Source organism: Pseudophryne corroboree, unplaced genomic scaffold (assembly GCF_028390025.1).
Source record: "Pseudophryne corroboree isolate aPseCor3 unplaced genomic scaffold, aPseCor3.hap2 scaffold_995, whole genome shotgun sequence".
Lineage (NCBI taxonomy): Eukaryota > Metazoa > Chordata > Amphibia > Anura > Myobatrachidae > Pseudophryne > Pseudophryne corroboree.
The window spans coordinates 102,864-173,109 of record NW_026970576.1 but is presented as its reverse complement, the minus strand read 5'-3'; the positions used below and the strand labels follow the sequence as shown (position 1 = coordinate 173,109).

General features: G+C 45.8%; 19 non-coding genes and 2 pseudogenes across 19 annotated transcripts; all 21 read left to right on the top strand.

The window, feature by feature from the left end:
• The first annotated feature begins 31,627 nt into the window (after positions 1–31,627).
• On the top strand, positions 31,628–31,791 carry LOC135049707 (U1 spliceosomal RNA). Its single transcript, XR_010241396.1, has one exon. It is a non-coding gene; the product is annotated as a U1 spliceosomal RNA (small nuclear RNA).
• A 152-nt stretch (positions 31,792–31,943) lies between these two features.
• Positions 31,944–32,106, top strand: LOC135049733 (U1 spliceosomal RNA). The gene has a single exon (XR_010241421.1). It is a non-coding gene; the product is annotated as a U1 spliceosomal RNA (small nuclear RNA).
• A 671-nt stretch (positions 32,107–32,777) lies between these two features.
• On the top strand, positions 32,778–32,942 carry LOC135049730 (U1 spliceosomal RNA). The gene has a single exon (XR_010241418.1). It is a non-coding gene; the product is annotated as a U1 spliceosomal RNA (small nuclear RNA).
• Positions 32,943–33,094: 152 nt separating this feature from the next.
• Positions 33,095–33,236, top strand: LOC135049703 (U1 spliceosomal RNA; annotated as a pseudogene).
• Positions 33,237–33,928: 692 nt separating this feature from the next.
• LOC135049706 (U1 spliceosomal RNA) lies at positions 33,929–34,092 on the top strand. Its single transcript, XR_010241395.1, has one exon. It is a non-coding gene; the product is annotated as a U1 spliceosomal RNA (small nuclear RNA).
• Positions 34,093–34,244: 152 nt separating this feature from the next.
• On the top strand, positions 34,245–34,407 carry LOC135049689 (U1 spliceosomal RNA). The gene has a single exon (XR_010241383.1). It is a non-coding gene; the product is annotated as a U1 spliceosomal RNA (small nuclear RNA).
• A 642-nt stretch (positions 34,408–35,049) lies between these two features.
• Positions 35,050–35,215, top strand: LOC135049746 (U1 spliceosomal RNA). Its single transcript, XR_010241433.1, has one exon. It is a non-coding gene; the product is annotated as a U1 spliceosomal RNA (small nuclear RNA).
• A 128-nt stretch (positions 35,216–35,343) lies between these two features.
• LOC135049696 (U1 spliceosomal RNA) lies at positions 35,344–35,506 on the top strand. The gene has a single exon (XR_010241390.1). It is a non-coding gene; the product is annotated as a U1 spliceosomal RNA (small nuclear RNA).
• Positions 35,507–36,177: 671 nt separating this feature from the next.
• Positions 36,178–36,341, top strand: LOC135049717 (U1 spliceosomal RNA). Its single transcript, XR_010241406.1, has one exon. It is a non-coding gene; the product is annotated as a U1 spliceosomal RNA (small nuclear RNA).
• Positions 36,342–36,493: 152 nt separating this feature from the next.
• Positions 36,494–36,656, top strand: LOC135049697 (U1 spliceosomal RNA). The gene has a single exon (XR_010241391.1). It is a non-coding gene; the product is annotated as a U1 spliceosomal RNA (small nuclear RNA).
• Positions 36,657–37,327: 671 nt separating this feature from the next.
• LOC135049711 (U1 spliceosomal RNA) lies at positions 37,328–37,491 on the top strand. The gene has a single exon (XR_010241400.1). It is a non-coding gene; the product is annotated as a U1 spliceosomal RNA (small nuclear RNA).
• Positions 37,492–37,643: 152 nt separating this feature from the next.
• LOC135049742 (U1 spliceosomal RNA) lies at positions 37,644–37,806 on the top strand. The gene has a single exon (XR_010241430.1). It is a non-coding gene; the product is annotated as a U1 spliceosomal RNA (small nuclear RNA).
• A 671-nt stretch (positions 37,807–38,477) lies between these two features.
• LOC135049747 (U1 spliceosomal RNA) lies at positions 38,478–38,641 on the top strand. The gene has a single exon (XR_010241434.1). It is a non-coding gene; the product is annotated as a U1 spliceosomal RNA (small nuclear RNA).
• A 152-nt stretch (positions 38,642–38,793) lies between these two features.
• Positions 38,794–38,956, top strand: LOC135049748 (U1 spliceosomal RNA). Its single transcript, XR_010241435.1, has one exon. It is a non-coding gene; the product is annotated as a U1 spliceosomal RNA (small nuclear RNA).
• A 671-nt stretch (positions 38,957–39,627) lies between these two features.
• On the top strand, positions 39,628–39,791 carry LOC135049714 (U1 spliceosomal RNA). Its single transcript, XR_010241403.1, has one exon. It is a non-coding gene; the product is annotated as a U1 spliceosomal RNA (small nuclear RNA).
• Positions 39,792–52,379: 12,588 nt separating this feature from the next.
• LOC135049751 (U1 spliceosomal RNA) lies at positions 52,380–52,536 on the top strand. The gene has a single exon (XR_010241437.1). It is a non-coding gene; the product is annotated as a U1 spliceosomal RNA (small nuclear RNA).
• Positions 52,537–53,207: 671 nt separating this feature from the next.
• LOC135049721 (U1 spliceosomal RNA) lies at positions 53,208–53,371 on the top strand. Its single transcript, XR_010241410.1, has one exon. It is a non-coding gene; the product is annotated as a U1 spliceosomal RNA (small nuclear RNA).
• A 152-nt stretch (positions 53,372–53,523) lies between these two features.
• LOC135049700 (U1 spliceosomal RNA) lies at positions 53,524–53,665 on the top strand (annotated as a pseudogene).
• Positions 53,666–54,357: 692 nt separating this feature from the next.
• LOC135049705 (U1 spliceosomal RNA) lies at positions 54,358–54,521 on the top strand. The gene has a single exon (XR_010241394.1). It is a non-coding gene; the product is annotated as a U1 spliceosomal RNA (small nuclear RNA).
• Positions 54,522–54,673: 152 nt separating this feature from the next.
• On the top strand, positions 54,674–54,836 carry LOC135049688 (U1 spliceosomal RNA). The gene has a single exon (XR_010241382.1). It is a non-coding gene; the product is annotated as a U1 spliceosomal RNA (small nuclear RNA).
• A 643-nt stretch (positions 54,837–55,479) lies between these two features.
• Positions 55,480–55,643, top strand: LOC135049712 (U1 spliceosomal RNA). The gene has a single exon (XR_010241401.1). It is a non-coding gene; the product is annotated as a U1 spliceosomal RNA (small nuclear RNA).
• Positions 55,644–70,246: the final 14,603 nt, after the last annotated feature.

The following is a 70,246-nucleotide window of genomic DNA, read 5'->3' as shown; positions in this document are numbered from 1 at the left end:
GCAACAGTGTACAGTTGTGTGAGAGCGGCAGTGTGCGGATGTATATGAGTGGCGGTGTACGGATGTATGAGAGCGGCAGTGTATGGATGGCAGCGTCATAGGGAGGGATGTCGGAATGCTGTTATAGGGTTCCTAATACAAAATGCCACGTTGGGCTTGATGGGCAGGTAGTGCGGCAAGCACACCCAAATTGGCATCTGACGTCGCCTGCAGTCCACACTGTTGTGAGGAGTCAGAGTTAATTTTGACTGTGTAGTGTACTCACAGAGGACCTACCGCCCGTCCCCTCCTCGCATCTGAGCAGCAGGTCAGGCTCTTATTTTCTTTTTAATCAGGAGAGGCCGAGTGAACTGTGAGCAGGGGGGCAGAGCTACATGGGACCCAGAGGGGCTGCTGTGCTGTCAGAGAGGGAGAGGAAGAGAGAGATGAAGCTACTGCAGATCCCCAGCTGATTGTGAGGTGCCGGGTTGAAGGGTGATGTGATCACCCTTCTCCCTCGCTGCCGCTGGGGACCGCATCTAGGCTTCCTCCATCGAGGGCATGCGGCGCAGCAGTGGGCAGCGTGTAATGAGTTTGTCTGACTCATTATACTGCTGCCTGTTGTGGACACCTCCGTCCGTACGGACTGGTGTACATGCCCAGCACAGAGGTGACAGTGTTGGTGGAAGTGCTGCCCAGTTCTGACCCTGCAGGCCTCCCTGATCTGACTGCGGCCGCTGCTACTGCTGCGGCCCGAAACCCCTGCCGGTCCCCTCCATAGACTTCTGCCTGTCCAGCGCTGAGGTACTAGGGGTATCCCAGCTGCGGGAAGGGTATGTCTCTGGCTTTCTCTCCGGCAGGGGAAGGTGACAGCGGCGGAGGAAGTGTTGCCCACCTCAGACACTGCAGGCCTCCCCGATCCAGCTGCGGCCACAGCTGATGCTGCCAGAACCCCCTGTTGGTCTCCTTTGTTGACTGCCGCATGGCCAGTGCTGAAGTACTGGGGGTAGGCCAGCTACGGGAAGAGTGTCTCTGCCTCGGGCTCTCTCTCTCTGTCAGGGGAAGGAAGGGCTGATTCTCTGGCACAACAGGGAGGGCTAGGCTGCAGGAACACAGCACTGGAAGAAACAGGAGGCCGAACTCATGACCAAAAAGTGAGCAGTGCAGTGATCAGCCCCCTAGTCTTTCCCTCTCTCTGGGTGCAGAGCTGTATTCTACAGAGAGAGCTGGGATGGGAAGAAGGGGAACGGCACCTGACACACACATACACGCGCGGCACCTGACACACACATACACGCGCAACACCTGACACACACACATACACGTGCGGCACCTGACACACACACACGTAGCATCAGACACAATAAAATAAACATGCAGCACCTGACCCACACATACACGCGCAACACCTGACACACACACATACACGTGCGGCACCTGACACACACACACGTAGCATCAGACACAATAAAATAAACATGCAGCACCTGACCCACACATACACGCGCAACACCTGACACACACACATATACACGTGCGGCACCTGACACACACACGTACCATCAGACACAATAAAATAAACATGCAGCACCAGACACATGCATATACACGCAGCACCTGACACATGCATATACACGCAGCACCTGACACATGCATATACACGCAGCACCTGACACATGCATATACACGCAGCACCTGACACATGCATATACACGCAGCACCTGACACATACATATACACGCACACCATCAGACACACACATACACACGCAGTGCCTTACTCACACACACATAGACACGTGCAGCACCTGAGGCACACACATGTACACGCGCAGCACCTGACGCACACACATGTACACGCGCAGCACCTGACGCACACTCATGTACACACGCAGCACCTGACGCACACTCATGTACACGCGCAGCACCTAATGCACACTCATGTACACGCGCAGCACCTGACGCACACTCATGTACACGCGCATCACCTGACACAGACATACGTATTCATGCACAGCACCAGACATACACTTGTACACACGCGGAGCACCTGATACTCACACACATATACACCCGCAACACCTGACACACACACACACACACGTGCGGCAGCTGACGCATACACACACACCATCAGACACACTCATATATACACGCAGCACCTGACACACACATACACACAGGAGCTGACACACACATACACAGGCAGCACCTGACACACACACACATATACACGCGCAGCACCTGACACCACGCACTCACACGTACAAGCAATGCATTTCACGCCTACCTCCAGCCTCAGTTACAGGCTGCTGCCGCCTACCCCCCTCCCTGCATCAGCTGCAAAGGCAGCAAAATATTTTGACCAAAGTCTAAAGGCCCGTACACATTAAACGATGTCGCTCTGTGAGCTACATCGTCTAATGTTTCGCCTCCCGGGCCGGCCGGCGGCCGACTGTACACACTGAGCGATATGACCGCTCATATCGCTCAGTGACGTCACGCCCCCGCCAGCCCTGCATGAAGGTCGTGGACGACAGTCCACATCCTTCCTGCATGCCCTACCGACAGCGAAGATTGTTGCCGACCCGCGGGGCCGCGCATCGTTTGTCGCTGGCTGCATACACACTTAACGATAAAATGAGCGACGTCGCTCATTAAATCGTTAAGTGTGTACGGACCTTAAACAATTTGGTTTGGTTAATAAAATAATTTTGCACAGAACAGTGATGTTATACGAACATTTTCATTAAACATTTAAAAAATCAAATGTTTATTCTTACAGTGAAATTTTACATTTCTGAATAAAATAAAAATTTTTAAAAAAAGCGATGAAATTCCATAGACAAAAAACCTTACGGTTTCACATGTCCCATTAAGGCTTCTTAGACATGATCGAAATTTCAGAAACCTGTTGTAACTCTTCCACTCAAACTCCAAAAAGCAATGAAATTCCGATCATTAAGGCTGACGCCTTAATGGACGTGTTCCTTGCGCAATACAGATATGGTATGCCATCACAGCCTGTGGGTAAGTGCAGATTCAGCACTCTCACAGAGTGAGATTGCTGTCACTCACACAATGGTGGAGCTGCTAATTCACAGATTTGTGTGCTCATTGGAATACACACATGCAGTCTATGCAACTGAAGGTCTGAGCGGAAGACAAAGCTGCTCAGATGAGGTAAGAGTGTTGTTGATTGGAGGGAGGAGAGCGGTGTGGATGGGGGAACAGAAGTGTGTGGATAGAGGGAACACTAAGCAGCACTAATGGGGGGGACAGAGAAACACAGGGGGTAATTCAGACCGCAGCAGCAGCAGCGATTGCAGTCTGAATTAGTTTATGAGGTGCGCACGTGCAATGGCCGCACTGCGCGTGCGTACCCCAGGAGCCCAGTGAGATGCTATCACCCTGCCTGATTGATAGGCAGAGGTGGTTGCGGGGAAGGAGGGGGGCGTGCAAACAGCGTTAGAATGCCATTGGCAGGGCATGGTCTGCACAACGGAGGCGTTTCCGGACCACTGGGGGGTGGGCTGTGGCGGTTATCCCCCTGCCAAGAGCGCAGGATCCACTAAATTTACCTTCAGGATGTCAGCTACATGAATAGGGTAAGAGTGGTGTGGATAGGGGGTAGATTAAGCAGCAAGTATGGGAAGGGAGACAGAGCGGTGCAGATGGGGGAAATGGTGCAGATGGGTTGAAAACACTGGCATGGATGGGTAGAAAACTGGTGCAGATGGGAGAGAAGACAGTGTGCCATGTACTGGAGGAGGCAGAGTGACGTTGAAGAAGGAAACACTGAGCAGCACAGAGAGAAGGAAACGGTGGTACAGACAATGCACAGGTGGGGAAAGACAGATGGTACAGATAAGTTAGTACAGACTAGCACAGATGGGAGAACACAGCAGTAGGGATTGGGGAAGACCGGGCAGCATGGGGGTGTATAGGGGAAGTAAGTGTAGATGCATAGACCGTAGATGGGGTATTATAGTTTAGCAATTAACCAAGATGTTTGAGGGAGCTAAATGTGTATACTAAGTGAGATGGATGTATGGAGTTAGAAGGATGTTGTAACAAGGTGGCTTTGTTGTGTTGACTGAATGGGATGGTTGTGGGCACTGTGTGGGATGGGAGCACCACAAAACTGCTCAGACCTTCAGTTGCATAGACTGCCTGGGGTATATTTACTAAGCTCCCGATTTTGACCGAGATGCCGTTTTTTCATCAAAGTGTCATCTCGGTCAATCTCGGTCATTTACTAAACACTAATCACGGCAGTGATGAGGGCATTCGTAATTTTTTGCTAGTTCAGATAAAAAATTACGAATGAATACACCATCGGTCAAATTACGCCTGTTTAGATACGAATCTCGGTCATTTACTAAGCAAAAAAACACAAAACACTGCCGTGAAAAATTACAATTCGCAAAAAAGTCCTAAAAAAAAACAGACCTGCTTTTTTTATTCGTGATTTGAGATGCATGCAGGGATCCATGAGATCCGTGCATGTATATCAATGGGAAGGGGTGGGAAAGTGTTTTTTGTTGTTAAAAAAAATTGCGTGGGGTCCCCCCTCCTAAGCATAACCAGCCTCGGGCTCTTTGAGCCGATCCTGGTTGCAGAAATATGGGGAAAAAAATGACAGGGGTTCCCCCATATTTAAGCAACCAGCATCGGGCTCTGCGCCTGGTCCTGGTCCCAAAAATACGGGGGACAAAAAGAGTAGGGGTCCCCCGTATTTTTAAAACCAGCACCGGGCTCCACTAGCTGGACAGATAATGCCACAGCCGGGGGTCACTTTTATACTGCGCCCTGCGGCCGTGGCATCAAAAATCCAACTAGTCACCCCTGGCCGGGGTACCCTGGGGGAGTGAGGACCCCTTCAATCAAGGGGTCCCCCCCCCCAGCCACCCAAGGGCCAGGGGTGAAGCCCGAGGCTGTCCCCCCCCATCCAATGGGCTGCGGATGGGAGGGCTGATAGCCTTTGTTGAAAAATAAAAGATATTGTTTTTAGTAGCAGTACTACAAGTCCCAGCAAGCCTCCCCCGCATGCTGGTACTTGGAGAACCACAAGTACCAGCATGCGGCGGAAAAACTGGCCCGCTGGTACCTGTAGTACTATTACTAAAAAAATACCCAAAAAAACACAAGACACACACACCGTGAAAGTATAATTTTATTAAATACATACACACATACATACATACTTACCTTAAGTTCCCACGCAGGTCGGTCCTCTTCTCCAGTAGAATCCAAGGGGTACCTGTTGAAAAAATTATACTCACGAGATCCAGTGGTCCAGGCTCCTCGGCAAATCCAGGGTTAATCCACGTACTTGAATAAAATAAAAAAAACGCTGTCACGACCACGAACTGAAAGGTGACCCATGTTTGCACATGGGTCACCTTGCCCCGAATGCCAGAAACCCACTTTGCCTTCTGGCTAAGTGGGTTTCTTCAGCCAATCAGGGAGTGCCACGTTGTAGCACTCTACTGATCAGCTGTGTGCTCCTGTCCTCACTGACAGGCGGCACACGGCAGTGTTACAATGTAGCGCCTATGCGCTACATTGTAACCAATGATGGGAACTTTCTGCCCTGCGGTTGACCTAAAGTGACGTCACCGCTGAGCAGAAAGTTCCCATCATTGGTTACAATGTAGCGCATAGGCGCTACATTGTAACACTGCTGCGTGCTGCCTGTCAGTGAAGACAGGAGCACACAGCTGATCAGGAGAGTGCTACAACGTGGCACTCCCTGATTGGCTGAAGAAACCCACTTAGCCAGAAGGCAAAGTGGGTTTCTGGCATTCGGGGCAAGGTGACCCATGTGCAAACATGGGTCACCTTTCAGTTCGTGGTCGTGACAGCGTTTTTTTTATTTTATTCAAGTACGTGGATTAACCCTGGATTTGCCGAGGAGCCTGGACCACTGGATCTCGTGAGTATAATTTTTTCAACAGGTACCCCTTGGATTCTACTGGAGAAGAGGACCGACCTGCGTGGGAACTTAAGGTAAGTATGTATGTATGTGTGTATGTATTTAATAAAATTATACTTTCACGGTGTGTGTGTCTTGTGTTTTTTTGGGTATTTTTTTAGTAATAGTACTACAGGTACCAGCGGGCCAGTTTTTCCGCCGCATGCTGGTACTTGTGGTTCTCCAAGTACCAGCATGCGGGGGAGGCTTGCTGGGACTTGTAGTACTGCTACTAAAAACAATATCTTTTATTTTACAACAAAGGCTATCAGCCCTCCCATCCGCAGCCCATTGGATGGGGGGGGACAGCCTCGGGCTTCACCCCTGGCCCTTGGGTGGCTGGGGGGGGGGGACCCCTTGATTGAGGGGGTCCCCACTCCCCCAGGGTACCCCGGCCAGGGGTGACTAGTTGGATTTTTGATGCCACGGCCGCAGGGCACTATATAAAAGTGACCCCCGGCTGTGGCATTATCTGTCCAGCTAGTGGAGCCCGGTGCTGGTTTTAAAAATACGGGGGACCCCTACTCTTTTTGTCCCCCGTATTTTTGGGACCAGGACCAGGCGCAGAGCCCGATGCTGGTTGCTTAAATATGGGGGAACCCCTGTCATTTTTTTCCACATATTTCTGCAACCAGGATCGGCTCAAAGAGCCCGAGGCTGGTTATGCTTAGGAGGGGGGACCCCACGCATTTTTTTAAAAAAAATTACATTGTTTACTTTAAAAAAAAAAAAAAAAACCCCAGCACGGATCACACAAATCCGGCCGAGATTGATTGTAAAAAAAAACGGCAGTGTTTTGCTAATCACTGCCGTTAAATTAGGTAAAAAAACACGAATGACATCGACATCGGAAGCAAAGAAAAACACGAATACGACAGCTTAGTAAATTAGTCGTAATCCATTCAAAAAGTTGCAGTTTTACACTGTCGATGTCATTCGTGATTGAACTTTGACCTTTTTTCGGAAATTACGAATCTTAGTAAATAAACCCCCATGTGTGTATTCCAATGAGCACACAAATCTGTGAATTAGCAGCTCCACCATTGTGTGAGTGACAGCAATCTCACTCTGTGAGAGTGCTGAATCTGCACTTACCCATAGGCTGTGATGGCATACCATATCTGTATTGCGCAAGGAACACGTCCATTAAGGCGTCAGCCTTAATGATCGGAATTTCATTGCTTTTTGGAGTTTGAGTGGAAGAGTTACAACAGGTTTCTGAAATTTCGATCATGTCTAAGAAGCCTTAATGGGACATGTGAAACCGTAAGGTTTTTTGTCTATGGAATATATATATATATCACAAACATATATGATTCATACATATATCACACACACATACATGATACATACATGAGAAAGACCTGGGATGGTGATGAGACCAGGGCCCCCTGCTGATGTTGCGTTGAGGAAGGCAGTGTTCCAGGGCGGATGCCAGTCAGGGAGAGCGCCGCGCAGCCCGGGAAAAATACTGCTGAGGAGCTACATCTGGAAGAGCCCCTGGGAGGGAGAGTGCCACATGCCCCATCCTGCGCGGCAGACTCTGCAAGCCTGCACATGGGAAGGGAGGTCTCTGGCCACACATACTCACCCTTCTGCTGAAGCCACGCTGCTGTCCCCATCAGCGATCTCCAGCGGGGAGCGGGGCCAGGATGAACCTCAACCTGAGAGAACTATCTTCATGATCAAGAGATCTCATATGCAAGATAAGTATGTTATGGGATAGGGCTGGGGAGGGCGGCTGCTCGGGCACAGCCCCGTCAAGTTAAGGAGATTTAACTGAGGAAGCACAAGGGAACTCTCGTCTGGGGACAACAACTGCAGGGAGACCACATCTTTTCAGATGAACATGGGAGGGCGGAAGGCTGCCTAATACTGAAGCACCCTCAGACATTAAAGCATATGCAACAACTATTGCAAGCATTCCTGGGGGAAGTTCTGCAGCAGACGGATTTGCATACGGTGATGTCATCCAAGCAGTGGGCCAAAGTTGGCAGGAACCCTCATCTGTATATGAAAAGAGAAAAGGGGCATGCAGGGCATGGCGGCCTTTTGCGGCGCTTGGATAACCCCAAGTTTGCATTAAACACCCCCACCCTCCTTCGGTGTGGGGCTCATGTTGGCCATGCCCAAGCCCCTGAAGCATTCAAGCTGATTTCTTGCAGCAGCTGGGCACTGTAACAGCTTCAGAGCTGCTCTACAAGACAAGTAAAAGGGTGTGGGCCCTGCAGCACCACCTGTAGTTTGCATACACACATATATAGGACAGCATCTCTTATATGCCCCAGGGTCAATAAAATAGTATCCTTGTCTAGGCTATCCATCCCCTCAGATAAGGTATTTGTCCATGCCGCTACAGCACTACACACCCAGGCCGACGCAATTGCCGGTCTGAGTAAGGTACCTGAATGTGTATAAATGGACTTCAGGGTAATCTCCTGTTTGCGGTCAGCACACTCTTTGAGGGTAGCCGTATCCTGGGACGGGAGGGCTACCTTCTTGGATAAGCGTGTTAATGCTTTGTCCACCCTAGGGGAGGATTCCCATCGTAACCTATCCGTTGATGGGAAAGGATACGCCATAAGAATCCTTTTGGAAATCTGCAGTCTTTTATCTGGAGATTCCCAAGCTTTTTCACATAACTCGTTCAGCTCGTGTGAGGGGGGAAAGGTTACCTCAGGCTTCTTACCCTTGTACATATGTACCCTCTTGTCAGCGACAGGGGGTTCCTCTGTGATGTGCAAAACATCTTTTATTGCCATAATCATAAATCGAATGGATTTTGCCAATTTTGGCTGTAACTTTGCATCATCGTAATCGACACTGGAGTCAGAATCCGTGTCGGTATCTGTGTCAACAATCTGGGATAGTGGGCGCTTATGAGACCCTGACAGTCCCTGCAACATAGGATCAGGCATGGGTTTAAACCCTGACTGTCCCAAAGCTTCTGCCTTGTCTAATCTTTTGTGCAATGAGTTTACACTAGCATTTAAAACATTCCACATATCCATCCAATCAGCTGTCGGCGGAGACACCACATTCATTTGCTCCCGCTCCTCTCTAATATAGCCTTCTTCCTCAGACATGTCGACACACGTGTACCGACACACTACACACACAGGGAATGCTTTTTCTGAAGACAGTTTCCCCACAAGGCCCTTTGGAGAGACAGAGAGAGAGTATGCCAGCACACCCCCCAGCGCTATATAACCCAGGAATAAAACAGTAACTTAATGTTTGCCCAGTAGTGCTGCTGTATGTAATTTGCGAATTATGTGCCCCCCCCCCTCTTTTCAACCCTCTTGTCTAACGTGGTATAAGCAGGGTAGAGTCCGGGGAGCTTCCTCTCAGCGGTGCTGTGGAGAAAAAATGGCGCTGGTGAGTGCTGAGGGAGAAGCCCCGCCCCCTCGGAGGCGGGCTTCTGTCCCGCTTAAACTGTAAAATTGGTGGGGGCTTATACATATATAAAGTGAGAAAAAAAGCCATTTGTTTCCCCCAGCACCCTGAATCATAACCGTAACTAGATATGAATTCCACATGATAACAGAATTCAGAGATCTTCGTTACACATATTTGCGCAAATGTGTGAATAAGCCCCAAAGCCGCATCAAGGCGTCTCTGTATATTTGGGGTCCCTAGCGCTATATCTAGGTGCATGGTGTGGCACCCCAAAACACCAGCATAAGTCAGAAAGCACAGCTCAGCATACCAGTGAAAAAACTATAGTGTTAATAAATTAGTATTTAGGAAGCCGAAGCTATAGAGAAAGTGATACAAAATGAAATGCAATTAAAATAGAGAAATAGTGTTAAGAAATTAATACGTGAAAAGTGTTAATAGAATGTAAAGGTATGCCACACTAAGGCCATCCAGCTCAGCCAGTCCAGAGGCACCACACCTCCCACCTCCATTACCCCAATCTGGGTCTAGGATTAACCAGCAAGGAGCCACGTGATAATGGCTCCTTACTACAATATGTCTGAGCTAAGAGCTACCTACCTTGGAGCAACCCCATAATGCTCCCTGTGGCATGTCAGGGCCTGCACCTCCTCCTAATGCAGAAACCTCTCTGCCTCTCACAACAAACACATATATTGGTAGATGCTCAATTAGCTTAGTGATATCATTCAGGTGCTCGAAAGGGAGGGGTATTTCTAAGCAAGAAAAAAAGCCATTTGTTTCCCCCAGCACCCTGAATCATAACCGTAACTAGATATGAATTCCACATGATAACAGAATTCAGAGATCTTCGTTACACATATTTGCGCAAATGTGTGAATAAGCCCCAAAGCCGCATCAAGGCGTCTCTGTATATTTGGGGTCCCTAGCGCTATATCTAGGTGCATGGTGTGGCACCCCAAAACACCAGCATAAGCCAGAAAGCACAGCTCAGCATACCAGTGAAAAAACTATAGTGTTAATAAATTAGTATTTAGGAAGCCGAAGCTATAGAGAAAGTGATACAAAATGAAATGCAATTAAAATAGAGAAATAGTGTTAAGAAATTAATACGTGAAAAGTGTTAATAGAATGTAAAGGTATGCCACACTAAGGCCATCCAGCTCAGCCAGTCCAGAGGCACCACACCTCCCACCTCCATTACCCCAATCTGGGTCTAGGATTAACCAGCAAGGAGCCACGTGATAATGGCTCCTTACTACAATATGTCTGAGCTAAGAGCTACCTACCTTGGAGCAACCCCATAATGCTCCCTGTGGCATGTCAGGGCCTGCACCTCCTCCTAATGCAGAAACCTCTCTGCCTCTCACAACAAACACATATATTGGTAGATGCTCAATTAGCTTAGTGATATCATTCAGGTGCTCGAAAGGGAGGGGTATTTCTAAGCAAGAAAAAAAGCCATTTGTTTCCCCCAGCACCCTGAATCATAACCGTAACTAGATATGAATTCCACATGATAACAGAATTCAGAGATCTTCGTTACACATATTTGCGCAAATGTGTGAATAAGCCCCAAAGCCGCATCAAGGCGTCTCTGTATATTTGGGGTCCCTAGCGCTATATCTAGGTGCATGGTGTGGCACCCCAAAACACCAGCATAAGCCAGAAAGCACAGCTCAGCATACCAGTGAAAAAACTATAGTGTTAATAAATTAGTATTTAGGAAGCCGAAGCTATAGAGAAAGTGATACAAAATGAAATGCAATTAAAATAGAGAAATAGTGTTAAGAAATTAATACGTGAAAAGTGTTAATAGAATGTAAAGGTATGCCACACTAAGGCCATCCAGCTCAGCCAGTCCAGAGGCACCACACCTCCCACCTCCATTACCCCAATCTGGGTCTAGGATTAACCAGCAAGGAGCCACGTGATAATGGCTCCTTACTACAATATGTCTGAGCTAAGAGCTACCTACCTTGGAGCAACCCCATAATGCTCCCTGTGGCATGTCAGGGCCTGCACCTCCTCCTAATGCAGAAACCTCTCTGCCTCTCACAACAAACACATATATTGGTAGATGCTCAATTAGCTTAGTGATATCATTCAGGTGCTCGAAAGGGAGGGGTATTTCTAAGCAAGAAAAAAAGCCATTTGTTTCCCCCAGCACCCTGAATCATAACCGTAACTAGATATGAATTCCACATGATAACAGAATTCAGAGATCTTCGTTACACATATTTGCGCAAATGTGTGAATAAGCCCCAAAGCCGCATCAAGGCGTCTCTGTATATTTGGGGTCCCTAGCGCTATATCTAGGTGCATGGTGTGGCACCCCAAAACACCAGCATAAGCCAGAAAGCACAGCTCAGCATACCAGTGAAAAAACTATAGTGTTAATAAATTAGTATTTAGGAAGCCGAAGCTATAGAGAAAGTGATACAAAATGAAATGCAATTAAAATAGAGAAATAGTGTTAAGAAATTAATACGTGAAAAGTGTTAATAGAATGTAAAGGTATGCCACACTAAGGCCATCCAGCTCAGCCAGTCCAGAGGCACCACACCTCCCACCTCCATTACCCCAATCTGGGTCTAGGATTAACCAGCAAGGAGCCACGTGATAATGGCTCCTTACTACAATATGTCTGAGCTAAGAGCTACCTACCTTGGAGCAACCCCATAATGCTCCCTGTGGCATGTCAGGGCCTGCACCTCCTCCTAATGCAGAAACCTCTCTGCCTCTCACAACAAACACATATATTGGTAGATGCTCAATTAGCTTAGTGATATCATTCAGGTGCTCGAAAGGGAGGGGTATTTCTAAGCAAGAAAAAAAGCCATTTGTTTCCCCCAGCACCCTGAATCATAACCGTAACTAGATATGAATTCCACATGATAACAGAATTCAGAGATCTTCGTTACACATATTTGCGCAAATGTGTGAATAAGCCCCAAAGCCGCATCAAGGCGTCTCTGTATATTTGGGGTCCCTAGCGCTATATCTAGGTGCATGGTGTGGCACCCCAAAACACCAGCATAAGCCAGAAAGCACAGCTCAGCATACCAGTGAAAAAACTATAGTGTTAATAAATTAGTATTTAGGAAGCCGAAGCTATAGAGAAAGTGATACAAAATGAAATGCAATTAAAATAGAGAAATAGTGTTAAGAAATTAATACGTGAAAAGTGTTAATAGAATGTAAAGGTATGCCACACTAAGGCCATCCAGCTCAGCCAGTCCAGAGGCACCACACCTCCCACCTCCATTACCCCAATCTGGGTCTAGGATTAACCAGCAAGGAGCCACGTGATAATGGCTCCTTACTACAATATGTCTGAGCTAAGAGCTACCTACCTTGGAGCAACCCCATAATGCTCCCTGTGGCATGTCAGGGCCTGCACCTCCTCCTAATGCAGAAACCTCTCTGCCTCTCACAACAAACACATATATTGGTAGATGCTCAATTAGCTTAGTGATATCATTCAGGTGCTCGAAAGGGAGGGGTATTTCTAAGCAAGAAAAAAAGCCATTTGTTTCCCCCAGCACCCTGAATCATAACCGTAACTAGATATGAATTCCACATGATAACAGAATTCAGAGATCTTCGTTACACATATTTGCGCAAATGTGTGAATAAGCCCCAAAGCCGCATCAAGGCGTCTCTGTATATTTGGGGTCCCTAGCGCTATATCTAGGTGCATGGTGTGGCACCCCAAAACACCAGCATAAGCCAGAAAGCACAGCTCAGCATACCAGTGAAAAAACTATAGTGTTAATAAATTAGTATTTAGGAAGCCGAAGCTATAGAGAAAGTGATACAAAATGAAATGCAATTAAAATAGAGAAATAGTGTTAAGAAATTAATACGTGAAAAGTGTTAATAGAATGTAAAGGTATGCCACACTAAGGCCATCCAGCTCAGCCAGTCCAGAGGCACCACACCTCCCACCTCCATTACCCCAATCTGGGTCTAGGATTAACCAGCAAGGAGCCACGTGATAATGGCTCCTTACTACAATATGTCTGAGCTAAGAGCTACCTACCTTGGAGCAACCCCATAATGCTCCCTGTGGCATGTCAGGGCCTGCACCTCCTCCTAATGCAGAAACCTCTCTGCCTCTCACAACAAACACATATATTGGTAGATGCTCAATTAGCTTAGTGATATCATTCAGGTGCTCGAAAGGGAGGGGTATTTCTAAGCAAGAAAAAAAGCCATTTGTTTCCCCCAGCACCCTGAATCATAACCGTAACTAGATATGAATTCCACATGATAACAGAATTCAGAGATCTTCGTTACACATATTTGCGCAAATGTGTGAATAAGCCCCAAAGCCGCATCAAGGCGTCTCTGTATATTTGGGGTCCCTAGCGCTATATCTAGGTGCATGGTGTGGCACCCCAAAACACCAGCATAAGCCAGAAAGCACAATATATGTGTTTGTTGTGAGAGGCAGAGAGGTTTCTGCATTAGGAGGAGGTGCAGGCCCTGACATGCCACAGGGAGCATTATGGGGTTGCTCCAAGGTAGGTAGCTCTTAGCTCAGACATATTGTAGTAAGGAGCCATTATCACGTGGCTCCTTGCTGGTTAATCCTAGACCCAGATTGGGGTAATGGAGGTGGGAGGTGTGGTGCCTCTGGACTGGCTGAGCTGGATGGCCTTAGTGTGGCATACCTTTACATTCTATTAACACTTTTCACGTATTAATTTCTTAACACTATTTCTCTATTTTAATTGCATTTCATTTTGTATCACTTTCTCTATAGCTTCGGCTTCCTAAATACTAATTTATTAACACTATAGTTTTTTCACTGGTATGCTGAGCTGTGCTTTCTGGCTTATGCTGGTGTTTTGGGGTGCCACACCATGCACCTAGATATAGCGCTAGGGACCCCAAATATACAGAGACGCCTTGATGCGGCTTTGGGGCTTATTCACACATTTGCGCAAATATGTGTAACGAAGATCTCTGAATTCTGTTATCATGTGGAATTCATATCTAGTTACGGTTATGATTCAGGGTGCTGGGGGAAACAAATGGCTTTTTTTCTTGCTTAGAAATACCCCTCCCTTTCGAGCACCTGAATGATATCACTAAGCTAATTGAGCATCTACCAATATATGTGTTTGTTGTGAGAGGCAGAGAGGTTTCTGCATTAGGAGGAGGTGCAGGCCCTGACATGCCACAGGGAGCATTATGGGGTTGCTCCAAGGTAGGTAGCTCTTAGCTCAGACATATTGTAGTAAGGAGCCATTATCACGTGGCTCCTTGCTGGTTAATCCTAGACCCAGATTGGGGTAATGGAGGTGGGAGGTGTGGTGCCTCTGGACTGGCTGAGCTGGATGGCCTTAGTGTGGCATACCTTTACATTCTATTAACACTTTTCACGTATTAATTTCTTAACACTATTTCTCTATTTTAATTGCATTTCATTTTGTATCACTTTCTCTATAGCTTCGGCTTCCTAAATACTAATTTATTAACACTATAGTTTTTTCACTGGTATGCTGAGCTGTGCTTTCTGGCTTATGCTGGTGTTTTGGGGTGCCACACCATGCACCTAGATATAGCGCTAGGGACCCCAAATATACAGAGACGCCTTGATGCGGCTTTGGGGCTTATTCACACATTTGCGCAAATATGTGTAACGAAGATCTCTGAATTCTGTTATCATGTGGAATTCATATCTAGTTACGGTTATGATTCAGGGTGCTGGGGGAAACAAATGGCTTTTTTTCTTGCTTAGAAATACCCCTCCCTTTCGAGCACCTGAATGATATCACTAAGCTAATTGAGCATCTACCAATATATGTGTTTGTTGTGAGAGGCAGAGAGGTTTCTGCATTAGGAGGAGGTGCAGGCCCTGACATGCCACAGGGAGCATTATGGGGTTGCTCCAAGGTAGGTAGCTCTTAGCTCAGACATATTGTAGTAAGGAGCCATTATCACGTGGCTCCTTGCTGGTTAATCCTAGACCCAGATTGGGGTAATGGAGGTGGGAGGTGTGGTGCCTCTGGACTGGCTGAGCTGGATGGCCTTAGTGTGGCATACCTTTACATTCTATTAACACTTTTCACGTATTAATTTCTTAACACTATTTCTCTATTTTAATTGCATTTCATTTTGTATCACTTTCTCTATAGCTTCGGCTTCCTAAATACTAATTTATTAACACTATAGTTTTTTCACTGGTATGCTGAGCTGTGCTTTCTGGCTTATGCTGGTGTTTTGGGGTGCCACACCATGCACCTAGATATAGCGCTAGGGACCCCAAATATACAGAGACGCCTTGATGCGGCTTTGGGGCTTATTCACACATTTGCGCAAATATGTGTAACGAAGATCTCTGAATTCTGTTATCATGTGGAATTCATATCTAGTTACGGTTATGATTCAGGGTGCTGGGGGAAACAAATGGCTTTTTTTCTTGCTTAGAAATACCCCTCCCTTTCGAGCACCTGAATGATATCACTAAGCTAATTGAGCATCTACCAATATATGTGTTACATATATAAAGTGCCCAGCTGTATATATGTTATATTTTTGCGAAAGAGGTTTATATTGCTGCCCAGGGCGCCCCCCCTGCGCCCTGCACCCTTACAGTGACCGGAGTATGTGAGGTGTATGGGAGCAAAGGCGCACAGCTGCAGTGCTGTGCGTTACCTCAGTGAAGATCATGAAGTCTTCTGCCGCCTCTGAAGTCTTCTTTTCTTCTCATACTCACCCGGCTTCTATCTTCCGGCTCTGCGAGGGGGACGGCGGCGCGGCTCTGGGACGGACGGCGAGGGTGAGATCCTGCGTACCAATCCCACTGGAGCTAATGGTATCCAGTAGCCTAAGAAGCAGGACCTTGCAACTCAGAGAGTAGGGCTGCTTCTCTCCCCTCAGTCCCTCGATGAGGGAGTCTGTTGCCAGCAGTGCTCCCTGAAAATTAAAAACCTAACAAAATACTTTCTGTCAGAAAGCTCAGGAGAGCTCCTGAAAAGCACCCAGTCTCCACTGGGTACAGTATCAAACTGAGGTCTGGAGGAGGGGCATAGAGGGAGGAGCCAGTGCACACCCAGAACTAAAGTCTTTCTTAAAGTGCCCATGTCTCCTGCGGAGCCCGTCTATCCCCATGGTCCTTACGGAGTCCCCAGCATCCTCTAGGATGTTAGAGAAAATACGATTTTAATTAGTGATGAGCGGATTCGGTTTTACTCGGTTTTACTCGGTTCTCAAAACCGAATCTTATTGGCTCACTGATGTCACGTGTTTTGGATAGCCAATAAGATTCGGTTTTGAGAACCGAGTAAAACCGAGTAAAACCGAATCCGCTCATCACTAATTTTAATACCTACCGGTAAATCCTTTTCTCTTAGTCTGTAGAGGATGCTGGGCACCCGTCCCAGTGCGCACTGTGTCTGCAGTTATTAAATGGCCCTTAACTCCAGAACATTTATGTGGAGATGAAAACATCCAAGGAAGACTTGACCATCTTCCTTGGATGTTTTCCCCCTGTGTGACTGCTCTCCAGCCTCGGAGGGTTGCATCAGTGGTCCCTAGGATCCCGTCCTGGATCCCGAACCATCGCCCCTCTAGGTGGTGAGAACTGTGCAGCCACCAATGGAGTGAGATTCTGGTCTTGGAAGACAGGATTATCCTCCGGTGCATGTGTAGGTGGGATCCGGACCACTTGTCCAACAGGTCCCACTGGAAGACTCTGGCATGGAACCTGCCAAACTGAATGGCCTCGTAGGCCGCAACCATCTTCCCCAGCAACTGAATGCATTGATGGATTAACACTCTTGCTGGTTTCAGAATTTGTTTGACCAGACTCTGGATCTCCAGAGCCTTTCCACTAGAAGAAAACCTCTTCTGTGTCCAGTATCACTCCCAAAAACAACAACCGCGTCATTGGGACCAACTGCGATTTTGGCAAGTTTAGGAGCCAACCATGTTGTTGAAGAACTGTCAGGGAGAGTAGATGTTTTGCACCAACTGGTCCCTGGATCTCGCCTTTATCAGGAGATCATCCAAGTACGGGATAATTGTGACTCCTTGCTTGCGAAGGAGAACCATCATTTCCGCCATCACCCTGGTGAAAATCCTCGGAGCCGTGGACAGACCAAACGGCAACGTCTGAAATTGGTAATGACAATCCTGAATTGCAAACCTCAGGTAGCTTGATGCAGTGGCTAAATGGGAACATATAAGTAGGCATCCTTTATGTCTACCAAAACCATGAAATCTCCTTTATCCCCCGGACTGGAGATCACTACCCTGAGAGATTCCATCTTGAAATTGAATTTCTTTAGGTAGAAATTGAGGGATTTCAGATTTAAGATTGGTCTGACTGAGCCGTCCGGCTTCGGGACCACGAAGAGGCTTGAATAAAAACCTTCTCCCTGCTGACTAAGGCTGATTTGAACAATCGGTGAGGGGGAACGTCTTGAAACCCCAGTTTGTACCCTTGGGACACTATTTGTAAAACCCACGAGTCCAGGTCCGAATGAATCTAGAACTGACTGAAGAGTTTTAGACGTGCCCCCCACTGGTGCAGGCTCCTGCAAGAGAGCCCCAGCGTCATGCAGTGGATTTGGCAGAAGCAGAGGACGATCTCTGCTCCTGCGATCTTGAAGAGGCTACAGACCTCTTCCCTCTTTTCCTGCCTCTACCTGCAAAGAAAGGGGAATCTTAACTTCTTGCATATCTATTGGGCCGAAATGACTGCGTCAGATAATGATGCGTCTTCATCCGTTGAGAGGGAACATAGGGCAAGAAGGATGACTTACCTGCGGGAGCTGCCGAGATCAAATTAACTAGGCCGTCGCCAAACAAGGCTTCACCTTCATAGGGAAGAGACTCCCTTTCTTCTTGGAGTCAGCATCAGCATTCCCTTGGTGAATCCACAATGCCCTCCTATCCGAGACTGCCATGAAATTGGCCCGTGAGCACTTGTGCCCGGTGTAGGATTTTTAAATATGTGTAGTTTACTGTATGCAAGGGTTTAAAACCTTTTAGGAACTGAGCTCTAAGGTGTATTACATGTAGTTTAAAAAAAACAAAAAAGGTTTATTTTATGGCAGTAGTTTCCAAACTGGGGTTCTTGCACTGGTAGCATAGTTTGGTGGTCCAGGACCAATTAAAATTATTTATACTTTATTAAATTGGCAAAACCATTCCCTCACAACATAACTGAACCTGAGGATGACATGCTATAAACACAATTTACTTAATTTTATATTTTTTTCTGAATTTCTCAATAAAAAAAACTTTGGCCTAGGGGTGCCGTGAAACAAATTTTGATACTCTAGGGCAGGGGTGTCAAACCCATGGGCCGCATGCCGCCCCCAATGCATCCTTTTGTGGCCCACAGGCCGGGGTCCGGCAGGGGTCCGACAGGGGTCCTTTTGTGGCCCGATCACCTTGCTTAGAGCGAGGGCAGGAGAGTGCAGCCAGAGTCTTTGCTTTCTATGTGCGGCACCATCTTCCCGAAGAGATCACCGGGAAGATAGTGCCCCTTCCACTGGCTACAGCACAGGTATACTGGGGTGGGGTAGCAAACTGGGGGCCCCAATGGGCCCCTCCAGCAGTCCCTCTACCAAAACACGTCTTTTGGTGGTTTTGCGGTGTTGTTATAACTACATGGTGACGATACTGTAGCACAGAGATTTTCAACCATTTACAACTCACGTCACACAGAACTAGATTTAAATATTGACAAGGCACACTGAAATATAATGGTGATGCATGGTGCAGTATCGTGTCCTAGGATGTCATGTCGCAGCTTCTCCATAGGTAACGCCTGAACAGGCCCGGTGACAGGGGGGACAAAGGGGACACTTGTTCAGGGCTCCAAGTATTAAGAACAGAAATAATGGGGCCACAGTGCCAATATTGCTTTTTAAAGTGTATCCACCAACTGCTCAATTTAAGCAGGAAAACAATTAACAGGCCAACTAAACCCTCCCCCCTCCTTTTACCCCATCACTTTGTCCAGTCCCTGTGGTCCATACTGTATTGCCATTATTATGCATGTTGCTGTGCTGGCCCTTTTCTGAATGTCCCTGCCACCGCCACCGAAGAGCTGGATAGCCCAGTATGAAAACCACCTGCCGGCCTCACTGACGGTCCGAGTCAAAGGCTCCATTTTTTTTAAAGATCCCTCTGCCAAGTTAAGGGGGGGTTGAGGGGGCCCCAGAGATATCAGTGTACTGGGCCCCGAGATTTCTGTTTCTGGCCCTGACCCTCAGGGGCGTATCTACCCCTTGGCCAGGATGGCACTTGCCAGGGGCACCATCCAGCTGTGCCAACCGTGGCTAAGGGATAGAGTTCTGCAGTCTCGAAAGGGCGCTATGGCAATCAGCGTGGGACTGACCAATTAGACGGTGAGGGAAGGATACTGAAATTGTCCCAACCCTGTTACAGTTTGAAACGCCCCTCAACTGCTGTCCACTGCTTCACTCCTAGCTCTGCCCCTTTGAAATTATTAATCCCTACCCCCCGGTAGGCGGAGTTCTCCAGGCCCATACTCAGGAGTCACCACTGCTGTACATTATGTGCCGGTTGTAGAGGCAGAGCGGGGAACATCAGAGAACGCCACAAATTACACAGTGGGCAAGGAGATGGCTGGAGACAGCTGCACAGCCATGCCTTGCAAGTTCGAGAGAGCTGTTGAATTTCAGCACTTCAAGTCAGAGCCTGCCCCCTGCTGCCCAAGCAGTCCGTGACAGTTAGTGTCGAGGAGGGGGGGATTTGTGCATGTGTGCTATCAGTGTGTGTGTGTGGGGGGGGGGGTGGGGGGGTGGAGGATGTGTGTGACTGTGAGGGAGCTGTCAGTGTCAGTGGGGAGAGGAGCAGGAGGGAGTTGTCAGTGTGTGGAAGTGATGAGAGTTGTCAGTACTGGGGAAATGTGTGTGTGTGTGTACTAGATTTAGGAGTGTGTGTTTGTGAGAGGTTTCAGTTGGGGAATTAGAGTTCATACAGTAATTAAATGTTTTCATATTGAGAACTACATCTCCCAGCATATACAGTGTGCTGGGGATGCTAACAAGCTTTATTTAATAGTTTAAAAAACATTGCTTTTATGACTGCAATGGTTAAAAAGGGAGAGCTATAAATCAATTTATCAGTGAATGATCGCAGTTTGAGCTGTTACATTTTACTGAACCACCTATCCCTCCACACTCACTACCTGTCCTCAGGATACATTTACCATCCCGGCAGACGGTATACCGGCGGTCATTTGACCGATGTTGGAATCCTGACACCACTTGGGAGACTGGTGCCGGCACACAGACAGCCAACATCCCGAAGGCGAGTATTGGAGGGAGGGTTAGGACCGGGGGAGGGGGTGTTAGGGAAGGCACTAGGAGGGGGGGGGGGGTTAGTCCTAGCTGCCACCCCCTGAGGGTTAGCCCTATCCGCCACCCCCCCAGAGGGTTAGGATTAGGATTAGGTATCATGTGACTGCTGGAATCCCGAGCGCCGGATGCCATACCCAACCCCCTTTACTTTTTCAGGCATTTCTATCTCTCCTCTCTCTATGGTGTTCCGATTGCCCACTTTCCCTTGTGCTTTTCTCTCTCTCTCCTTTGTTTAGAGCATCAGTTTCTGTAGTCAACTTTATCCTTATTTTTTCCAGTGTTTCACTATCTCTCTGATGTAATGAGGATGTATGGTCTAGAGGGATCAGTAATGCATTGTACTGTATAGAGGCGTCAGGGATGTAGCGTAGGGTATAGAGGCGTCAGGGTTGTAGCGTAGGTTATAGAGGCATCAGGAATGTAGCGTAGGGAATAGAGGCATCAGGGATGTAGCGTAGGGTATAGAGGCGTCAGGGATGTAGCATAGGGAATAGAGGCGTCAGGGATGTAGCGTAGGGAATAGAGGCGTCAGGGATTTAGCTTAGGGAATATAGGCATCAGGGATGTACTAGCAGGTATATAGAGGTCAGTGTACTGTATAGAGGGGTCAGTAATGCAGTGATGGTTATAGAAAGGTCAGTGATGTAGTGTAGGGTATAGAGGGGTCAGTTATGTAGTGTGGGGTAAAGAGGGGTCAGTAAAGATACTAAGCTGAAGTACTTAGAACACTTCTTGAATTAAGACACAACCTGCAAGAAAAAGTATGCAATATGGGTGAAAAGGCAAATGTCAGAGGTCTGATACAAGTGACCAGCTCCACACCTTGCACCACATAGCGTTATGTTAAACTGGGATATGTTCTTTTTTGGTGTGTGTGTGTGTGTGTGTGTGTGTGTGTGTGTGTGTATGTGTGTGTGTGTGTGGGGGGGGGGGGGGGTGCCAAAGGAAATTTTTGCCATTGGCTCCTTTGGTCTAGAACCAGCCCTGATCACAAAATATTTTTGTCTGAGCAGACTGGACACTGATCAGCGTTGGCTCATTCTCAGCCCCCCGCCCAGCCTCTGCTGCCAACAGACTGCTATTAGCTAGTTAACCTTCTGCCTTCCCTATCTATGACACAGACTGCTGCTAATGCTACCAGAATGTTCCCAGTGGCTTCACACCAACAGTGAATCCCAGCCGATGATGTAGGGCAGCGTGTGGGGGAGGGGGTCAGTTGCTGTGGCTCCAACATGGTAACCGCCAATGGACTGCAATGCTTTATCGAAAGGGGGGGCGCCAGTCCCTTACTTTGCCAGGGGCGCTTGGACCCCTAGCTACACCTCTGTTGACCCTAACCGATACCCCTAAACTAACCATAATTCCTGCAGTAAAAATCCATGTTTCTATGTATATAGGGGGTCATTCCGAGTTGATCGCTTGCTGCCGTTGTTCGCTGCGTAGCAATCAGTTGAAAAAACTGGCTAATCTGTGCATGCGCATGCTCCGTAATGTGCATGCGCATCGTACGGGTACAAAGTCCATTGTGGTTTTGCACTAGTTCTAGCGATTATTCCAATCACAGAACAGGCCACAAGGAGATTGACAGAAAGAGGGCGTTTCTGGGTGTCAACTGACCGTTTTCAGGGAGTGCTTGGAAAAATGCAGGCGTGGCAGAAGAAATGCAGACGTGGCTGGGCATTCGCTGGATGGGTGTGTGACATCAAAAGCCGTCCCTCGGTTGTTAGAATCAACGCACACGAAGTGTAACTACAGTGCTGGTCTTTTTTTGAAACGATTTTGCAGGCGCTCTGCTGCTCAAGTGTTCGCACTTCTCCAAAGTGAATATACACTCTCCAGTGGGCAGCGACAATGCGTTTGCATGGCTGCTAAAAACTGCTAGCGAGCAATCAACTCAGAATGACCCCCATAGTGTATTGCAAGAAAATATCTGTAAATCCAATGGTACCGTAAGTGCGGTATATACTCGCACTTCTTTGCGGGGTGAGAACATCTCCCCTAAGTGAAGTCAGCCCTATGAATAGAGTTTGTGTGATCCCTGTGCAGCAGTCACAGAAAGGGTTCATCTCTGCAGTTTGTCACTCAAATTACATTGCTGCATTTTTTCTAGAAGTGGATCTGAGAGCTGTTACCCGCAGACCAGCTACAATAATTATCCTGGGTACTCACTAGACCAGTGGTTCTCAAACTGCACCCTGGGGTGCCTCAGGACACTTGCAGGGGTGCCTTGGATTGGTGGTCCAGGACCAATTCAAAATATTTATAGTTAGTGTTATAGGCAAAACCAGTGCTGTTGGCTGGCAATCATAACATATGTGCACAAGCAGAAGCAAATCCTGTCCCCTACCAAAGGGCCAGTGCTAGGGTGTTTGGCGCCTCCCTGCAAACTATTAATTTGGGCCCTCTCTCCAATACTTAATAAAGGGACAGTGCGCTCCTTAAAAAAAGAAGGTGTGGTATCACAAGGAAGGGGCATGGCCACACAATAGCACCCCAAATCAAAATACGCCACACAGTAGCACTATCTTATTGTCATTACACCGCATGTAATAATAATAATAATAATAATAATAATAATAATAATACCCACAGTCGCAGTGCCCTTTATACACATAACCACCATATCAGTGCAGCTTACACACATAATGCCAACAGTAGCAGTGCCCCTTCTACACATGCCCACTGTGGCAATCCTTTACATGGCAAATATCAACCTGGTTTTGCCATGTAAAGGATTGCCACTTTAAAAAACAAACAATAAAAAAAAAAAAACAACAGGAAAAAACACAAAATCTCTCACTTTCTGATTCTCACACCCTATTACATTCCTCCCTATATATTTAAATGTTTCTATTACTGTATGTTCCCTCTTCCCTTCTCCAAACTATACACATCAACATTTTTTTGTATTTCCAGGTAAGTTTTGTGATGTAGGCCATGCACAATTTTAGTTGCCCTAATGTATTTACAGCCTTCTGGAGATATGGCTTCTGGAACTGAACACAGGATTCTAAATGTGGCTGTACCAAGGACCTATACAGTGGCATTACAGGTTGAGTATCCCTTATCCAAAATGCTTGGGACCAGAGGAATTTTGGATATCGGATTTTTCTGTATTTTGGAATAATTGCATACCATAACTAGAGATGAGCGGATTCGGTTTTACTCGGTTTTACTCGGTTCTCAAAACGACATCTTATTGGCTCACGGATGTCACGTGTTTTGGATAGCCAATAAGATTCGGTTTTGAGAACCGAGTAAAACCGAGTAAAACCGAATCCGCTCATCTCTAACCATAACGAGATATTATGGTGATGGGACCTAAATCTAAGCACAGAATGCATTTATGTTTCATATACACCTTATACACACAGCCTGAAGGTCATTTTAGCCAATGGCCCTCATTCCGAGTTGATCGGTCGCAAGGCGAATTTAGCAGAGTTACACACGCTAAGCCGCCGCCTACTGGGAGTGAATCTTAGCTTCTTAAAATTGCGACCGATGTATTCGCAATATTGCGATTACTAACTACTTAGCAGTTTCAGAGTAGCTCCAGACTTACTCTGCCTGTGCGATCAGTTCAGTGCTTGTCGTTCCTGGTTGACGTCACAAACACACCCAGCGTTCGCCCAGGCACTCCCACCGTTTCTCCGGCCACTCCTGCGTTTTTTCCGGAAACGGTAGCGTTTTCAGCCACACGCCCCTGAAACGCCGTGTTTCCGCCCAGTAACACCCATTTCCTGTCAATCACATTACGTTCGCCGGAGCGATGAAAAAGCCGTGAGTAAAATTACTTTCTACATAGCAAAGTTACTTGGCGCAGTCGCAGTGCGAACATTGCGCATGCGTACTAAGCGGATTTTCACTGCGATGCGATGAAAAATACCGAGCGAACAACTCGGAATGAGGGCCAATATTTTTTATAACTTTGTGCATTAAACAAAGTGTGTGTACATTCACAGAATTCATTCATGTGTCATATACACCTTATACACACAGTCTGAAGTTCATTTAATACAATATTTTTAATAACTTTGAGTATTAAACAAAGTTTGTGTACACTGAGCCATCAAAAAACAAAGGTTTCACTATCTCAGTCTCACTCAAAAAAGTCCGTATTTCGGAATATTCCATATTTCGGAATATTTGGATATGGGATACTCAACCTGTATTACTTTTTTCTGCTACTGGTTCTTTAACCTATGCAAACAAGCATCTGACTTGCCTTTCCTATTGCTTTGTTACATTGCTCACCTGAAATAGTAATACTTAGATAGCTTTCCTCTTGCCATTATAATGCCCTTAATATTATAGTTAGCCTTTGCATTTTTGAGACGTGTATGATTTTGCATTTTTTGGCATTAAATGTTGCCATGTTCTTGACCATTCCTCTAGTCCAGGGGCAGAACTGCCAGAGACAACGGAGTCAGTTGCCGCCGGGCTCCAGCCCTGAAGGGGCTCCAGCCCTAAAGGGGCTTCCTCCATTGCCCCCCGGCTGTTACGTGCCCTTCCTACTAAATAGACAAAGGCGCTACCAGCAGGGTCTCGCAGTTTGTACATTCCATGCCGTAACACCCTTCTTTCCACCTTTTTCAAGACCCAGCCCAGCAGCCTCGCCGCTGCCACCACCGCTAGCTGCAGCACTGCCAGCGGTGGGGTGCCCCTGCTTCTTCTCACACCACAGATAGCTGGGCAGCACTGCAACTGCCTGCCTGATTGCTCCGCCCCCTTCCGGCTCCCAAGCACCTCTGCTGCCCAGTGATCCAGGAGCCTGCTGCTAGGAAGAAGTGGCCGAGCTTCAGCAAGCGAGTCTGGACACTGGCGGAGGAAGCCATGATAACCAGATAACGGGGAGTGGAGAGCCAGTTCCAAGGTAATACTTTATACAGCTGGTTGAGATCCTGGTCGGTGGATATGGATTCCAAGAAAACCCTGGAGGTGCTTCCTTTCAAGGGAGACACTCTCTTTGGAGAAGACCTCAATAAGATTGTAGCTGATCTGGCTACTGCTAAAACAGCTTGCCTACCTCGTATGACTCCTACCACGCAGAAGGCTAAAAGTACTTTCCCTTGGCCCTTTCATCCCTCAGGTAAAGCGTACCCAAGGTCAGGCATACCCAAAGCAAGCTCATGCTTCCATACCTGCCAAGCCCAGACTGAAGCAAGCCTGGGCTGCCCATCAGCCTGCTTCCAAAACGGACAAGCCTGCCGCATGACGGTGCAGGCCTCCCTCTGGGGGATCCCAGGGTGGGGGGCCCGACTTCTAGGTTTGGCATAGAAAGGTATAATTCTAAGCTAGAGAATTCTGTTTGGAGCTCACCTTGTACTTTGTGAAGAAATAATCAGCATTGTGGCTGAGCAGATACATGTAGTGTGTGGCTGCAAACTGCATGGATCTGCTGCGTTGTAATGCTGATACTTTTTTTTTGCAAAGTACCAATAGCTTCATATAATGTTCACAATTTTTATGCAGGATCAAATAGCTCAATAGGTAGGGTGTTTGATTAGAATTCAACAGGTTATAGGTTTGAATCCTGGGTATGGTAGTTTGAGATGTGTTATTTAATAAAGTTTGTTGTTCTGACTGCTGGGATATCATACTAAATAAATGGAGTTGATCAATTTTTTTTTTAATTTTTTTTTAAACTAGGGACAATTTCCAGATACTTTTCTTTATAACTGAGATTGCCCCCTGGAACTTCACATCAGTTGACAACTATGCATGAGTGGGCAGTGCTTGCTCTGGATCTGCCCACCCATTTATGTGCCGTCATAAAAGAAAGCACAACTGACAGTTATCCTGGGCGTACACTACACAATTATCTGTCAGGCTATCTATCCAGTCTGGATGGATGGAATGAAAATCTGGTAATGTATAGTAGCAAATGTCAATTAACCATTTGCTCCCAAACACTAGAAAAGTGGTCAAAAATGGTCATTACACAAATTGGTTAAACCCAAAATTTAACCAATTTGTTTAGGGGACCATGTTTGTCCATTTTCTAGTGTTTGAGAGTAAATCGTTGATGGTCATTTGCTCACATAGATAACCGGATTTCTATTCCAACCAGCCAGTGTTAAAGATATGGTCTGCCAGATTACATAATGCATACCAGAGCCATAACTAGACTTTTTGGTGCCCTGTGACAGAGAATTATATGCCCCCCCCCCACCCCTCCCCATTTTTGCAATATGGACAAAAGGCGCATGCCTTGTGGGGAAGGGGCATAACAAGATTGGTCTCAGAGAAAGCACATGAGATATGAAGATATATCTAGTATACTTGACACTCAATGGTTTGTGGTATTGCCGGGGTGCCCTCCTTAAATGCATATACAGTCACACATGGCGTGTTTGTGCAAATGGCGTATCAGCAGTCAGCACTAACTGGTGACATGCCATTTGTACAAGTAAGCCATGTGTGACTAATATATAAACATACTTTATTAAATAACACCTCAAACTATCATACCCAGGATTCAAATCTATAACCTGTTGAATTCTAATCAAACACCCTACCCATTGAGCTACTTGATCCTGCATCTATTCTAACCTCCAAAAACAGATTCGGTTGCATTTTCCAGCGTGTTTTGTTTGCGCCTTTGCAAATGTCTTACATCGACAAACTTATTTAGTACTATTTTGCAAATAGGGTTACATTGTCGCAACATTGTGTTCCCTAATTGCTTGATTTTTTAAATGCAACAATTGATAAAGACACCTGATAATTGCTCTGTGGAGTGTTATTTTGTGTCTACTTCTTATCTACATTTAATTCCCTACCTCTAATCAAGGCATTTTTAAATGCTGGGGGCTGCCAGGACGTGAGGCCTACCTAGACTTTAGATCGGAATTTGAATGTACTTGTGAACTAACTTAATTTCCTACTTCTAAATTCATTCCTAAATTCACTACTTACATTAATCCTGTAGTTGGGCATTTTGAGCCTTCAATTGTGGGTATTGTTTTGTGTCCAGACCAGCAGCTGGTGGTGTGCATTTGCTGGAAAGGCATCGAAGACCTCCGATATGCTGCATCTCCTGATGTGTGTCTCCCTCAAGTGGCTGTCAGCAAATGCATGCTAGACACCCCATTCCAAGCTGATTGTGACATCACGGAACATGCATCATAGAACAGGCATGCTAGAATATGGGTCTTCAACCTGCGACCCTCCAGCTGCTGTGGAACTACATATACCAGCATGCCCTGCCTCAGTTTTAGCATACCTTAATAGCAAAACTGTGGCAGGGTATGCTGGGATGTGTAGTTTCACAGCAGCTGGAGGGCCACAGGATGAAGACCCATGTGCTAGAGCCAAGCCGCAGGTACATTGAATGCTAGCAAGCTGAATGTTTAAATCCTTTTTGTTCCGCAGCATTCCAATGCGGAAGATTCCATGGAACCAGAGATTATTCCATTGAGAAGGACATGCTGCCTGGATGACTGCACTGTGCAAATTAAATCACGGAGCCAGTTGGCTTGTGGGTGGCTCTGGTGACTGGGTGGTTGGGTGGGCGGTGTGTCAGAGGTGGAGCACATGCAAATGAATGTGTATCATCCTGCTAGTGAGAGTGAAAACTCATGCAGGAGTGTGCCTGCTTGTCAGTGGGTTATGCACCTTGCCAGGCGTCAAATCTACATGGAGCAGCTGGAGGGGACAAGAGCAGGTTTGCAAAATATAGATAGAAGAGCATATATGCTGTCGCATTCTCCATGATTGTGTCAGCTTATGTTTTGGTGCACTGCACTTTCCTCCACTAAGTTTTAGCCATTTTGGTTAAACGCAAGTGTAGTTGCTTCTCGCCCTTTTGGCTGTGATCTTGTATCGTGGTTGAAGAGTCTGCTGGAGGGATTGTTTTCTTCATTGACGAGAGACTGAAGATATTACAGGATGGAAGGCTTGGGAACACTATCTGTTTTTCAGTTGTGGAAGAGTTGAAAGACAGCTTTTCCTTGCCAATATCTCTCTTTTGCAAAGAGCTACGCATTGGAAAATTCAGGGCTATACCGTGTAGATGAAGCACTAACAGGAGGCTTTAAAATTTTCATTCTAGTTTCCTTCGTTTGGGAGAAAAATGCAAAGGTACAAGACAGCTTTTCCTTGCCAATATCTCTCTTTTGCAAAGAGCTGCACATTGGAAAATTCAGGGCTATGCCGTGTAGATGATGGCCTAACAGGAGACTTTAAAATTTTCTTTCTAGTGTCCTTCGTTTGGGAGAAAAATGCAAAGGTACAAGACAGCTTTTCCTTGCTAATATCTCTCTTTTGCAAAGAGCTACGCATTGGAAAATTCAGGGCTATGCCGTGTAGATGATGGCCTAACAGGAGGCTTTAAAATTTTCTTTCTAGTGTCCTTCGTTTGGGAGAAAAATGCAAAGGTACAAGACAGCTTTTCCTTGCCAATATCTCTCTTTTGCAAAGAGCTACGCATTGGAAAATTCAGGGCTATACCGTGTAGATGAAGCACTAACAGGAGGCTTTAAAATTTTCATTCTAGTGTCCTTCGTTTGGGAGAAAAATGCAAAGGTAGCTTGTGCCATCGCCACTCTGCTCCTTGTGCCGCCTTGGCGGTTTACATGAGCCACTGCGGTGACGTTGTCTGACTGGATCAGAACCGGTTGGTCGCAAAGTAAGGTCTCCGCTTGACGTAGGGCATTGTATATGGCCCCTAGTTTCAGGATGTTGATGTGAAGACAAGTCTCTTGACTTGACCAAAGACCTTGGAAATTTCTTCCCTGTGTGACTGCTCCCCAACCTTGGAGGCTTGCATCTGTGGTCACCAGGATCCAGTCCTGAATGCCGAATCTGCGTCACTCGAGAAGGTGAGCACTCTGCAGCCACCACAGGAGTGATACCCTGACCCTGGGGGACAGGGTGATCAACCAATGCATTTGTAAATGTGACCCAGACCACTTGTCCAGTAGGTCCCATTGGAAAGTCCTCGCATGGAACCTGCCGAATGGAATGGCTTTGTATGATGCCACCATCTTTCCCAGGACTCGAGTGCAGTGATGCACTGACACAAGTTTTGGTTTCAATAGGTTCCTGAAAAGAGTCATGAGTTCCTGGGCCTTTTCTATCGGGAGATAAACCCTCTTCTGGTCTGTGTCCAGAATCATGCCCAAGAAAGACAGACGAGTCGTAGGAACCAACTGCGACTTTGGGATATTGAAAATCCAGCCGTGTTGCTGTAACACTTTCAGTGAAAGTGATACGCTGTTCAGCAACTGCTCTCTTGATCTCGCTTTTATGAGATCGCTCAAGTACGGGATAATTGTGACACATTGCTTGCGCAGGAGAACCATCATTTCCACCATTACCTTGGTGAAAATTCTCTGGGCCGTGGAGAGACCAAACAGCAACGTCTGAAATTGGCAATGACAGTCCTGTACCGCAAATCTGAGGTACGACTGATGAGATGGATAAATTTGGACATGAAGGTATGCATCCTGTACACAAATGCGGACAACAGGTGTCAAGCCGTGTGTTGCCTTTGTCAAGCTGTAATAAGTAGGGGTAAGGACGTTAAACACCTCAGAACATCCTCCCTTATACGTCACCTGCAGTGCATTAATCATAAGTCAGTGACAAGTTCAAAAACTTTGGATGACAGCGGAAGCAGTCCACTGACCACTAAATCCCTTCCTCTTGTAACCAAGCTCCTGCAAACCACACCACCAACTCCCTCAGTGTCAATTTCCTCCTTAGACAGGAGAGCCAATAGTTCTGCAGGCCATGTCACTGGCAAGTCTGACGAGTCCTCTCCTGCCTGGGATTCCTCCGATGCATCCTTGAGTGTAACGCCTACTGCTGCTGGCGCTGCTGTTGTTGCTGCTGGGAGTCGATCGTCATCCCAGAGGGGAAGTCGGAAGACCACTTGTACTACTTCCAGTAGGCAATTGACTGTCCAACAGTCCTTTGCGAGGAAGATGAAATATCACAGCAGTCATCCTGCTGCAAAGCGGATAACTCAGGTCTTGTCAGCCTGGGTGGTGAGAAACGTGGTTCCGGTATCCATCGTTAATTCAGAGGCAACTAGAGACTTGATTGAGGTACTGTGTCCCCGGTACCAAATGCCATCTAGGTTCCATTTCTCTAGGCAGGCGATACCGAAAATGTACACGCTTCTCCCAGGGCAAGGCTCACCCATTGCACTCTGGGTGTGCTGCTCCTGCGATTTCCCCAAATGTGGGACACTTGACTGCATAATTTGTGTTTCCTCTGGTCGGCTCTCGTATAATTCAGATCTCTTTGTCTCAGGTCTCTCTCCAGCCTAGTTTGCTGTCTGTTTCCACTTCTCTTTTCTTGAGCCGCTCCCTTCTATGCCCTTGCGCACTATCCTGACTTCTCCCGTCTGCTTACTTTGTGCCTTCCAACGCACAATGCGAACTACAGGTAGTGCTGCAGGGCCCACACCCTTTTAGTTGCCTTACAGAGCAGCTCTGGAGCTGTTACAGTGCCCAGCTGCTGCAAGAAATCAGCTGGAATGCTTCAGGGGCTGGGGCATTGCCAACATGAGCCCCACACCGAAGGAGGGTGGGGGTGTTTAATGCGAACTAAGGGTCATCCAAGCGCCGCAAAAGGCCGCCATGCCCTGCATACCCCTTTTCTCTTTTCATATGCAGATGAGGGTTCCAGCCAACTTTGGCCCACTGCTTGGATGACATCACTGTATGCAAATCCGTTTGCTGCAGACCTTCCCCCAGGAATGCTTGTACTAGTTGTTGCATTTGGTTTTGTTGTTTGGGGGTGCTTCAGTATTAGGCAGCCTTCTGCCCTCCCATGTTCATTTGAAAATATGTGTTCTCCCTGCAGTTGTTGTCCCCAGATGAGAGTTCCCTTGTGCTGCCTCAGTTGAATCTCCTTTACTTGACAGATATATGCCTGAGCAGCGGCCCTCCCCAGCCCTATCCCAAATCATACTTATTTTGCATAGGAGATACCATGGTCATGAAGATTGTTCTCCCAGGGTGAGGTTCATTCATTGCATTCTGGGTATGCTGACCCCTGTGATTTCCCCAAATGTGGGAAACTCGACTGCATTATTTGTGGTAGTGGGGGACTGTGTTTGTGCTTTCCTCTGGTCAGCTCTGGTAAAAGTCAGATTTCTTTGTCTCAGATCTTCCTCTAGCCTTGTTCTTCTTTCGAGAGTTCCCTTGTGCTGCCTCAGTTGGATCTCCTTCACTTGACAGGGGGGTGCCCGAGCAGCGACCCTCCCCAGCTCTAGCCCAACTCCTACTTACCTGCCAGGTGAGATACTATGATCAGGAAGGTGCTTCTCCCAGGGCAAAGCTCACCCATTGCACTCTGGGTGTGCTGCTCCTGCGATTTCCCCAAATGTGGGACACTTGACTGCATAATTTGTGTTTCCTCTGGTCGGCTCTCGTATAATTCAGATCTCTTTGTCTCAGGTCTCTCTCCAGCCTAGTTTGCTGTCTGTTTCCACTTCTCTTTTCTTGAGCCGCTCCCTTCTATGCCCTTGCGCACTATCCTGACTTCTCCCGTCTGCTTACTTTGTGCCTTCCAACGCACAATGCGAACTACAGGTAGTGCTGCAGGGCCCACACCCTTTTACTTGCCTTACAGAGCAGCTCTGGAGCTTTTACAGTGCCCAGCTGCTGCAAGAAATCAGCTTGAATGCTTCAGGTGCTGGGGCATAGCCAACATGAGCCCCACACCGAAGGAGGGTGGAGGTGTTTAATGCGAATTAGGGGTCATCCAAGGGCCGCAAAAGGCCGCCATGCCCTGCACATCCCTTTTTTCTTTTCATATGCAGACGAGGGTTGAAGCCAACTTTGACCCACTGCTTGGATGACATCACCATATGCAAATCCATCTGCTGCAGGCCTTCCCCCAGGAATGCTTGCACTAGTTGTTGCATTTGGTTTGTTGTTTGGGGGTGCTTCAGTATTAGGCAGCCTTCTGCCCTCCCATGTTCATCTGAAAATATGTGTTCTCCCTGCAGTTGTTGTCCCCAGATGAGAGTTCCCTTGTGCTGCCTCAGTTGAATCGCCTTTACTTGACAGAGATGTGCCTGAGCAGCGGCCCTCCCCAGCCCTATCCCAAATCATACTTATTTTGCATAGGAGATATCATGGTCATGAAGATTGTTCTCCCAGGGTGAGGTTCATTCATTGCATTCTGGGTATGATGACCCCTGTGATTTCCCCAAATGTGGGAAACTCGACTGCATTATTTGTGGTAGTGGGGTTACTGTGTTTGTGCTTTCCTCTGGTCAGCTCTGGTAAAAGTCAGATTTCTTTGTCTCAGATCTTCCTCTAGCCTTGTTCTTCTTTCGAGAGTTCCCTTGTGCTGCCTCAGTTGGATCTCCTTCACTTGACAGGGGGGTGCCCGAGCAGCGACCCTCCCCAGCTCTAGCCCAACTCCTACTTACCTGCTAGGTGAGATACGATGATCATGTAGGTGCTTCTCCCAGGGCAAGCCTCACCCATTGCACTCTGGGTGTGCTGCCCCTTTGATTTCCCCAAATGTGGGAAACTTGACTGCATAATTTGTGTTTCCCCTGGTCGGCTCTCATATAATTCAGATCTCTTTGTCTCAGGTCTCTCTTCAGCCTAGTTTGCTGTCTGTTTCCACTTCTCTTTTCTTGAGCCGCTCCCTTCTATGCCCTTGCGCACTATCCTGACTTCTCCCATCTGCTTACTTTGTGCCTTCCAACGCACAATGCGAACTACAGGTAGTGCTGCAGGGCCCACACCCTTTTACTTGCCTTACAGAGCAGCTCTGGAGCTGTTACAGTGCCCAGCTGCTGCAAGAAATCAGCTTGAATGCTTCAGGGGCTGGGGCATAGCCAACATGAGCCCCACACCGAAGGAGGGTGGAGGTGTTTAATGCGAACTAGGGGTCATCCAAGCGCCGCAAAAGGCCGCCATGCCCTGCACGCCCCTTTTCTCTTTTCATATGCAGACGAGGGTTGAAGCCAACTTTGACCCACTGCTTGGATGGCATTACCATATGCAAATCAATCTGCTGCAGGCCTTCCCCCAGGAATGCTTGCACTAGTTGTTGCATTTGGTTTGTTGTTTGGGGGTGCTTCAGTATTAGGCAGCCTTCTGCCCTCCCATGTTCATCTGAAAATATGTGTTCTCCCTGCAGTTGTTGTCCCCAGATGAGAGTTCCCTTGTGCTGCCTCAGTTGAAACTCCTTTACTTGACAGAGATGTGCCTGAGCAGCGGCCCTCCCCAGCCCTATCCCAAATCATACTTATTTTGCATAGGAGATACCATGGTCATGAAGATTGTTCTCCCAGGGTGAGGTTCATTCATTGCATTCTGGGTATGCTGACCCCTGTGATTTCCCCAAATGTGGGAAACTCGACTGCATTATTTGTGGTAGTGGGGGACTGTGTTTGTGCTTTCCTCTGGTCAGCTCTGGTAAAAGTCAGATTTCTTTGTCTCAGATCTTCCTCTAGCCTTGTTCTTCTTTCGAGAGTTCCCTTGTGCTGCCTCAGTTGGATCTCCTTCACTTGACAGGGGGGTGCACGAGCAGCGACCCTCCCCAGCTCTAGCCCAACTCCTATTTACCTGCCAGGTGAGATACTATGATCAGGAAGGTGCTTCTCCCAGGGCAAGGCTCACCCATTGCACTCTGGGTGTGCTGCTCCTGCGATTTCCCCAAATGTGGGACACTTGACTGCATAATTTGTGTTTCCTCTGGTCGGCTCTCATATAATTCAGATCTCTTTGTCTCAGGTCTTTCTCCAGCCTAGTTTGCTGTCTGTTTCCACTTCTCTTTTCTTGAGCCGCTCCCTTCTATGCCCTTGCGCACTATCCTGACCTCTCCCGTCTGCTTACTTTGTGCCTTCCAACGCACAATGCATACTACAGGTAGTGCTGCAGGGCCCACACCCTTTTACATGCTTTACAGAGCAACTCTGGAGCTGTTACAGTGCCCAGCTGCTGCAAGAAATCATCTTGAATGCTTCAGGGGCTGGGGCATAGCCAACATGAGCCCCACACCGAAGGAGGGTTCATCCAAGCGCCACAAAAGGACGCCATGCCCTGCACATCCCTTTTTTCTTTTCATATGCAGACGAGGGTTGAAGCCAACTTTGACCCACTGCTTGGATGACATCATATGCAAATCCATCTGCTGCAGGCCTTCCCCAGGAATGCTTGCACTAGTTGTTGCATTTGGTTTGTTGTTTGGGGGTGCTTCAGTATTAGGCAGCCTTCTGCCCTCCCATGTTCATCTGAAAATATGTGTTCTCCCTGCAGTTGTTGTCCCCAGATGAGAGTTCCCTTGTGCTGCCTCAGTTGAATCTCCTTTACTTGACAGAGATGTGCCTGAGCAGCGGCCCTCCCCAGCCCTATCCCAAATCATACTTATTTTGCATAGGAGATACCATGGTCATGAAGATTGTTCTCCCAGGGTGAGGTTCATTCATTGCATTCTGGGTATGCTGACCCCTGTGATTTCCCCAAATGTGGGAAACTCGACTGCATTATTTGTGCTTTCTTCTGGTCAACTCTGGTAAAAATCAGATTTCTTTGTCTCAGATCTTCCTCTAGCCTTGTTCCTCTTTCGAGAGTTCCCTTGTGCTGCCTCAGTTGGATCTCCTTCACTTGACAGGGGGGTACCCGAGCAGCGACCCTCCCCAGCTCTAGCCCAACTCCTACTTACCTGCCAGGTGAGATACTATGATCATGTAGGTGCTTCTCCCAGGGCAAGGCTCACCCATTGCACTCTGGGTGTGCTGCCCCTGTGATTTCCCCAAATGTGGGAAACTTGACTGCATAATTTGTGTTTCCCCTGGTCGTCTCTCGTATAATTCAGATCTCTTTGTCTCAGGTCTCTCTCCAGCCTAGTTTGCTGTCTGTTTCCACTTCTCTTTTCTTGAGCCGCTCCCTTCTATGCCCTTGCGCACTATCCTGACTTCTCCCGTCTGCTTACTTTGTGCCTTCCAACACACAATGCAAACTACAGGTAGTGCTGCAGGGCCCACACCCTTTTACTTGCCTCACAGAGCAGCTCTGGAGCTGTTACAGTGCCCAGCTGCTGCAAGAAATCATCTTGAATGCTTCAGGGGCTGGGGCATAGCCAACATGAGCCCCACACCGAAGGAGGGTGGAGATGTTTAATGCGAATTAAGGGTCATCCAAGCGCCACAAAAGGACGCCATGCCCTGCACATCCCTTTTTTCTTTTCATATGCAGACGAGGGTTGAAGCCAACTTTGACCCACTGCTTGGATGACATCACCATATGCAAATCCATCTGCTGCAGGCCTTCCCCCAGGAATGCTTGCACTAGTTGTTGCATTTGGTTTGTTGTTTGGGGGTGCTTCAGTATTAGGCAGCCTTCTGCCCTCCCATGTTCATCTGAAAATATGTGTTCTCCCTGCAGTTGTTGTCCCCAGATGAGAGTTCCCTTGTGCTGCCTCAGTTGAATCTCCTTTACTTGACAGAGATGTGCCTGAGCAGCGGCCCTCCCCAGCCCTATCCCAAATCATACTTATTTTGCATAGGAGATACCATGGTCATGAAGATTGTTCTCCCAGGGTGAGGTTCATTCATTGCATTCTGGGTATGCTGACCCCTGTGATTTCCCCAAATGTGGGAAACTCGACTGCATTATTTGTGGTAGTGGGGGACTGTGTTTGTGCTTTCTTCTGGTCAACTCTGGTAAAAGTCAGATTTCTTTGTCTCAGATCTTCCTCTAGCCTTGTTCTTCTTTCGAGAGTTCCCTTGTGCTGCCTCAGTTGGATCTCCTTCACTTGACAGGGGGGTGCCCGAGCAGCGACCCTCCCCAGCTCTAGCCCAACTCCTACTCACCTGCCAGGTGAGATACTATGATAAGGAAGGTGCTTCTCCCAGGGCAAAGCTCACCCATTGCACTCTGGGTGTGCTGCTCCTGCGATTTCCCCAAATGTGGGACACTTGACTGCATAATTTGTGTTTCCTCTGGTCGGCTCTCGTATAATTCAGATCTCTTTGTCTCAGTTCTCTCTCCAGCCTAGTTTGCTGTCTGTTTCCACTTCTCTTTTCTTGAGCCGCTCCCTTCTATGCCCTTGCGCACTATCCTGACTTCTCCCGTCTGCTTACTTTGTGCCTTCCAATGCACAATGCGAACTACAGGTAGTGCTGCAGGGCCCACACCCTTTTACTTGCCTTACAGAGCAGCTCTGGAGCTGTTACAGTGCCCAGCTGCTGCAAGAAATCAGCTTGAATGCTTCAGGGGCTGGGGCATAGCCAACATGAGCCCCACACCGAAGGAGGGTGGAGGTGTTTAATGCGAATTAGGGGTCATGCAAGCGCCGCAAAAGGCCGCCATGCCCTGCACGCCCCTTTTCTCTTTTCATATGCAGATGAGGGTTGAAGCCAACTTTGACCCACTGCTTGGATGACATCACCATATGCAAATCCATCTGCTGCAGGCCTTCCCCCAGGAATGCTTGTACTAGTTGTTGCATTTGGTTTGTTGTTTGGGGGTGCTTCAGTATTAGGCAGCCTTCTGCCCTCCCATGTTCATCTGAAAATATGTGTTCTCCCTGCAGTTGTTGTCCCCAGATGAGAGTTCCCTTGTGCTGCCTCAGTTGAATCTCCTTTACTTGACAGAGATGTGCCTGAGCAGCGGCCCTCCCCAGCCCTATCCCAAATCATACTTATTTTGCATAGGAGATACCATGGTCATGAAGATTGTTCTCCCAGGGTGAGGTTCATTCATTGCATTCTGGGTATGCTGACCCCTGTGATTTCCCCAAATGTGGGAAACTCGACTGCATTATTTGTGGTAGAGGGGGACTGTGTTTGTGCTTTCCTCTGGTCAGCTCTGGTAAAAGTCAGATTTCTTTGTCTCAGATCTTCCTCTAGCCTTGTTCCTCTTTCGAGAGTTCCCTTGTGCTGCCTCAGTTGGATCTCCTTCACTTGACAGGGGGGTGCCCGAGCAGCGACCCTCCCCAGCTCTAGCCCAACTCCTACTTACCTGCCAGGTGAGATACTATGATCATGAAGGTGCTTCCCCCAGGGCAAGGCTCACCCATTGCACTCTGGGTGTGCTGCTCCTGCAATTTCCCCAAATGTGGGACACTTGACTGCATAATTTGTGTTTCCCCTGGTCGGCTCTCGTATAATTCAGATCTCTTTGTCTCAGGTCTCTCTCCAGCCTAGTTTGCTGTCTGTTTCCACTTCTCTTTTCTTGAGCCGCTCCCTTCTATGCCCTTGCGCACTATCCTGACTTCTCCCGTCTGCTTACTTTGTGCCTTCCAATGCACAATGCAAACTACAGGTAGTGCTGCAGGGCCCACACCCTTTTACTTGCCTTACAGAGCAGCTCTGGAGCTGTTACAGTGCCCAGCTGCTGCAAGAAATCAGCTTGAATGCTTCAGGGGCTGGGGCATAGCCAACATGAGCCCCACACCGAAGGAGGGTGGAGGTGTTTAATGCGAACTAGGGGTCATCCAAGCGCCGCAAAAGGCCGCCATGCCCTGCACGCCCCTTTTCTCTTTTCATATGCAGATGAGGGTTGAAGCCAACTTTGACCCACTGCTTGGATGGCATTACCATATGCAAATCAATCTGCTGCAGGCCTTCCCCCAGGAATGCTTGCACTAGTTGTTGCATTTGGTTTGTTGTTTGGGGGTGCTTCAGTATTAGGCAGCCTTCTGCCCTCCCATGTTCATCTGAAAATATGTGTTCTCCCTGCAGTTGTTGTCCCCAGATGAGAGTTCCCTTGTGCTGCCTCAGTTGAATCTCCTTTACTTGACAGAGATGTGCCTGAGCAGCGGCCCTCCCCAGCCCTATCCCAAATCATACTTATTTTGCATAGGAGATACCATGGTCATGAAGATTGTTCTCCCAGGGTGAGGTTCATTCATTGCATTCTGGGTATGCTGACCCCTGTGATTTCCCCAAATGTGGGAAACTCAACTGCATTATTTGTGGTAGTGGGGGACTGTGTTTGTGCTTTCCTCTGGTCAGCTCTGGTAAAAGTCAGATTTCTTTGTCTCAGATCTTCCTCTAGCCTTGTTCTTCTTTCGAGAGTTCCCTTGTGCTACCTCAGTTGGATCTCCTTCACTTGACAGGGGGGTGCACGAGCAGCGACCCTCCCCAGCTCTAGCCCAACTCCTATTTACCTGCCAGGTGAGATACTATGATCAGGAAGGTGTTTCTCCCAGGGCAAGGCTTACCCATTGCACTCTGGGTGTGCTGCTCCTGCGATTTCCCCAAATGTGGGACACTTGACTGCATAATTTGTGTTTCCTCTGGTCGGCTCTCATATAATTCAGATCTCTTTGTCTCAGGTCTTTCTCCAGCCTAGTTTGCTGTCTGTTTCCACTTCTCTTTTCTTGAGCCGCTCCCTTCTATGCCCTTGCGCACTATCCTGACTTCTCCCGTCTGCTTACTTTGTGCCTTCCAATGCACAATGCAAACTACAGGTAGTGCTGCAGGGCCCACACCCTTTTACTTGCCTTACAGAGCAGCTCTGGAGCTGTTACAGTGCCCAGCTGCTGCAAGAAATCAGCTTGAATGCTTCAGGGGCTGGGGCATAGCCAACATGAGCCCCACACCGAAGGAGGGTGGAGGTGTTTAATGCGAATTAGGGGTCATCCAAGCGCCACAAAAGGACGCCATGCCCTGCACGCCCCTTTTTTCTTTTCATATGCAGACGAGGGTTGAAGCCATCTTTGACCCACTGCTTGGATGACATCACCATATGCAAATCCATCTGCTGCAGGCCTTCCCCCAGGAATGCTTGCACTAGTTGTTGCATTTGGTTTGTTGTTTGGGGGTGCTTCAGTATTAGGCAGCCTTCTGCCCTCCCATGTTCATCTGAAAATATGTGTTCTCCCTGCAGTTGTTGTCCCCAGATGAGAGTTCCCTTGTGCTGCCTCAGTTGAATCTCCTTTACTTGACAGAGATGTGCCTGAGCAGCGGCCCTCCCCAGCCCTATCCCAAATCATACTTATTTTGCATAGGAGATACCATGGTCATGAAGATTGTTCTCCCAGGGTGAGGTTCATTCATTGCATTCTGGGTATGCTGACCCCTGTGATTTCCCCAAATGTGGGAAACTCAACTGCATTATTTGTGGTAGTGGGGAACTGTGTTTGTGCTTTCCTCTGGTCAACTCTGGTAAAAATCAGATTTCTTTGTCTCAGATCTTCCTCTAGCCTTGTTCCTCTTTCGAGAGTTCCCTTGTGCTGCCTCAGTTGGATCTCCTTCACTTGACAGGGGGGTACCCGAGCAGCGACCTGATAAAGCTAAATATTTATCGTATATAAAACACTTTAAGAGGTCTAAGAACACTATACGCTATCTACGTAAGAAGTACCGTAAGGGTACGCAAGTTGTGTAGCGATCACTCAACCGTAGTCGAGACGCTCAAGCGTCACGTTCGCTTACGGCCCAGTGATCACAGGCAGGCACGCTATTGGCTGCCGACTAACGTAATGATTCGCTATAGCGTAGCGTACGCTCGGGACCACGAGGAGATCACCAGCGGTGCAGACGCTTACAACGTTTAAACCTTTATCTCTATACCTTTAACGATGAGATACACAGTATACCTTAGTGTAGAGACAGAGTGTAAGTGCAACCTGGTGTAACCTGATTAACTACAAAGCTGCTTGAGCGTCACCGGCGCTCAGAGAATACTTAACACTATAAAGAATACACAGATACCTGGGCTTAGGGTCCGAAACCTATTATATGTATTATGACTATTATACTTGCAAAAAGAATCACAGTACAAAGCATACACTACAATATAACATAAACCAACTAACCAGATAAACTACACAGGAAATACAATACAATACAATTAAAGGAAAATACGAGAGAAAGAGTAGAGAGAGAGAGATAGAGAGAGAGAGAGATGGCTCACAGTAAGACAATATGATTACGGAGAAAACTTACGCACAAGGGGAACGATCGCATGCGCCTCGATATCCAGCTCCCGATTATCAGCAATGAGAACCGTTGAAGAGAGAGAGAACTGGATACGGTCGGCCTGCCTATTTATGCCCCACACACAATACAATTCAATGGTCCCTACAATCTCATTGTTCATTGGACACAGGAATTCGGCTTCGCATTATAACAAAAGGTCATAGGTTGATTCATACAGGTGGGCTGTGACTATTTCCAACTGCTCAGGTGGGAGGGAAACTGGGTATCCCGCCGCATGGGTAATAAAGTGCAAATAAAGTAAATGTTCATAAACTTCTTATGTCCATAACTATTCGCACGAGCGATTGATCTGCTTCAAACCAACACCGGAATATTTCTAATTAAATATTCTTCCGATGGATACTAAACACCACTGTATTACTCCTGTCTGACCCTTCGTATCAAACAAAGAGGGATTCCTCTGTTCATAAACATTCTATATTAACCAAACTTTCAGAATCTATCAAAGGGACCATGATCTACAAAATACATTATTAGTGAAAATATGTTACGATTGAGTCGCACGCTACAACCACATAAACTCTACCGTAAATACGCATACCATGCGCCTGCGGGTGCCCGCGACTGTGAGTATGCGCACGTACGGGAGAGCGTACGCATGCGCAGCACGGACCTGGGTGAGGTGCAAATATGGTAGTGTGCATAGAGATATTTTTCTGACTTTGACAGTCCACCCTTTGGCAGTCAATAATAACTGCCACTTCCTGAAAACATTTCAAAAGGAGAAAAATATATGTTAGGGGTTAATTCATTTCCATGGTTGGGTAAGGGAGGAGAGAGGAGTAGGTGTGAAGAGGGTATGACCTAGTGAGATAGCAGAAGCATGTGTGTATGAATCCGTGTTTGGGGGGTCATGTATCATCGTGCCGTACGTGTTGTAAATCAAGCTTCGAGGTATTGCGAAGTATACATTTGAATTCCTTCTTATCCCGTGGTACGGGTCTGTGGATGGGCTGTCAAACTTTACCGAGCTCTTTTCGGATTTTGAACAAAATGGGGAGCACATTTTAGTTGATGATACATGAATGGGGGAATATGTGATTGCTGATATCTGTGCCTGTATTCCCTATACTATGTGTGTCATTACCTGAGGGTTGTAGAAATGAAGAAAAGACATAATTACGGTAAATGCGGTGGTATTCTATGTCAGGTTAATGTATATCTGTCGGTTGAAGTTTTGTTCGGTATCAGTTGAAAGTCGTCTTCTTTGCGCTGTGTTGCCCATTAGGGGTGAGCAAAAAGCTTTGTCAATGCCATTAGATTTACAAAAAATGTTGGGCTAGCGTAAGTTTAAGAATTCTAGGGAAACTGGGGATCCATGGCAAAGTTCATCAAATGTCCATATCTCAAGTGGTCAAAACTTCTTCTTTGGTCTATCCGTTGTCTGTATAGCGTCTCGTCAACTTCCTCGTCCAAGTGGGTCTTTTTATCTTGGAGAAAAAACAGAAAAACAGGTGAAAGAAACGGACCGTAGAAATCGCATTTTCATCACATCATTGTTTCTATCATTGGGTCATAAATCAAATCCAGGTTAATTACAGTTTCCTCACTCCTCAAACTCATTACCTTAGTACGACGATTGCACCTCATTAAAGCCTGACCGCATCTAAATATCAAGCCAATGGTTATGATAACACCTAAGATACATAGGAGAAACTTCCCAACATCCATTATGACTCCTTGAGCCCAGTCTCCCAAACCGGAGAACCAATTTCGCGGGTTCAACCATGACACCCAACCAGTCAGCTCATTACCTACAGCAGCAAGAGTGAGATTGTGTTTTCGGCGAAATTCCCACTTCAATTGGAGAATATCGTCCATCTTTTGGTCTATGACCTCGACCGGATCCTCGGTGCTATTCGTGATATACGTGCAACACTTCACGCCGTACTGTGTTGCCAATGTAACACAATATCCGCCTGTCACTGCTGTGAGGTAATTAAGAACCATTCTATGCTGCACCAGTTCTGTTTTATAAGCTTGAAGTTCCCTTCCCGTATATCTAAATGTGTCATCATACATTTCAGTGATATTGTCTAACAAATTTGCGAGCGCCGATATGTATTTATAATTTAGCACTCCTCTAGCGGTGCGGGTGAAATCTAACGCGATTAAGAATTGAATCCCGGTGGATTCACTTATCAGATCAGAGGCCGGATGCTCTGTCTTCTCTATCAGGTGTCTTTTAACAACGTGCTCGTAGTGGGTGTGAGTATAAGGAGCTTGGGCACCACGATGTATGTCCTTCATTTTGTCATGTGTTACAGTCATTACTTCAGGCAATACTTTTCCAATATAACACAATCCTTCAGAGTTTGGGGCAAGCCACTTGTACGCCTTTCTCCCGCATATGAAATATGCATCATCGGGGAGAACATATGGGACGGAGAAGGACATAACCATATTACACACCTTCCAGGTGAAATCTCCTAACCCTAATTCTTCCATCTGCTTAATACACGTATCAGGTTGTACGATATGTGCACAGTATCCTGGTGATACTTCTCCAACTCTCGTAATCCTATTTCCTAAGGTGTACCTATACCGGAAAGATTTTCCTCTACTGGCTATGTGGCGTACAAGCTCTGTATCTGTAGGCATTCTATCTGCTCTATGCGAAAAGGTCATGGTGTGGTTACTCCATGACACTTCCCAATTTCCCGGCTTTCTGGGATTGGAGATGTTGAAACATAATAGGGACCTATCCACATGGTATTGGTGGAGCTTCAAACTAGGAGGGCTGGAGATATTAAACCTCCTGTCCACCGGTCTCCCACCATTTAACTCAAGTACCTCCCCTATCGTTAAAGGAAATGGTACTAGCCCTGATTTGCTATGACCTTGAGGTACTTGAGAGCATACCCAACAATCTGTTTTGTTTAACACATTACCCACTAAGGAGTGATAGTCACTCAATGGATGCCGGTCCATATGGATATTAAAACTGGATTGGCATTTCTTAATGCACCCATCTTCAATGACATTGTTACAGAGCCTACAGATACAGTTTTCTTCAGCTAACAATCCGTCACAATTTCTTCTATGGTCAATGCTATCGGATCGTTTTCTGATACTCGCCTTTGTTTGTTGGTTAGGTTGATCCTGGAAAACTACGCCTCCATCTTTATCATCAGAACCCATTCCAGAACCTCTATCGACCTCCATGGTACTCTCGCCGGAACAGACTGCTCTGGTCAACATCATGGTCAACAGGAAAATCCGGATCACAGTCTCTTGGGGCAAGTCCATCTTATAGGAGGAAATGGAGAAGAATGAGAAGGAGGAAAAAGAAATTTGAGGGAGAGGGGATGGGAAGTGGAGGAAAATAATAAAAGGGAGTGGGGAGTCGACAACAGCTCTCGGTCTTCAAGGCTCGGGTGCCGCCTCAGTCCTCCTGGAACAGACACTCCAGTGATACAACCTCTACCGTCTGTTTCTTATCACGGGACTTCTCTGGATCAGCAACCTTCTTGCAGTGGGATGAATGGACCCAAGTCTCTCTCTCAGCAACCTTCAATGCCGTAGTGCTAGTCAATAAGACCTGGTATGGTCCTTCCCATCTGTCAATAAGGCAACCTGAGCGTAGAAAATTCCGTATCATTACATAATCCCCAGGTTCAATGTCATGACAATTACTATCTGGTAAATCAGGAATCACTAACTTCAGATTATCATTTTGATTCCTCAACTGTTTACTCATGTTAATCAAGTACTTTACAGTTACTTCATTGTTACATTTCAAATCATCCTGAGGGTTAATCATGGCATGCGGTTGTCGACCAAACAAGATTTCAAAGGGAGACAGATTAAGAGGGGACCTGGGAGTGGTTCTGATACTGTACAATACAATGGGTAAAGCTTCTGGCCATGTCAATCCTGTCTCTGCCATCACTTTACTCAATTTATTTTTAATAGTGCTGTTCACTCTTTCGACCTTCGCACTCGCCTGTGGACGGTACGGAGTGTGCAGCTTGCTATCAATTCCCATCAACTTACACATTCCTTGAAAGACATCACCTGTAAAATGGGTACCCCTATCACTTTCGATTATTCTAGGGATACCATATCTACATACAAATTCCTGCACAATTTTCTTAGCAGTAAACATAGCGGTATTTGTTGTCGCTGGAAATGCTTCGACCCAATTTGAGAAAACATCTATACAAACAAGTACATATTTCAAATTCCGACAAGGGGGTAATTGTATAAAGTCAATTTGTATTACCTGGAAAGGGCCGCCGGCAGGTGGGATATGGGATGGTTCTGTAGGTATTGCCTTTCCAATATTCTTTCTCAAACAGGTAAGGCATGACATTGCTCTTTTACTCGCATGAGAGGAGAATCCTGGGGCGCACCAGTATGCTCTTACCAATTTGCACATTCCTTCCTTGCCTAGATGAGTCAGCCCGTGAGCTGCTTCAGCCAGACATGGAAGATATGCTCTGGGGGCCACTGGTTTACCATGTCCATCCGTCCAGAGTCCTGAGGACTCCTGGCCACATCCCTTTGCCTTCCAGACTGCCCTTTCCTGTGTGGAACACAAATTTTGCATTTCACACAACTTCTGTGTGTTAATGGTATTAAATACCATTAATTGTGTGGTGTCTGTCTGTATGGGGGTAGCAGCTGCTAACTTAGCAGCTTCGTCTGCTCGGCTGTTACCAAGTGATACCGGGTCTTGGCTATATGTGTGTGCTTTACATTTGATAACAGCCACTCTGTCGGGTTCCTGTATCGCTGTTAGAAGCCTTTTTATGTGAGCTGCATGCGCTACCGGTGTACCAGCGGCCGTCATGAAATTTCTGAGGCGCCATAGGGCTCCGAAATCATGGACTACCCCGAATGCGTATCTAGAATCGGTGTAGATATTGGCTGACTTACCCTTAGCCAATTCACATGCTCTGGTTAGGGCGACCAGTTCAGCAACCTGGGCTGAGTGAGGTGGGCCTAGCGGTTCCGCTTCTATGGTGTCTTGGTCATCTACGACTGCGTATCCAGTACACAAGTCTCCCGAGTCTGACTGTCTATGACAACTACCGTCCGTGTAGAACGTGAGTTCTGCATCTTCCAGTGGGTTGTCACTGATGTCAGGCCTTGCGGTAAAATTTTGGGTCAAATATTCCATACAATCATGTGTATCTTCCTTTGTATTAAATCCTCCTTCCCCATTACTCTCACCTTCCACCCTTTGTGCCTGACCAGGCACACCTGGGAGATACGTTGCAGGATTTAATGCACTGCATCTCCTTATGGTGATGTTTACGGGGGCCATTAGTGCCAATTCCCATCTTGTAAATCTCGCTGATGAGACGTGTCTGGTTTGGGCAGAATTCAATAAGGCTGATACTGCATGTGGCGTATGGATTGTGAGGTTGTGGCCTAGCACGACGTCTTCGCTTTTTGTCACTAGCAATGCTATTGCAGCAACGCTTCGCAAGCATGTGGGGAGGGATCGCGCTACCGTGTCTAGCTGAGCGCTGTAGTATGCAACTGGCCTACTGGCATCACCGTGTTTTTGGGTTAGTACACCTGCCGCGCAACCAGCACTTTCTGTTCCGTATAGTTCAAAGGGTTTCCCATAGTCTGGCATACCTAGTGCTGGTGCCTGCGTTAGGCACTGTTTGAGTCTCTCAAATGCTGTTTCGGACTCGTCTGTATGCGAAATCCTATCAGGTTTGTTTGAGGAGACCATTTCCTGCAAAGGTAACGCCAAAATGGAAAACCCTGGGATCCAATTACGGCAATACCCACACATTCCTAAAAACGTTCTGATCTGTTGCTGGGTTTGTGGCAGAGTCATGTCTCTAATTGCTTGGATTCTATCAGCGGTCAGGTGTCTCAGTCCTTGTGTTAGACAGTGTCCCAAATATTTTACCTTAGTTTGGCATAATTGTAACTTGTCTTTGGACACCTTGTGTCCGGTGTCTGAAAGATGAAACAGGAGCTGTTTCGTATCCTTCAGAGATGCTTCCAGTGAATCTGAACACAGTAATAAATCGTCCACATACTGTATCAATACTGATCCACTGTCTGGTTGGAAAGACTGTAAACAATCATGCAAAGCCTGAGAAAATATACTTGGACTATCTATGAAACCTTGGGGTAATCGAGTCCACGTGTATTGGACTCCTCTGTATGTGAATGCAAACAAATATTGGCTGTCAGGGTGCAGAGGTACCGAAAAGAAAGCGGAGCAGAGGTCAATAACAGTGAAAAATTTGGCAGTGGGAGGGATTTGCATTAGGATGACAGCTGGATTTGGCACTACGGGGAACTGACTCTCAACTATTTTGTTACTCCCCCTTAGATCCTGCACTAGTCTGTAACCCCTCCCCCCACTCTTTTTCACAGGGAAGATGGGACTATTAGCAGTGCTGGACGTTCTTACCAGAATGCCCTGTTGTAGCAAGCGCTCTATTACTGGGTAAACTCCTAACTCCACCTCTGGCTTCAGAGGGTACTGTGGGATTTTTGGAGCTATCCTACCATCTTTTACTTGTACAACTACTGGAGCTACGTTTGCCATTAATCCAGTGTCTTGTCCGTCTTTTGTCCAAAGTGACTCTGGTATCTGAGATGTCATCTCTTTTATTTGGGATGGATTCCTATTTGTCATAATGGTATGTGACATTAATTTTGATGGGGAGTCTAACATGTCTCGCACTTCCTGAGCGTGTTTCTCAGGTATGTCCAAGAAAACACCTTCAGGAGTACAATAAATGACGCACCCCATTTTACACAGTAAGTCTCTTCCCAGGAGATTGGTTGGTGCCGATGCAGCCAGCAAAAAGGAATGCTTGGTATGCAAAGGCCCTATTGTAATCTTGGCTGGTTTGCTAACAGGGTAGTGCTGGACTACTCCTGTTACTCCCATGGCTGGAATTGTCCTACCAGTGGTTCTCATGCCCACTGTCGAATTTATCACTGACCTGTGTCTACAAGAAAGTTTAAAGTTTTACCAGCTACATTAATTGCGATCTCGGGTTCACTTCCAAGATTGGCAATTAATTTTACTGGCTGCAGATTACAGGTATGGCCACACCCCTATTGGGTATGGTGACCTCCCTGAATCCCGCTGGCAGCAACTACTTGTGAGGGAGATAGTTGGGAACTACCAGAGGCATGCCAGTCTCTGTTTGGGGGATATCTTTTTGTTTCCCCTGTATGTGGCTCATAACTCCGTTTCTGCGGACCTTGCTCCCAATGTCGTGTGTCGTGTCGTTGTCTAGGGGTTTGGTATGAGTTTCGTGGATTCTTTACTCTACAATCTCGTGCCATGTGTCCCTGTTTGTGACAAGAATAACAAGTAACCATACTTGACTTACCCACAGGATTTGGTGATACAAACAAAGGCTGCCTTGTGGTCAGAGCCTGTATACTTACTGACATTAATTTGTCACCTTGTTGTTCCCTGTGTCTGGTGATGTTTCTGTCGTGATCAATAGCAGCCTCTCTCAAAGTAGCCACAGACAGACCTCGCCAACATGGTTGCGTGGTCTGTACCCTAGTCTTCAATGACTCTTTTAAACCATCCATCAGTACCGATACTGCTACTTCCCGATGGTTTGTGTCTGTTTTAATGTCCTCTATGCCTGTGTATTTTGCCATTTCTAATAATGCTCTGTGAAAATACTCTGCAGCTGTCTCTGACTCCTTCTGTTTAATGGAGAATATCTTATTCCATTTAGCTACTGCTGGGAAATACTCTTTTAACTGCAAGTTTATTCTTTTCACATTATCTTGGTTGTACACATCTGTAAGAGGTACATCATGACCTAGTCCGCAATCAGCTAAAAATTGAGTTGCGTCGACATTTGAGGGTAAACATGCTCTCAGCAATATCTGCCAGTCTTTATTGTTGGGCTCTACAGTGTTACCTAAGTCTCTGATGTATTTTTGACTGGCAACTAAGTCTTTTCTAGGGTCAGGAAATTCAGACACTATGGTCCTTAATTCCATTCGGGAAAATGGAGTGTACATGGCAATGTTCCTAATGGGAGTGGCTCCTGATGCGTCTGTTTTCCCATTTGGCACTGCTATTACTCTAACAGGTGTAATTCTAACAACCTCATTCTGTGTAGATTCTACAGGCTGTGGTGAAATAGTTTCAGCATAATGCATGGTGCCGTACTTACCAGTTGATACGACCTCACCTATCCCTCCGCTAGGGGCCTTTGCTAATCTCGTGGGTGGAGCTGTGCCTACTGTGGTCTCTGCTATGGTGGCTGCTAGAGAGAGCGCTGAAATCGTTGCCGATTCGTCCTCTTGATCACACTCCTGAGGAAAGTTCAAAACAGGGTACAACTTGCACGGGTTAATACTTGCATGGGTTAATGGGTTAACATTATCATTAACATTTACACAGTTACTAAGTGATTTTGTGTTACACCTTAGTGCGTCTTTCTCCGCAATCAACTTCTCTCCTGATATGTATGGTGGCGGCGGGGCCGTGGCAATCAGTTTTCTGTTAGAGCCAGATCCCGCCGCCTGAGCCAAACCTCTCTGTATCTCACCTTCCTGTTGCCACAACTGTAAATAATCATAATGCTGGATTCGTCTCTTTGTTGATTTTATGAGACATATCCTCCTCCTTAAATTTTGTAACACTTCTGAGCTGAAGCTCCCTACTCTTGGGAATTTCTCCCCGTCATGTACAGTCATTCTCTCCCATTCATCACATAAAGTTTCTGTGTGACTTCCATATTTCTCACACATTATATACCTGGCCGACCCAATTGGCCGGACCACTGAATCAACCCGAACCGAGGTTGATCGCCCCCTACCTGAACAAGTGGCCCCCATAGTTCGAAAGTGTTGCTTTATTTAGCCAACCCTTTACGCAAAACCAAATGCCAACAATAGGCTGACGGTGGCGGTTTACCGAGTACCCCACTCACTCGCCCACGCCGACCAATACGACCTGATCACACCGATATGGTGCTGGCGTACTCGACCTAGGGCCCCTGCGACCTGAACCTCTATTTACTGGAACCTGCGAGGGTTATCCGAAGAACACTTACTCTTTGCAGTAACTATTGGTTGCTGGATAGTTCCTGAGTGAGCAGCGAACTTCCCTTAAAATAAAAAAATTACACAAATCACGTTAGAGTGTACAGATAGCGTTTGTGACCCCTTTACTCTAATGGTATTAGGTCAGATTACTAACTACTGCACACACTTACGTGCGGTCCAGTCGTTCAGTACACAAACAACTAAGCTTATGTACGGAAAGACCAATGGAATCGAAACTTACGACTGCGAATTCCTTCAGCCAGAGCTTATATGGCCTATATGGGTGTTGCACCAACCCTTTTCGGTGTTGTGCCTGTGAACTGTATAGCAGACTTCCTTGTCGGCTGTACCTGGACCTCCTGGTCTGTTATGACCTCCTGGTCTTGTTACAGTATGACCTCCTGGTCTGCTATACTCTAATGCTCAAAATTGTATATTTAACCAGAGATGCCTCCCTAGCCACCGTGCACGTCACTTACATGCATGTACCTCACGAGTACTCGACTTTTCTTGTGGTTCAACCTTTAAAAATTGTAAAAACACTCACTCATCACATGTACACTTTTGTTTCTATTTCTATTTCTGCGCAGAAATTTTTCTTCAGATCAGGTGTGTTACCAATTAGGAGCAGGATCTGTTAACTAAATTTCGGACACCCAAAAATAGACTTGCGTTATTTCTCGCCTCGCGTTATTTCTCGCTTTGCGTTAAAAATCAACTTATCGTGACTTGAGCTACGTGGGCGTAACCGGACGCTCCGTTGCGTAACGTACGCTGCGTGCGTCGGCCTTTGGATTGCGTACGCAAGTCTTTGTTAGAGACACGTATACGCAAAGCAAAGATCCACCGTAACACAATTTATACTTTTATCAATGTAGATGATCCTTGATCATCTACCACACAAACACACTGACTTCGCCTTATCTCCCAGGCGAAACTGTGTGTTTGTCTATCTTTTAACTATATTACCTTTACTCTTAAACTATGAAATAACGGCAACTCTCTTTTTAGCACTTCTATCAACTATAAAAACTGGCAGACAGGAGAGTGATATACGAAAATGAAAAAGAAAAAGAAATGCAGATATATATATGTGTGCGTGCGTGTGTACGCAAGACAGAAAAATAAACAGTTTTAAAAGACACTAGCGTTTTGTTCTTACCTCCGGTTCCCGGATTCCTTCAGCACTCTTTACCTAAGTGAAGCAGACGCTTATCCTGTCAGCACTACGAGGGATACAACCTCCCGCCCTTTGCTGAGGGATAATGTCTGCTGATCTACCTAGTGCAGATATGTGAAGGACGGGCGAGCCGCCAATTGATAAAGCTGAATATTTATCGTATATAAAACACTTTAAGAGGTCTAAGAACACTATACGCTATCTACGTAAGAAGTACCGTAAGGGTACGCAAGTTGTGTAGCGATCGCTCAACCGTAGTCGAGACGCTCAAGCGTCACGTTCGCTTACGGCCCAGTGATCACAGGCAGGCACGCTATTGGCTGCCCACTAACGTAATGATTCGCTATAGCGTAGCGTACGCTCGGGACCACGAGGAGATCACCAGCGGTGCAGACGCTTACAACGTTTAAACCTTTATCTCTATACCTTTAACGATGAGATACACAGTATACCTTAGTGTAGAGACAGAGTGTAAGTGCAACCTGGTGTAACCTGATTAACTACAAAGCTGCTTGAGCGTCACCGGCGCTCAGAGAATACTTAACACTATAAAGAATACACAGATACCTGGGCTTAGGGTCCGAAACCTATTATATGTATTATGACTATTATACTTGCAAAAAGAATCACAGTACAAAGCATACACTACAATATAACATAAACCAACTAACCAGATAAACTACACAGGAAATACAATACAATACAATTAAAGGAAAATACGAGAGAAAGAGTAGAGAGAGAGAGATAGAGAGAGAGAGAGATGGCTCACAGTAAGACAATATGATTACGGAGAAAACTTACGCACAAGGGGAACGATCGCATGCGCCTCGATATCCAGCTCCCGATTATCAGCAATGAGAACCGTTGAAGAGAGAGAGAACTGGATACGGTCGGCCTGCCTATTTATGCCCCACACACAATACAATTCAATGGTCCCTACAATCTCATTGTTCATTGGACACAGGAATTCGGCTTCGCATTATAACAAAAGGTCATAGGTTGATTCATACAGGTGGGCTGTGACTATTTCCAACTGCTCAGGTGGGAGGGAAACTGGGTTTCCCGCCGCATGGGTAATAAAGTGCAAATAAAGTAAATGTTCATAAACTTCTTATGTCCATAACTATTCGCACGAGCGATTGATCTGCTTCAAACCAACACCGGAATATTTCTAATTAAATATTCTTCCGATGGATACTAAACACCACTGTATTACTCCTGTCTGACCCTTCGTATCAAACAAAGAGGGATTCCTCTGTTCATAAACATTCTATATTAACCAAACTTTCAGAATCTATCAAAGGGACCATGATCTACAAAATACATTATTAGTGAAAATATGTTACGATTGAGTCGCACGCTACAACCACATAAACTCTACCGTAAATACGCATACCATGCGCCTGCGGGTGCCCGCGACTGTGAGTATGCGCACGTACGGGAGAGCGTACGCATGCGCAGCACGGACCTGGGTGAGGTGCAAATATGGTAGTGTGCATAGAGATATTTTTCTGACTTTGACAGACCCTTCGCAGCTCTAGCCCAACTCCTACTTACCTGCCAGGTGAGATACTATGATCATGTAGGTGCTTCTCCCAGGGCAAGGCTCACCCATTGCACTCTGGGTGTGCTGCCCCTGTGATTTCCCCAAATGTGGGAAACTTGACTGCATAATTTGTGTTTCCCCTGGTCAGCTCTCGTCAGATCTCTTTGTCTCAGGTCTCTCTCCAGCCTAGTTTGCTGTCTGTTTCAACTTCTCTTTTCTTGAGCCGCTCCCTTCTATGCCCTTGCGCACTATCTTGACTTCTCCCATCTGCTTACTTTGTGCCTTCCAACGCACAATGCGAACTACAGGTAGTGCTGCAGGGCCCACACCCTTTTACTTGCCTTACAGAGCAGCTCTGGAGCTATTACAGTGCCCAGCTGCTGCAAGTAATCAGCTTGAATGCTTCAGGGGCTGGGGCATAGCCAACATGAGCCCCACACCGAAGTAGGGTGGAGGTGTTTAATGCGAACTAGGGGTCATCCAAGCGCCGCAAAAGGCCGCCATGCCCTGCACGCCCCTTTTCTCTTTTCATATGCAGACGAGGGTTGAAGCCAACTTTGACCCACTGCTTGGATGACATCACCATATGCAAATCCATCTGCTGCAGGCCTTCCCCCAGGAATGCTTGTACTAGTTGTTGCATTTGGTTTGTTGTTTGGGGGTGCTTCAGTATTAGGCAGCCTTCTGCCCTCCCATGTTCATCTGAAAATATGTGTTCTCCCTGCAGTTGTTGTCCCCAGATGAGAGTTCCCTTGTGCTGCCTCAGTTGAATCTCCTTTACTTGACAGAGATGTGCCTGAGCAGCGGCCCTCCCCAGCCCTATCCTAAATCATACTTATTTTGCATAGGAGATATCATGGTCATGAAGATTGTTCTCCCAGGGTGAGGTTCATTCATTGCATTCTGGGTATGATGACCCCTGTGATTTCCCCAAATGTGGGAAACTCGACTGCATTATTTGTGGTAGTGGGGGACTGTGTTTGTGCTTTCCTCTGGTCAGCTCTGGTAAAAGTCAGATTTCTTTGTCTCAGATCTTCCTCTAGCCTTGTTCTTCTTTCGAGAGTTCCCTTGTGCTGCCTCAGTTGGATCTCCTTCACTTGACAGGGGGGTGCCCGAGCAGCGACCCTCCCCAGCTCTAGCCCAACTCCTACTTACCTGCCAGGTGAGATACGATGATCATGTAGGTGCTTCTCCCAGGGCAAGCCTCACCCATTGCACTCTGGGTGTGCTGCCCCTTTGATTTCCCCAAATGTGGGAAACTTGACTGCATAATTTGTGTTTCCCCTGGTCGGCTCTCATATAATTCAGATCTCTTTGTCTCAGGTCTCTCTTCAGCCTAGTTTGCTGTCTGTTTCCACTTCTCTTTTCTTGAGCCGCTCCCTTCTATGCCCTTGCGCACTATCCTGACTTCTCCCATCTGCTTACTTTGTGCCTTCCAACGCACAATGCGAACTACAGGTAGTGCTGCAGGGCCCACACCCTTTTACTTGCCTTACAGAGCAGCTCTGGAGCTGTTACAGTGCCCAGCTGCTGCAAGAAATCAGCTTGAATGCTTCAGGGGCTGGGGCATAGCCAACATGAGCCCCACACCGAAGGAGGGTGGAGGTGTTTAATGCGAACTAGGGGTCATCCAAGCGCCGCAAAAGGCCGCCATGCCCTGCACGCCCCTTTTCTCTTTTCATATGCAGACGAGGGTTGAAGCCAACTTTGACCCACTGCTTGGATGGCATTACCATATGCAAATCAATCTGCTGCAGGCCTTCCCCCAGGAATGCTTGCACTAGTTGTTGCATTTGGTTTGTTGTTTGGGGGTGCTTCAGTATTAGGCAGCCTTCTGCCCTCCCATGTTCATCTGAAAATATGTGTTCTCCCTGCAGTTGTTGTCCCCAGATGAGAGTTCCCTTGTGCTGCCTCAGTTGAATCTCCTTTACTTGACAGAGATGTGCCTGAGCAGCGGCCCTCCCCAGCCCTATCCCAAATCATACTTATTTTGCATAGGAGATACCATGGTCATGAAGATTGTTCTCCCAGGGTGAGGTTCATTCATTGCATTCTGGGTATGCTGACCCCTGTGATTTCCCCAAATGTGGGAAACTCGACTGCATTATTTGTGGTAGTGGGGGACTGTGTTTGTGCTTTCCTCTGGTCAGCTCTGGTAAAAGTCAGATTTCTTTGTCTCAGATCTTCCTCTAGCCTTGTTCTTCTTTCGAGAGTTCCCTTGTGCTGCCTCAGTTGGATCTCCTTCACTTGACAGGGGGGTGCACGAGCAGCGACCCTCCCCAGCTCTAGCCCAACTCCTATTTACCTGCCAGGTGAGATACTATGATCAGGAAGGTGCTTCTCCCAGGGCAAGGCTCACCCATTGCACTCTGGGTGTGCTGCTCCTGCGATTTCCCCAAATGTGGGACACTTGACTGCATAATTTGTGTTTCCTCTGGTCGGCTCTCATATAATTCAGATCTCTTTGTCTCAGGTCTTTCTCCAGCCCAGTTTGCTGTCTGTTTCCACTTCTCTTTTCTTGAGCCGCTCCCTTCTATGCCCTTGCGCACTATCCTGACCTCTCCCGTCTGCTTACTTTGTGCCTTCCAACGCACAATGCATACTACAGGTAGTGCTGCAGGGCCCACACCCTTTTACATGCTTTACAGAGCAACTCTGGAGCTGTTACAGTGCCCAGCTGCTGCAAGAAATCATCTTGAATGCTTCAGGGGCTGGGGCATAGCCAACATGAGCCCCACACCGAAGGAGGGTTCATCCAAGCGCCACAAAAGGACGCCATGCCCTGCACATCCCTTTTTTCTTTTCATATGCAGACGAGGGTTGAAGCCAACTTTGACCCACTGCTTGGATGACATCATATGCAAATCCATCTGCTGCAGGCCTTCCCCCAGGAATGCTTGCACTAGTTGTTGCATTTGGTTTGTTATTTGGGGGTGCTTCAGTATTAGTCAGCCTTCTGCCCTCCCATGTTCATCTGAAAATATGTGTTCTCCCTGCAGTTGTTGTCCCCAGATGAGAGTTCCCTTGTGCTGCCTCAGTTGAATCTCCTTTACTTGACAGAGATGTGCCTGAGCAGCGGCCCTCCCCAGCCCTATCCCAAATCATACTTATTTTGCATAGGAGATACCATGGTCATGAAGATTGTTCTCCCAGGGTGAGGTTCATTCATTGCATTCTGGGTATGCTGACCCCTGTGATTTCCCCAAATGTGGGAAACTCGACTGCATTATTTGTGGTAGAGGGGGACTGTGTTTGTGCTTTCCTCCGGTCAGCTCTGGTAAAAGTCAGATTTCTTTGTCTCAGATCTTCCTCTTGCCTTGTTCCTCTTTCGAGAGTTCCCTTGTGCTGCCTCAGTTGGATCTCCTTCACTTGACTTTTTAAAGTTTTTCTAGGAAACGTTCTAGATGAATGCTTATTAGCCTTTGTCAGTATGTACTTTTTGCAAAGTGTCTCTGTGGCGCAATTGGTTAGTGTGTACGGCTATTAACCAAAAGGTTGGTGGTTAAATCCTACCCAGGGACGTAATTGACCTTGTGATCAGATTTTGGTGATATTTAAGTAGACAAGTCAAAATTTCAAACCCCCTCTTATTGTGTAGGGTACCTAGCCTTCTCTGATGTAATCAGAGTTAGATTTGATTCAGTGATTTTATAAAAACAGCTAGGAAGCACAATTTAGCAGTGGGTTGCAGAGAAAAAGAAATATGCTGGCAAAAAAATCCAATTGAGTGATTAAACAGCTCTTCATTTCTGGCTTTATTTTTATGCTAACAAATTTGTTCTCTGAAAAGTGTCCACAAAGCCAAGTCTCTGATTAACACCTTTGTAGGGATGGTTTTTCACATATTACTAAATTAAACTTGCTTCATTGTAAAGGCAGCAAGATGCATCCTCATTTCAATGTCTACTGAAATAATACAAGTTGACACCAGGAAACATTAACGCCACTGCATCCTTGCTGCTTTCTCATGTGGAAGTCTGTTTAATGTGAAAACAAGGTGATATCTAATTAGCACACAAGTAAGGAATTAAGAAAATCTTTATTTAAGGGTGAAGATGTTTCTCACAAAATCGTTGCCCCAATGCATCATTGAAATTCAAGCTGGAAAGATGATTTTAATATATCACTTGTACATTTTGTATTGCTCTTCTGGTGACAATGTAGTTTGTTTTTGTCAATTACCATTTTAATAATAGGGTAAAGAAAATTAAGTGGATTTTTGAAAGAAAACAATACTGTCAATATACTATTAAAACAAATTAAAATGGTAAAAGAAATTGTACTTTAAGTAAAAATAAAAGAGGCAAAATATCAATCCCAGTTTTGGATTACTTTAATTAACAAAAAAAAAATGCATATAGCAGAGGATAGTTTCAATCTGCCTACCTCTGGGTTATGGGCCCAGCATGCTTCCATTGCTGTACTCTGCTGCACATGTAAGTGCAAGAGATCCTGAAGCACTCACTCATCATGGGAAAGTACCAATGTGTTTCTTCGTTGGTTGATGGAAGAAACATCTTACAAAAACTCTCCAGATTATTGACTTTTTAAAGTTTTTCTAGGAAACGTTTTAGATGAATGCTTATTAGCCTTTGTCAGTATTTACTTCTGCAAAGTGTCTCTGTGGCGCAATCAGTTAGTGTGTACGGCTACTAACCAAAAGGTTGGTGGTTCAATCACACCCAGGGACGTAATTGACTTTGTGATCAGATTTTGGTGATCTTTAAGTAGACAAGTCAAAATTTCAAACCCCCTGTTATGGTGTAGGGTACCTGGCCTTCTCTGATGTAATCAGAGTTAGATTTGATTCAGTGATTTTATAAAAACAGCTAGGAAGCACAATTTAGCAGTGGGTTGCAGAGAAAAAGAAATATGCTGGCAAAAAAATCCAATTGAGTGATTAAACAGCTCTTCATTTTCTGGCTTTATTTTTATGCTAACAAATTTGTTCTCTGAAAAGTGTCCACAAAGCCAAGTCTCTGATTAACACCTTTGTAGGGATGGTTTTTCACCTATTACTAAATTAAACTTGCTTCATTGGAAAGGTAGCAAGATGCATCCTCATTTCAATGTCTACTGAAATAATACAGGTTGACACCAGGAAACATTAACGCCACTGCATCCTTGCTGCTTTCTCATGTGGAAGTCTGTTTAATGTGAAAACAAGGTGATATCTAATTAGCACACAGGTAAGGAATTAAGAAAATCTTTATTTAAGGGTGAAGATGTTTCTCACAAAATCGTTGCCCCAATGCATCATTGAAATTCAAGCTGGAAAGATGATTTTAATATATCACTTGTACATTTTGTATTGCTCTTCTGGTGACAATGTAGTTTGTTTTTGTCAATTACCATTTTAATTATAGGGTAAAGAAAATTAAGTGGATTTTTGAAAGAAAACAATACTGTCAATATACTATTAAAACAAATTAAAATGGTAAAAGTTATTGTACTTTAAGTAAAAATAAAAGAGCAAAAATATCAATCCCAGTTTTGGATTACTTTAATTAACAAAAAAAATGCATATAGCAAAGGATAGTTTCAATCTGCCTATCTCTGGGTTATGGGCCCAGCATGCTTCCATTGCAGTACTCTGCTGCACATGTAAGTGCAAGAGATCCTGAAGCACTCACTCATCATGGGAAAGTACCAATGTGTTTCTTCATTGGTTGATGGAAGAAACATCTTACAAAAACTCTCCAGATTATTGACTTTTTAAAGTTTTTCTAGGAAACGTTCTTGATGAATGCTTATTAGCCTTTGTCAGTATGTACTTTTTGCAAAGTGTCTCTGTGGTGCAATTGGTTAGTGTGTAAGGCTATTAACCAAAAGGTTGGTGGTTCAATCCCACCCAGGAACGTAATTGACCTTGTGATCAGATTTTGGTGATATTTAAGTAGACAAGTCAAAATTTCAAACCCCCTCTTATTGTGTAGGGTACCTGGCCTTCTCTGATGTAATCAGAGTTAGATTTGATTCAGTGATTTTATAAAAAACAGCTAGGAAGCACAATTTAGCAGTGGGTTGCAGAGAAAAAAAATATGCTGGCAAAAAAAATCCAATTGAGTGATTAAACAGCTCTTCATTTTCTGGCTTTATTTTTATGCTAACAAATTTGTTCTCTGAAAAGTGTCCACAAAGCCAAGTCTCTGATTAACACCTTTGTAGGGATGGTTTTTCACCTATTACTAAATTAAACTTGCTTCATTGGAAAGGTAGCAAGATGCATCCTCATTTCAATGTCTACTGAAATAATACAGGTTGACACCAGGAAACATTAACGCCACTGCATCCTTGCTGCTTTCTCATGTGGAAGTCTGTTTAATGTGAAAACAAGGTGATATCTAATTAGCACACAGGTAAGGAATTAAGAAAATCTTTATTTAAGGGTGAAGATGTTTCTCACAAAATCGTTGCCCCAATGCATCATTGAAATTCAAGCTGGAAAGATGATTTTAATATATCACTTGTACATTTTGTATTGCTCTTCTGGTGACAATGTAGTTTGTTTTTGTCAATTACCATTTTAATAATAGGGTAAAGAAAATTAAGTGGATTTTTGAAAGAAAACAATACTGTCAATATACTATTAAAACAAATTAAAATGGTAAAAGTTATTGTACTTTAAGTAAAAATAAAAGAGCAAAAATATCAATCCCAGTTTTGGATTACTTTAATTAACAAAAAAAATGCATATAGCAAAGGATAGTTTCAATCTGCCTATCTCTGGGTTATGGGCCCAGCATGCTTCCATTGCAGTACTCTGCTGCACATGTAAGTGCAAGAGATCCTGAAGCACTCACTTATCATGGGAAAGTACCAATGTGTTTCTTCATTGGTTGATGGAAGAAACATCTTACAAAAACTCTCCAGATTATTGACTTTTTAAAGTTTTTCTAGGAAACGTTCTTGATGAATGCTTATTAGCCTTTGTCAGTATGTACTTTTTGCAAAGTGTCTCTGTGGTGCAATTGGTTAGTGTGTAAGGCTATTAACCAAAAGGTTGGTGGTTCAATCCCACCCAGGAACGTAATTGACCTTGTGATCAGATTTTGGTGATATTTAAGTAGACAAGTCAAAATTTCAAACCCCCTCTTATTGTGTAGGGTACCTGGCCTTCTCTGATGTAATCAGAGTTAGATTTGATTCAGTGATTTTATAAAAAACAGCTAGGAAGCACAATTTAGCAGTGGGTTGCAGAGAAAAAAAATATGCTGGCAAAAAAAATCCAATTGAGTGATTAAACAGCTCTTCATTTTCTGGCTTTATTTTTATGCTAACAAATTTGTTCTCTGAAAAGTGTCCACAAAGCCAAGTCTCTGATTAACACCTTTGTAGGGATGGTTTTTCACATATTACTAAATTAAACTTGCTTCATTGGAAAGGCAGCAAGATGCATCCTCATTTCAATGTCTACTGAAATAATACAAGTTGACACCAGGAAACATTAACGCCACTGCATCCTTGCTGCTTTCTCATGTGGAAGTCTGTTTAATGCGAAAACAAGGTGATATCTAATTAGCACACAGGTAAGGAATTAAGAAAATCTTTATTTAAGGGTGAAGATGTTTCTCACAAAATCGTTGCCCCAATGCATCATTGAAATTCAAGCTGGAAAGATGATTTTAATATATCACTTGTACATTTTGTATTGCTCTTCTGGTGACAATGTAGTTTGTTTTTGTCAATTACCATTTTAATAATAGGGTAAAGAAATTTAAGTTGATTTTTGAAAGAAAACAATACTGTCAATATACTATTAAAACAAATTAAAATGGTAAAAGTTATTGTACTTTAAGTAAAAATAAAAGAGCCAAAATATCAATCCCAGTTTTGGATTACTTTAATTAAAAAAAAAAGCATACAGCAGAGGATAGTTTCAATCTGCCTACCTCTGGGTTATGAGCCCAGCATGCTTCCATTGCTGTACTCTGCTGCACATGTAAGTGCAAGAGATCCTGAAGCACTCACTCATCATGCGAAAGTACCAATGTGTTTCTTCGTTGGTTGATGGAAGAAACATCTTACAAAAACTCTCCAGATTATTGACTTTTTAAAGTTTTTCTAGGAAACGTTTTAGATGAATGCTTATTAGCCTTTGTCAGTATGCACTTTCGCAAAGTGTCTCTGTGGCGCAATCAGTTAGTGTGTACGGCTATTAACTAAAAGGTTGATGGTTCAATCCCACCCAGGGATGTAATTGACCTTGTTATCAGATTTTGGTGATCTTTAAGTAGGCAAGTCAAAATTTCAAACCCCCTCTTATGGTGTAGGGTACCTGGCCTTCTCTGATGTAATCAGAGTTAGATTTGATTCATTGATTTTATAAAAACAGCTAGGAAGCACAATTTAGCAGTGGTTTGCAGAGAAAAAAATATGCTGGCAGAAAAATCCAATTGAGTGATTAAACAGCTCTTCATTTTCTGGCTTTATTTTTATGCTAACAAATTTGTTCTCTGAAAAGTGTCCACAAAGCCAAGTCTCTGATTAACACCTTTGTAAGGATGGTTTTTCACCTATTACTAAATTAAACTTGCTTCATTGGAAAGGTAGCAAGATGCATCCTCATTTCAATGTCTCGTGAAATAATACAAGTTGACACCAGGAAACATTAACGCCACTGCATCCTTGCTGCTTTCTCATGTGGAAGTCTGTTTAATGCGAAAACAAGGTGATATCTAATTATCACACAGGTAAGGAATTAAGAAAATCTTTATTTAAGGGTGAAGATGTTTCTCACAAAATCATTGCCCCAATGCATCATTGAAATTCAAGCTGGAAAGATGATTTTAATATATCACTTGTACATTTTGTATTGCTCTTCTGGTGACAATGTAGTTTGTTTTTGTCAATTACCATTTTAATAATAGGGTAAAGAAAATTAAGTGGATTTTTGAAAGAAATCAATACTGTCAATATACTATTAAAACAAATTAAAATGGTAAAAGTTATTGTACTTTAAGTAAAAATAAAAGAGCCAAAATATCAATCCCAGTTTTGGATTACTTTAATTAACAAAAAAAAAGCATATAGCAGAGGATAGTTTCAATCTGCCTACCTCTTGGTTATGGGCCCAGCATGCTTCCATTGCTGTACTCTGCTGCACATGTAAGTGCAAGAGATCCTGAAGCACTCACTCATCATGGGAAAGTACCAATGTGTTTATTCGTTGGTTGATGGAAGAAACATCTTACAAAAACTCTCCAGATTATTGATTTTTTAATGTTTTTCTAGGAAACGTTCTAGATGTATGCTTATTAGCCTTTGTCAGTATGTACTTTTTGCAAAGTGTCTCTGTGGCGCAATCGGTTAGTGTGTTCGGCTATTAACCAAAAGGTTGGTGGTTCAATCCCACCCAGGGACGTAATTGACCTTATGATCAGATTTTGGTGATATTTAAGTAGACAAGTCAAAATTTCAAACCCCCTCTTATTGTGTAGGGTACCTGGCCTTCTCTGATGTAATCAGAGTTAGATTTGATTCAGTGATTTTATAAAAACAGCTAGGAAGCACAATTTAGCAGTGGGTTGCAGAGAAAAAAAATATGCTGGCAGAAAAATCCAATTGAGTGATTAAACAGCTCTTTATTTTCTGGCTTTATTTTTATGCTAACAAATTTGTTCTCTGAAAAGTGTCCACAAAGCCAAGTCTCTGATTAACACCTTTGTAAGGATGGTTTTTCACCTATTACTAAATTAAACTTGCTTCATTGGAAAGGCAGCAAGATGCATCCTCATTTCAATGTCTACTGAAATAATACAGGTTGACACCAGGAAACATTAACGCCACTGCATCCTTGCTGCTTTCTCATGTGGAAGTCTGTTTAATGTGAAAACAAGGTGATATCTAATTAGCACACAGGTAAGGAATTAAGAAAATCTTTATTTAAGGGTGAAGATGTTTCTCACAAAATCGTTGCCCCAATGCATCATTGAAATTCAAGCTGGAAAGATGATTTTAATATATCACTTGTACATTTTGTATTGCTCTTCTGGTGACAATGTAGTTTGTTTTTGTCAATTACCATTTTAATAATAGGGTAAAGAAAATTAAGTGGATTTTTGAAAGAAAACAATACTGTCAATATACTATAAAAACAAATTAAAATGGTAAAAGTTATTGTACTTTAAGTAAAAATAAAAGAGCCAAAATATCAATCCCAGTTTTGCAGTGGCAAACGCAGGATTTGCATGGGGGGGTTTCCAGAACTGGGCGGAGCCAATCACGGGGGTGGGGACTGAGGTGACCCAGTATATGCTGGGTGCGTAAAACTAGTGTGTCTGTGTATATATATATATATATATATATATATATCTACACATATATATATATATATATATACACATATATCTACACACACACATATATATATATATATATATACACACACATACACACACACATACATATACACGGGTGGTCTTCAGTATGCCGGCGGTCGGGCTCCCGGCGACCAGCATACCGGCGCCGGGAGCCTGATTGCCGGCATACCGACACTTATTCTACCTCGTGGGGGTCCACGACCCCCCTGGAGGGAGAATAGAATAGTGTGGCGCGCGTAGCATGGCGAGCGCAGCGAGCCCGCAAGGGTCTCATTTGCGCTCGCCACACTGTTGGTAAGCCGGCCTCCCGGCACCGGTATGCTGGTCGCCGGGAGGCCGGCCGCCGGGAGATCATAGTGAATCCATATACACATATACATAGCATATTAAACATGCATACATATATATATATATATATATATATACACACACATACAGTACACATATATATACACATGTATATATATATATATATCATATGTGTGTGTGTGTGTGTGTGTGTGTGTGTTTATATGTATGTATGTACGTACGTATGTATATACATGTGTATATATGTAGGCACATGGATATATATGTACTATAATTAAAAAAAAGTAAACTTTTATTGCACTTGCAAGTGCCACCAGGAAGACAGCAGGCTGCAGAGGACGCTAGACAGTCATTAATAATACTCATGCAGCTAAAAAACCCCCTGGGTGCGCCACTGTTTTGGATTACTTTAATTAACAAACAAAAAAATGCATATAGCAGAGGATAGTTTCAATCTGCCTACCTCTGGGTTATGGGCCCAGCATGCTTCCATTGCTGTACTCTGCTGCACATGTAAGTGCAAGAGATCCTGAAGCACTCAATCATCATGGGAAAGTACCAATGTGTTTCTTCGTTGGTTGATAGAAGAAACATCTTACAAAAACTCTCCAGATTATTGACTTTTTTAAGTTTTTCTAGGAAACGTTTTAGATGAATGCTTATTAGCCTTTGTCAGTATGGACTTTTGCAAAGTGTCTCAATCAGTTAGTGTGTACGGCTATTAACCAAAAGGTTGGTGGTTCAATCCCACCCAGGGATGTAATTGACCTTGTTATCAGATTTTGGTGATCTTTAAGTAGACAAGTCAAATTTCATACCCCCTGTTATGGTGTAGGGTACCTGGCCTTCTCTGATGTAATCAGAGTTAGATTTGATTCAGTGATTTTATAAAAACATCTAGGAAGCACAATTTAGCAGTGGGTTGCAGAGAAAAAGAAATATGCTGGCAAAAAAATCAAATTGCGTGATTAAACAGCTCTTCATTTTCTGGCTTTATTTTTATGCTAACAAATTTGTTCTCTGAAAAGTGTCCACAAAGCCAAGTCTCTGATTAACACCTTTGTAGGGATGGTTTTTCACCTATTACTAAATTAAACTTGCTTCATTGGAAAGGCAGCAAGATGCATCCTCATTTCAATGGTAAGTCAACCTTCTTGCCCTATGTTCCCTCTCAACGGATGAAGACGCATCATTATCTACCGCAGTCATTTTGGCCCAATAGATATGCAAGAAGTTAAGATTCCCCTTTCTTTGCAGGTAGAGGAAGGAAAAGGAAGAGGTCTGTAGCCTCTTCAAGATCGCAGGACCAGAGATTGTCCTCTGCTTCTGCCAAATCCACTGCATGACACTGGGGCTTTCTTGCAGGAGCCCACACCAGTGGGGGCACATCTAAAACTCTTCAGTCAGTTCTGGATTCATTCGGACCTGGACTCGTGGGTTTTACAAATAGTGTCCCAAGGGTACAAACTGGGGTTTCAAGACGTTCCCCCTCACCGATTGTTCAAATTGGCCTTAGTCAGCAGGGAGAAGGTGTCACAACTGAGGGCCTGAGCTGACGGGAGGCAGCCTCAGTTGTAGGGGCTGAGATGTACCGGAACCCGGGAGGTTGTATCAGACCCCTGGACATGTAAGTAACATGAATAATAACTGCCCGAAGGCGTGACCACGACAACTTGGATAAAAGTCAATGATGTTTATTATGACAACTCCGCAACACAGCAGCAGTAAAAGAAAACATAAAAGTCAGCAAAGAATAAATACAGTTCCTGGGTACTACAGGGTGGCAGGAGCCACAGGGCACTGGTAGTGTGAGATAGTTCTTATAATCTTCTAGATGGAAAGTCCTTACCAGGCCCGACTGTAGCAATGGAGATAACCCAGGATAGTACCAGCTGGTGTTCCAGGAAAAGCTGGGTTGCTGAAGATAAAACAGCTGCTGTGGATACTGGCTGGAACCAGACTGTTGTTAACACGGAGTGGATACTGGCTGGAACCAGTTAAATAATAAATGAAGCTTGAGAGCGATGCAATATGAGTAAAATGTAGAGTTTGAGAGCGGAGAAATAATAATACCGGTGGAGAGTGGTAAAGTGTAGAAAGGACACCGGCCCTTTAAGAGAAGCTGTACTCTGCTGGAAGCTGAGCTGGAAGCAGGTAATGTTGAAGCTGGAAACAGATGAATCCACAATGGATCAGAGAGTCAGGCTACACCGCAGGTGGAATGCTGGTGCGGGTCTCTATGGTGGAAGTCTTGAGACAGGAGCTGGAACCTGGAAGACAATCACAGGAGAGAGACAAACAGGAACTAGGTTTGACAACCAAAGCACTGACGCCTTCCTTGCTCAGGCACAGTGTATTTATACCTGCAGCAAGGAAGGGATTGGCTAGGCAATTATGCAGATTAACAATACTGACAACAGATTGGAGGAAATGATCAGCTGACAGAGTCCAAGATGGCTGCGCCCATGCAGACACTAGGAGGGAAGTTTGGTTTGTAATCCATGTGGTAATGAAAACAGTAATGGCGGCGCCGGCCACTGGAGACAGGAGACGCCCGGCTGACAAGTGCACATCCAACCACGCGGACACAGCGGAGACCGCGGCTGACGTAATCGCCACTCTGACACTCTGCATGCAGAAGCTCCGGGACGGCGGCGGAGGCCGCGGGAGACGCCATGCCAGATGTAATAAGGCGTTACTGTGACAGCGTCTCAGAGAGACAGGAGAGGATGCAGGAATGTGAACATTAGGATAACAGATGGGATCCGGTCCTGGAGCGCTGAGCCAGCCTTAGGAGGCATCTGATGGGTAAGAAATGGTGTCCAGATACCCGGATCGTGACAGAAGGTTTTTATTCAAGCCTCTTCGTGGTCCCGAAGCCGGACGGCTCAGTCAGACCAATCTTAAATCTGAAATCCCTCAATTTCTTCCTAAAGAAATTCAATTTCAAGATGGAATTTCTCAGGGCAGTGATCTCCAGTCCGGAGGACGGAGATTTCATGGTTTTGGTAGACATAAAGGATGCCTACTTACATGTTCCCATTTAGCCACTGCCTCAAGCTACCTAAGGTTTGCAATTCAGGATTGTCATTACCAATTTCAGACATTGCCGTTTGGTCTGTCCACGGCTCCGAGGATTTTCACCAGGGTGATGGCGGAAATTATGGTTCTCCTTCGCAAGCAAGGAGTCACAATTATCCCGTACTTGGATGATCTCCTGATAAAGGCGAGATCCAGGGACCAGTTGGTGCAAAACATTGCACTCTCCCTGACAGTTCTTCAACAACATGGTTGGCTCCTAAACTTGCCAAAATCGCAGTTGGTCCCAATGACGCGGTTGTTGTTTTTGGGAGTCATACTGTTAGGCGCCGGGGTCCGCTTGATGGTCTGCGCGGCCCGGCGCCTAGCAACTAGAGACGCCGTGCACGTACAGCCGCCGGCTCCCTAGCAACGCTAGACGCCGGGCGCGCTGAGCCGCACGGACCCTAGCAACGGGGACGCCACTGGCGGACCGCGTTCCCCGTTGCTAGGCTTTAGGAAATTAAGATATTCACCTGCTCTCTGGCCGTGCAGCAAGGCAGCTGCACGGCATTTATTCTAATCAGCCTTTAGCAGCTGATTGGAGGACTCCTTGTTAAATACACTCCCAGGGCTTCTCACAGACGCCGGTAATAGCTTCCTGCATGCTGCCTTTGTTTGCCGAGAGTCTGTTTCCAGTCCTGCTGTATCCGGTCATTCCAGTCCGCAGAAGTCCGGTATTCGGGAGTTGTCATCTCATCCCAAGAGGTCGTTTGGTTCCCTGGAGTCCTGACTGATCACCGTTTTATATCCAGTGGTGTTCGTGAGTTGCGGCTCTGCCGTGTGTTGCGGCTCAGCCGCTTTACCTTTTATATTTTGTGTTTGGAGCATTTGCGGAGGGTTCCGCTTCCACAAGTCCTCTCTGGTACTTGGCGGTGCCGGGTAGGAGAATTGGACAAGTGGATATTTTGGTTGTCCTTTTTCCTGGCGGTTTCTCCGCACATATTATAGTTTTGAGTTTGCTTAGCCCCTGGCCTGGTTGTTTAGTTAGAGGGCCTCTTGTTATCACCCTGTCTCGGGTTTCCCTTTGTCTCTCATTAAGACCGGGGGGCATCGAAGTTGGGCAGACATAATCCGCCCTTCAAAAGCGGCTGCCAAGGGCTCAAGAAACCATAGTCTCGCAGGGGATTTCTGACAACACGGGTGAGACAACAGAGTTAGGGTGCCAGGGGCTATTTTCCTGTCCTGCTCCCTTCCCCAGCATTCAGTTCCAGTGCTCCAGTCCTTGCCATAAGATCTTCTCTGACCAGAGTGCTGGAATCATAACATTATTACCGGCCATACCAAAACTTAAAATTAAACGGGGTTTAATTTTTTCTCATTCAGTTTTGTGAGAGTTTATCGGCCTCATGAATCCAACAGGTTTAGGGCCAAATCCTGGTCAGCTCTTAGTCAGCCAGATTCAAGAACTTACTCAGATGGTTCAGGATCTTTCTCTTCGGGTGAAGTCGCAGGAAGATCTTTTGCGAGCTTCCCCAAGGGTAGTCCCTGAACCAAAGATGCATTTGCCTGACCGTTTTTCTGGTGATAGAAAAGAGTTTTTTAATTTTAAAGAATCCTGTAAACTTTATTTTCGTTTAAGACCGACTTCCTCGGGTACTGAATCTCAGCGGGTCGGGTTTATTATTTCTTTGCTCCAGGGGGATCCTCAGACCTGGGCATTTGGTTTAAGAGCAGAGGATCCGGCATTGTTGTCAGTTGACGCTTTTTTTGAGTCTTTAGGGCTCTTGTATGATGACCCTGATAGAGAGGCGTCCGCTGAAAGTCAGTTGCGCGCTCTCAGACAGGGTAGAAATCCTGCAGAGGTTTATTGTACGGAGTTTCGCCGTTGGTCGAACGACTGTGGCTGGAATGACCCAGCCCTGCGCAGTCAGTTTCGCCTCGGCTTATCAGAGTCTATAAAAGACAGTCTCCTTCAGTACCCCGCTCCTGAGACTCTCGATAAACTCATGGAGCTTTCTATTAAGATTGATCGTCGTCTCAGAGAGCGGAGGGCTGAAAAAGGAGCACCTGTAAGGTCAAGTCCGTGTGTATATTCCATTCCTGAAGACGTAGAGGAGACCATGCAGATGGGTCTCTCCCGGCTGTCTCCTGAAGAAAGAGCCAGAAGGCAAAATTCTGGTCTTTGTCTGTACTGTGGGGGTAAGGGACATTTTGCTCGTAATTGTCCGAACAAGTCGGGAAACGCTTTGACCAGGTGAATTGTGAGGGGGTTCACCTAGGTCTGCAGCTTATCTCCTCGAATAACTCCCTTTTAGTCCCAGTTAAAGTTTCCTTTGGCAGCCTCAGTTCTTCGGTGTCGGCTTTTGTTGACAGTGGAGCTGCAGGAAACTTTATGGATTTAACTTGGGCTAAGGCCTTAGGCATTCCTCAGTTACCTTTGGGTAGGTGTGTCACCATGCATGGCTTAGATGGGAGTCCGCTGTCTAATGGGATTATTTCTCTCCGCACACCCCCTGTACTACTTACAGTAGGAGCTCTACATTCCGAGAAAATCGAGTTCTTTCTTACACATTGCCCAGCAGTTCCAGTTGTTCTGGGTCACCCTTGGCTGGCCTTTCATAATCCCACCATTGATTGGCGGTCGGGGGAGATTTCACATTGGGGTACTTTTTGTGATAAGGAATGTATCACGTTTCCAGTCAGAGTAGCAGCTATCATTCCAGAACTCATTCCGGTGGAATACCAGGAGTTTGCTGATGTTTTCTCCAAAGGCAATGCGGACATTCTGCCTCCCCATCGGCCTTATGATTGTGCTATTGAGTTAATTCCTGGTGCCGCATTGCCAAAGGGAAGATTATATGCATTATCCGGGCCAGAAACTGCGGCTATGAATGATTATGTAAAGGAGAGCCTTGAGAAAGGATTTATTAGACCATCAAAATCTCCTTTAAGTGCAGGCTTCTTCTTTGTGGAGAAAAAGGATGGCTCGCTTAGACCTTGCATTGATTTTAGAGCCCTGAATAAGATCTCAGTTAAAAACACCTATCCTTTGCCGTTGATTTCTGTACTCTTTGATCAGTTACGTTCTGCTGTGATTTTTTCTAAAATTGACCTTAGAGGAGCGTACAACCTCATCCGAATTAAATCTGGAGATGAGTGGAAAACGGCCTTCAGTACTCAGTCGGGTCACTACGAATACCTGGTGATGCCGTTCGGCCTGTCCAATGCTCCGGCAGTTTTTCAAGACCTCATTAACGATGTGCTCCGTGACTTCCTAGGGAAATTCGTGGTCGTTTACTTAGACGACATCCTGATTTTTTCTAAATCAATGGAACAACATGTTACCCAGGTGCGTCTGGTTCTTCAAAAGTTATGTGTGAATCATTTATATGCCAAGCTGGAGAAGTGTGAGTTTCATGTCACGGAAGTATCTTTTTTAGGGTACATAATTTCCCCTCAGGGATTTTCCATGGAACCAAAGAAACTCCAGGCCATCCTTAGTTGGGCGCAACCCACCAATTAAAAGCAATTAAGCGTTTTTTAGGGTTTGCGAATTATTATAGGAGGTTCATTCATTCTTTTTCTGACCTGTTTGCTCCCATTGTAGCTCTGACAAAGAAAGGAGCGGATCCTACCAACTGGTCGCGTGAAGCTGAGTTGTCCTTCCGGGCCTTGAAACAAGCCTTTGTCTCGGCTCCAGTCCTCAGACATCCTAATCCGGAATTGCCCTTTGTGGTGGAGGTTGATGCCTCGGAGGTTGGAGTGGGGGCTATCCTTTCTCAAAAGGATCCGGAGTCTCTGGAGTTACATCCTTGTGCCTTTATGTCCAGGAAATTCTCCTCCGCTGAATCCAACTATGACGTTGGTAATCGGGAGTTACTGGCGGTAAAATGGGCTTTCGAGGAGTGGAGGCATTGGCTGGAGGGAGCAAAACATACTATTTCGGTATTGACTGACCATAAGAACCTGCAATACATTGAATCGGCTAAGCGGCTTAATGCCCGGCAGGCACGTTGGGCATTATTTTTTACGCGTTTCAAATTTATAATCACTTTCAGGCCTGGTTCCAAGAATACTAAGGCTGATGCCCTGTCACATAGCTTTCTTCCGGTTCACAATAACAATCCTGTTACCCCAATACTTCCATCTTCGGTCATCTGGGCGGGCCTCACACAAGATTTATTTACCCAGTTAAAACAGCTTCAACACCAAGCTCCT